The sequence below is a fragment of the Camponotus vicinus genome, unplaced genomic scaffold, assembly GCF_025532165.1.
Source record: "Camponotus vicinus isolate PSW18456_S1 unplaced genomic scaffold, iyCamVici1.0 SCAF_6, whole genome shotgun sequence".
Taxonomy (NCBI): domain Eukaryota; kingdom Metazoa; phylum Arthropoda; class Insecta; order Hymenoptera; family Formicidae; genus Camponotus; species Camponotus vicinus.
Window position 1 is genome coordinate 16,551,003 of NW_028141978.1, and position 72,089 is coordinate 16,623,091.

The window sequence follows — 72,089 nt, forward strand, 5'->3', positions numbered from 1 at the left end:
AATATTAATGTAAATATTAATATTATAATGTTATATTTCTCCTTACACCATGATAATAATATTAATGTAAATATTAATATTATAATGTTATATTGCTGTTAGCCTGTTTACTGGGATGTATGTACGTGGATGCACTGGCGCATATTTGTATGTGTATATGTGTGTATATATGTACATATATATATAAACAACAAAATTAAAAATTTAAACTTACTTGTTGTATAACTCTGCCTCCTGTTATTTCCGGCATTCCGGCAGTTGACATATTTACTATTTCCGAGGCAGTTGATGTCATCGGCGCGGTTGAGCTCTTCGACGCCGGTGAAGTCTTCGATACCACCGGCGTCTTTGGCGTTGGTGTTGCGCGCGAATTCATATTGTCGCTTTTTGCTGCAAAAGAAAGTTATTTACAATCCTTTTCCAAGAAAGAAAAACAATAATATGATTATATGTGTATACATGCTCTGTATGTGGATGTGTGCATGCATACATGGATATGTACATGTATCGAATAAAAATCATTTAAATTATATACATATATATACGCACATATATAATAAGTGATTATAGTTCTATTTGCGTATAATACATATCTATGCATGCATGCATGCATACATACTCATACACGTACATGTACGCACACACATGCATACATACGCATACACATTGAAATCCTCACTAGTTAGATAATATTCGCTACCAAATGTTTGCATATATGTATATGCAAATATTTCATAGCGAATATTATCTAACCAGCGAGTATATTTCGATGTGTATGCGTATGTACACATATGTGTGCGTACATGTTATGTATGTGTGTATGTGTGTGTGTGTGTGTGTGTGTGTGTGTGTGTGTGTGTGTGCATAAATATGTATATATAAAATATATAAGATAAATATTTAATTTTTTTACTTACGTCGACCTGGGCCCGGCATTGATGCGACTTCTTAAACTTTAAGAGTCTTTATAAGACTTTCTAAAGGTTTTACATTGAAACGTTCGCAAACACGTGGAATGATCGAAAGACACGTGCGATGATCTATGGCGTCAGGGAGCAGTGATGCCAGTTTTGAGACACCACCAGCGCTACTAGCGGGCAGCGTCTCGGAATTGACAGCATTGGCTGCGTTCCATTTAACGATCGCAACGCTCGCAGAATCATCTTATCCTTGTTGTTCACTAAAAGTTAAACGAAGAAACATCATGTTTACGAGTGCCGCGATCATAAAGTGGAACGCAGCCACTGTCGGCATCATTTCTGCATGTGCGCCTTTCATGAACGACTTTCCACTATTTGTAAACAGAGTTGTACGGTTCGTGATCAAAGCTACGATAACACGTATTCGGCGATAATACTAACTAAAAATATAATGTAATTGGTTTCCCATTGTTGGAAAGATAAAAAATTTGTTGCCATGTTCTCTCTCTCTCTCTCTCTCTCTCTTTCAATTTCGTAGTTATGTACATAATAATTTACACACAGACACAGACACACACACACAAACACAAATAAATACACTGTACATATGTATAGGGTGAGGTATAATTTAAAAAGACTAGCTAAATAACTCTTTTATTTTTAATAATAAAAAAATGCTTCAAACGAATCTTGCTTGGTTTCAAGAAAGACATTCATAAATGACATCATTTTGATTGTAGATTGAACGGACAAACATATTTGAAATTCATAAACTTTTTTTTAAATGGGCCTCAATTTTTTTATATAAATCGATTCCTTGCAATGTTCGATATGAAAATCTAAGGATATAATAGTGAAGAATTTAATAATTTACAAGATATTTTGTATTTTTCACAATTTGATATATAATTTTACATAAACTATACAATATTTCATAAACTATTATATTTTTGATCGTTATATTTTAGAACTTTTTATTCCGAATATTGCGAGGAATAGATTTATAAAAAAAATTATGGGTGGTCCCATTTAAAAAAAGGTGATGAATTTCAAATATTCTTGTTCCTCCAATTTACAATTAAAATCAAGTCATCTTCAAATGTTCCTTTTGAAAATAAGATTCGTTTTTTTTTTATTATTAAAAATAAGAATAATTATTGTGTGTGTGTGTGTGTGTGTGTGTGTGTGTATATATATATATATATATACGATTAATGAGAATAAGCTAACAGTGAGAGAGAAAGAGAGAGAGAGAGAAATTTTTCTCTCTTTATTTTCTTATGAGAATATTTTAATTTATTAAATGTGAAGAGACTTTAAAGAGATTATAAAATGCTAATTATTTTATACGATGTTATATATACGTATCACATGTATCGTACATATAGAGGGTGGCCCATTTTAATACATCCAGTCGAATATCTCGAAAACCAAGCCCGGGAGAGAAAAATGTTTCAGACAAAAGTCGTTTGGTTTTGAGGGGGCCATAAGATGGTACCATTGGTTTGACCTTGAAGAGTCATTTGAAGGTCACGTGAAGGTCACATCAATTTTTCAAATGGAACACTCTATATATTTTTGCATATTCTTGTAGCTTATCTCGAGACCTTTCCAAAACACTATAATTAAGTACCTTTTCGTTAAGTACTTTTTGAGTTATGAGGCTTGAAATAATTTCTTAATTCTACATAAACCGTAAAATATCTAGTAAAATATTCATTTTTCGATTATCTTACCTTAATACTTTTACGTACAAAATAACAAGAGGAATCAATTGGTGTAAAGAAAACACATAGTTATTTTTAAGAAAAAATATGGAATTGTTAATTGCAAATTACATATTTTTTCTTTAAAACAACTTTTCTTACTCCCGATAAATAGTAAATAAATAAATTAATAGTAGTAATACTATGAGGTTTCTAACCCAGGGGCTCCGAGGGGGGTGAAGGGCGAGGGGGAACCGGCGGGGGGGGGGGGTGACGTCACGGGGATGACGTCACGCGGGGGGGGGGGTGACGTCACGCGGGGGGGTGACGTCACGGGGGATGACGTCACGCGGGGGGGTGACATCATGCGGGGGATGATGACGTCACGTGCGGGGGATGATGACGTCACGCGGGGATGATGACGTCACGCGGGGATGATGACGTCACGTGCGGGGATGATGACGTCACGTGCGGGGATGATGACATCACGTGCGGGGGATGATGACGTCACGTACGGGGGATGATGACGTCACGTGCGGGGAGTGACGTCACGCGCGGGTAGGGGGATCCGCGGCGCGACCGGTGGACGAGGGGGTCCGCGCGGGTAGGGGGGATCGCGGCGCGAGCGATGGACGAGGGGGTCCGCGCGGGTAGGGGGGATCCGCGGCGCGAGCGATGGACGAGGGGGTCCGCGCGGGTAGGGGGGATCCGCGGCGCGACCGATGGACGAGGGGGTCCGCGCGGGAAGGGGGGATCCGCGGCGGGCCCGCGATGTGTCCACGTGTGAGAAGGACGGTGCACTGGTTTGAAAAGGATAGCGTAAAGTGTGTGAAGAGGACAGTGCGACAAGGATGACACGTGACATCATCAACGTGGGACAAGGACGACGCATTGTAAGATGCTGCATAGGTGGGAGAAGGACGACGCAAAGGTAAGTGAGTGATAGCGATGAGCATATGAATGAGAGAGAACGATAATATCGCGAAGAGAACGCATACGAAAGAGAACTATAATATCGCGAGAATAACGTATGCGAGAGAGAACGATAATAGCTAAGATAACGCGTGCGAGCGAGAACGAAGATATCGCGAGACTTACAACTAACGCGAGACTTATTGTTAAAACGATAGCGCGTACGAAAGAGAGAGAGAACGATATCGCTATACTTACAACTAGCGCAAGAGAGAGGCAAGGGATGGGAACGCAAGGAGAGGCGCGTAAATAATCACATTCTTTTTTAAATTAAAACAAAATTTATTTAAATGTGTGCGTGTACTATACAATTTGTGTGTGTATGTGTGTGTGTACTTAAAATTAAGAATAATAATAAAAAATATAAAAATATAAAATTTAAAAATAATATAAAATTAAAATTCAATAGGGTAGAGGGGGGTGATGCGCCGGGCTAAGGGGGAGGCCGCTCCTGGAACAGAAAAAAGATGCAGCGTTAATAGAAATATATTACGATAAGATTTATAAAAAACACTTACATCTGTCAATCCATTCCTCGTGTTTTTCCTCATTCTCCTCCTGTTCCTCTTCTTCCTGTTCCTCTTCTTCCTGCTCCTCATTCTCCCCTTCTCTTTCCCCATCCTCCTCTTCCTCCTCTTCTCTTTCTCCATCCTCCTCTTCCTCCTCTTCTCTTTCCTCTTCCTCATCCTCTTCTCTTCTTCTATGTCCCATAGTTCCTCTATTTCTTCGTGAGGCTCTTCCCCGAAGAGCCGCCGCAGGTCGAAAATATCTTCGACCTGGCGACTCTCCGGGGTGTCGCCCCACATATATAAAAAGTGGCTTCTCCTTGCCCGGCGCACCACCCGCACCCACTGACGGTGCTCAATATTTATGAAGCCTGGTATCCGGACTTCATCCTGGAACTACAAGACAAAAAAAAATTATTATAAACACATTTTTACAATTTTTATAAAATAATCATAATACATTCAATACTTACATTCCATAGGAACATCAGCTTTAGGAGCACGATGCATAATAGGTCAAAAAATTTCTTTTTCCATAGAGGATATACAGGGTGACCCATTTTAACTTAGGCAGCCAAATAACTCGAAAAATAAGCACACTACGAAAAAATGTTTACAATCAAAATTTTGTCATTTCGAGGGGGACGTACAATGACGTTAAAATGAGCCCCCCCACCCCTCCCCCTGGGCGGTGAGGGGGGGCAAGTTTGAAATCTTAAATGGGAACCCCTATTTTTTATTGCATATTCGGAATCTTTGGCTAAAAACACATACAATTTGTCTGAAACATTTTTCTCGATTCATGATAGATGGCGCTGTAATCGACGAAATTCAATTTCTTCGATTTCTCTTACTGAGAACCCATGCTTACGATTCTGCAATAAATTAACAATAAAAATACCACGTTTTCATTGTTAATACTCGAAATTAGTCTTAAAACAAACTTCTCATTATTTTTTATTACTCATTAATTACTTCTCAAGAAACTGCTTTTAGCGTAACCTGCCCTTTAGGCAACTTGAATGGTCCAAAGTACCGAGACATTTTGGACTTTCCATCTGATGGAGTTCCTCTAAGTATCCCTCCAAAATTTTGTCCATTTAGTGCCAAAGTCACAAGTGTTTATGTATTTTTTTAACATTTGTACTCTGATAAAATTCTGGTAAAATGGCAAATTATACGCCTACAGAAGTAGTCGATATTCTTATAACCTTTGGCGAATGTGGTAGAAATTACAGACTTACTGCCCGTACTTATGCGGAGCGATTCCCAAATCGCCGCCATCCTACTGATCAACAAATTATAAACATTGAAAGGAGATCTCGTAATAATCCACTTCATCGCGAAAGGCGAAGGAATAGACTTCATAATAATAATGACCCTAGATTGCTCGCAGTTTTGGCTATGGTTCATCAAAATCCCCATATTAGTACCCGTCAAATAGAACGAGAACTGGGAATCCCTCAAACTACGGCACATAGATTGTTACGATCAATCAATTACCATCCGTATCATATTACTCTGGTACAGGAATTAAGTGAGGCCGACTACGTACTCAGAGTACAATTTTGTAGATGGGCTCTTGAGATGTTAGATCAGAATCCAGATTTTTTTAGTAATGTTTGTTTCAGTGATGAAGCAACATTCATCAGCAATGGTAGTCTCAATAGGCATAATTGCCACTATTGGTCACCAGAAAATCCACATTGGTATCGTGAGGTGCTTAATCAACATCGTTGGAGTTTATATGTATGGGTAGGCATTTGCAATGGCCAAGTCATTGGACCTCATTTTTTTGAACGTCCAATTAATAGTCCAATGTATTTAGAATTCCTCGAAAATGATTTGCCAGCATACCTAGAGAATGTTCCCCTTGCAGTTAGACTAAATTTATGGTATCAACAAGATGGTGCTCCTGCTCATTATGCTCGTATTGTACGGATGTTTTTGAATCAAAGGTTCCCAAATCGGTGGATAGGGCGGGGTGGACCAGTTCTGTGGCCTCCGAGATCACCGGATTTGAACCCCCTTGATTTCTTTTTATGGGGATACGTTAAAGATGCAGTGTATAGTAAAGCTCCAACGACAAGATTGAATATGATGGAAAGAATAAGAAGAGCTTGTGAAGCTATAACTCCTTTAATGCTAGAAAATGTACAACGTAACTTTCGCTGTCGATTACTGTTATCCTTAGAAAATAATGGTGCACACTTTGAGCATCTCCTCCATGCGGAGAGAGCTGATAACAATGCAATCTTGCCTTAACTGGTTGGGTCACCACACGACCTTGCCTTCACTGGCTGGGTCACTACTTGACCTTGCCTTAACTGGTTGGGTCACCACACGACCTTGCCTTCACTGGCTGGGTCACTACTTGACCTTGCCTTAACTGGTTGGGTCACCACACGACCTTGCCTTCACTGGCTGGATCACCACACGACCTTGCCTTCACTGGCTGGGTTACCACACGTTCAAGCACCCCGAATTGTGAGAGGCGAGGGGACTCACGTTAATCAAGCACCCCGAAGGGAACAGAAAACTGCTACGTCCACGACGTTGTTCCTGGGTTACGCTAAAAGCAGTTTCTTGAGAAGTAATTAATGAGTAATAAAAAATAATGAGAAGTTTGTTTTAAGACTAATTTCGAGTATTAACAATGAAAACGTGGTATTTTTATTGTTAATTTATTGCAGAATCGTAAGCATAGGTTCTCAGTAAGAGAAATCGAAGAAATTGAATTTCGTCGATTACAGCGCCATCTATCATGAATCGAGAAAAATGTTTCAGACAAATTGTATGTGTTTTTAGCCAAAGATTCCGAATATGCAATAAAAAATAGGGGTTCCCATTTAAGATTTCAAACTTGCCCCCCCTCACCGCCCAGGGGGAGGGGTGGGGGGGCTCATTTTAACGTCATTGTACGTCCCCCTCGAAATGACAAAATTTTGATTCTAAATATTTTTTCGTAGTGTGCTTATTTTTCGAGTTATTTGGCTGCCTAAGTTAAAATGGGTCACCCTGTATATTTACGCGATCCATTATTTAAATCTTTACTTAATATAATATTTCTTCTTAACTCGTGCACCGGTCAGAACTTTCTGATGAGAGAACGAGGTCTCGGCACGAGGTTTTATAGTAGAGATGTGGCATTATCACCATATCATAAACGCATCGTAAGACAAAAGTACGGTCCCATGCAACTCAGCGTGGTATATAATATAATATTAATATTATCATATCGCAACTTTGTGAGGAAACAACGAGGTCTCGGTACGAAACTTTAGAATAAGGACGTATCATTATCGCTTTACCAAAAACGCCTCGTAAGACAAAAGTATGCATGATATAATATAACATTATAATATAATGTGTCAACCCTGCTCGAACGGTCATCGAACGGAAATGAGCGACTATCGAACGCAAACGAACGCTCGTCGAACAGCAATTGAACGGCTATCGAACGGTCATCGAACGGAAACGAACGACTGTCGAACGCAAACGAACGCTCGTCGAACAGCAATTGAACGGCTATCGAACGGTCATCGAACGGAAACGAACGACTGTCGAACGCAAACGAACGCTCGTCGAACGGAAATGAACGACCGTCGAACGGTCATCGAACGGAAACGAACGCTCGTTGAACGGTTGTCGAACGGTAATTGAACGGTCATCGAACGGAAATGAACGCCCGTCGAACGATAATTGAACGGTAATCGAACGGAAACGAACGATCGTCGAACGGAAATGAACGCCCGTCGAACGGAAACGAACGCCCGTCGAACGCCCGTCGAACGGAAACGAACGATCATCGAACGGAAATGAACGCCCGTCGAACGGAAATGAATGCCCATCGAACGGAAATGAACGACTATCGAACGGAAATGAACAACTGTTGAAAGGAAATCAACGACTATCGAACGCAAAACTATATTCAATTATCAAATATTTAAATATTTTATCATATACCACAATATAGTATCGAAATACAATATCTGCGGCAGCTGTGTCACATACGGAAACACGATACTGCACACGTACATAGATAGAGATGAGGAAAGAAAGGAGAGAATAAGAAAGACGATAAAAATATATTGCATCATCAATTTATTATAAATATGGATTCGACGAATCATTATCATGATGTTTCAACCACCAATTATAAATCTTAAATACATTTTCTAAAGCGCAATTTTTTACATGATTTTCACAACGTACAGTATTCTTAATATCTAACTTATTTAAAGAAGCTACATCCTCATAGTCTGCATCCAAAGTTTCGATAATCACATCGTTTCTCGCATCATTGTCCAGTACATCAGCTAACCATTGTCGTTTTTCGTGCCCTTTAACATACACGAGAGGTGACGCATCATCATCCTCCCCCGTTGCACCCATCACCGCCGTCATAATTAAACGTTTCGATTTCCAATATGAAACGTGTCCATCATTCCACGATAATCCATGATGATTTTTCATCAGCCATAAAACCTGACATCTCTCAGATTTTGTGAGCATGTGCCATGGTTCGGGACATGTAAAAATGTAATGAGAAAGTATGGATCCCTTTCTCAGAACAGCAGCTTCCTTCACGACAAAATTTTTGTCAACGATAAATCCTTGTAGATCCACAAACGTTGGCACAGCCATGATGACAAGATCTGATCGCAGACTGATGTCGATCGTCAAACATCTCAATCTTTTATATTTTTTCATATGCAATGGAGGGGATATTTGCTGACTTATGTAATTTTGCGGACTACATTGGTCAATGGATTATATTCGACAACCCGATCGTGCAAGATGAGACAATAGGCGGTAGTATTCGCCGGTATATTTTCCCTGCATTCAAACTCTATTCTCACGTCCACGGTAGCAGTTTTGACAGACTCGTTTTGTCGCGAGCAATCAATGACCGCGAGAGGACCGCAATGTAGAAACTTTGAAATGGTTAATAGCGTGGTGCTGTTATCGCATCCGTAATAAGATTTGCGAAAACGAGAGTACATGTTGAATAGAACGGCGAATCTATTTTTTTCAAAATCTAAATTTAAATCATCATAGGGATAAAATTCCGAGTTTAAATAGAGTTTAACATTGGTCAATTTGCAATCATCGAACAATGTAACATCTTGTGGCACTGAATTCTTTTTACCAGTTTGCAATGCAAAGATCACGTACCGTGGTTTCTCTAGCTGGGAGGCGGCTTTCACGGTCCATGAATGCTTAGTCGTGCTATGCAGCAGAGGAAATTCGTATAGATCCCAAGATCTGAAACTCATGTTCAAGTATCGTCCGCTTTCCAACATTCGCAACATCGACAATTTATTAATCTCGTTCAATATTACATGAGGCATACGCCACTGTATCTTGAGTAATTCAATCTCTGCTTCCGACGATGGGTGTCCGAATAGACAATTATTATCGTTGCGCGAACGTATCAAAATCAATTCGTGACGAGCGTTAATCACAACGCGTTTATAATCTTCGCAAAATCCCAGCAGCATGTTGAGCGGTACGCAATAGTTGAAATAATTTTTGTCACCATTGTACGTCAAATCCCACGCAGCGTTCTTCAAGTTTATACTTTTCTGGTGTGTTAGAGAGACATAATTTTTGAGCGTCGAAGTTATTCCAACATTTCTGTTGCGATCAATCTCTACTCCGTCGAGTTCGTATCGAAGCTCATCAAACATGAATGCGACGCAATTGTTTCCCAATACAACCTTCATTTCGTCATTCGCTTTACGCACATTAAACCTTCCCTCGATGTAAAGAAAGCTTTCGCACGGTAACGTGTACAAATCCTGATGTTGTATAGGTATTCGTATCCAAGCGTCGTATTGGCGTACGGATTGTATGTATGAGTCTCAATCTTGACGATGCGATCGTCAAAGACTGGCTCACCTCCGATATTCAAAATATCAATCATTCTTTTCGTACGATGAATCCTAATGATTTTAAAAATTCACGATTCAACGCGCTCAGCTTCTTCTTAATGGCTATCTTATTATTGTCACCCGATACCGCAATAGTATTGTCCCTCGTAAAAGTATTGTCTCTCACGTGCTCCGTTTCGTTCAGCACGAGCATACTATGTTTGTCGCCGCCGTATATGCAATCTTACGGTAATTTCCTCTCCTCGAAAATCGAGCAATCGACCTCTTTGATCCACAATACGTATCGTTAAATCCGTAATGCTCCGTACGATGATCGGCAGGTAAATGATCTGTGCCGGCGTTTCCGATATCTTATATCCTGGTGGTACGCTCGGTGAAAATTCATGTATTGTGTGTACGCGCATGCCATTGCTGTACGCACCAGTAGTCACGTTACATTCTATACGAATAATATTTACGTTTATAATATTAACTGGTTCGTCCGATTCGTACCACTCGCGAGGTTGCAATATACGATTCGATGAGAATCCAAGCAAGGATCCTACATTGTCGGGTTTGGTAAAGTTTATTCTGTAGGCACATTTGATTTCGCTCTTTAGCGTGCTATGATTGGCGCGAAGCGCTATTGGATATTCCTCATCATAATCGTTTTCAACATCTCTGGAAAGGTGTTCATCTTGCAAAATTGCACGTTTGAGATAGTCATTTATAGCGTGCAATTCGTACGATCCTTCGGGAATCGTAATTTCTTTGTCGTCGTTGCCAAAGTAAAATTTATTATTCAAAAAATTTACGTTTGGAATCGTATGATAAGTTTCAAAATCCGTTAATCCAAGCTCGTAATCGGCATCAGTCAAATCTATAGCGGGAAAATAGCTTACAGCGAGAACGCTGCTTCTGCCAGTCAACGTAAGTGTCAGTGACATGTCGAACGAATACTGAGTCGTGACGATGGATTGTCAGGCTTTAAATTGATCGTCGACTGTTTGAAGAAATTTTAAACACAACTGTCCACAGATGCTCTGATTGTAACTTTGATAAGATGCATAATTGTATTCAATTTTTACTCGTCCGAAATATCGCACAAGTTCCTTGGGTGGTCGAAGGTTTCCAAAACTGTCGAAATATACGACACGATCTCCCCTCTTTGCGTACGCTACCCAATGAGTACCGGGACCATCAACGTCATCCAAATTGACGATACCGCTCTCGTTTCGTCGTACACCGCTTATTGGTAAATTATTGCGCATGAAAACACCTCTAAAGAACAGTATGTGCATACGTTTCGCCAATTGTTCCAATTGCACGTTAGTTGTCGCACCCGTAGGCATTTTTAATGTTTTTTCGACGTTTTTTTTTTCTCTTAGACTTTGTTGAGAATCCCTGTCCACGCTTGTACGGAGCGAGATAAAGTCCGCGACCTTCCATAGCGTGATTGTGACGCTGCAACTCTTCCAGCTGACGTTGCGCCGCCTTGCTATCGTTTACCGCCTTTGCGATTCCCGCCGCACCGCCGGCCAAAGAACCGACAACTCCCAACAACGGTAAAAGTGGTAAAATACCACCGCGTTTCGCTACTGGAAGTATTCGTTTTTTCCTCCTCTTTGTCGTCGATGGCTTTTTCATCCCCATGCCGAGTTTTGTCTTTGCCTTCATTGCCGCCCAAACAGTCGTAGCGGCTGCTTTTTCACCAAGAGTCGAATCCCTCGCGGTAATGCGTTCTCGCGCTCTTGCAGCTAGTATGCGATCCGCGACGTGTCGTTGACCGAGGTCGTTGCTTCGCGAGTAAGCAATGTCGTGCTCGCGACAAGCGGCGTCCAATGGATTGATGCCTCGATCGCCTCTAGCCAATCGTTTCTCTAATCGAGTTCCCGGGCCGCAAAACTGATAACCGGGAATATGTAATTCGATGGGAAGCGCGTTTATCGCACGATTTAAGAGACCGCTACCTCTTACGATTCTCGCTGACATTCGTAGCAATCTTTTATTAACGGTGGCGGACCGTCGATGTGCGTTCGCTGCCACGGCTGATTGTAATGTCGCATGCACGAACGATATTGTCGAACCTCCGAATCAGCCTTTATATATTCTGGAAGCTTGTCCCACAATCGTTCCACGTAATCACCAAAATTTTGTAGTAAAACAATCTTTGGGATATACTGCAGTTGTTCGGCGGTAAGCCGGAAAATGTCTCTTTCATCCGACAGAAGGAGAAACATTTTGATACTGAACGGTTTCGAGTTGAGACACCTCTATAAATAGGTCTCCCCCTCGTGATCATTCGCAAAATTGATTCGAAAGAGAAAACATGCGGTTCGTGCGACAAGCGCGGATAATCAAAGTATCAAATTTCGACGATAGACTAATATCGGAGAAAAAAGTACGCAAGCATGGAAACATGCTACCGACTACTATACGCGGTATCGTTTGCGGCCCTTCAAACTGCGGTAAGACAAACGTGTTGATTAGTTTGATAGAAAGTCCGTACGGTGTACGTTTCGAAAACGCGTACGTATACTCGAAATCGCTTCAACAACCGAAATATAGATACTTGGAAAATTTATTAGCACCTATAGACGAAATTGGTTATTTCACATTCTCTAATAACAGTGATGTCATTCCACCGAGCGAGGCGCTTCCGAATTCCATCTTTATCTTTGATGACGTGGCATGTGGCAAGCAAGATACGATAAGAGAATACTTTGCAATGGGTCGACACTCGAGCGTCGACTGTTTCTATCTTTGTCAAACGTATGCCAAGATACCTAAGCATCTTATACGCGACAATGCGAATCTTTTGATTTTATTTAAACAAGACGGCACAAACTTGAAACATGTTTACAACGATCATGTAAATACCGACATGTCTTACGACGATTTCCGCGCATTGTGTCAGAAATGTTGGCAACGCAAATATGGCTTCGTAGTCATTGATAAAGACAGCACGTTGATCAATGGACGATATAGAAGAGGATTTAATGATTTCGCGATACCGTAAAGCGATCAGTCGTCATCGACACATCGATCAAGCATCATGAACGGCGATCGTGAAAAGATTGCGATAGAGATTGCAAAAATGAGCGAATCAATTCGCAAAAAATATCGCGCTTTGAAAACTGGTAAAATGGAGGAAGACGTTGCATTGGAAAGACAATTTAAGCCAATTACCGAACCTTTAAAACAGCTTATCGAAAATACTGTGGAATCTGATGCGCCGAAAATTGAACCATTGAGTTTAACGTTTGGAGAGAAGCACGAGGAAAAAATAAAAGAGTCGAAGCAAGGAATAAAGCGAGCACGGATAAATATGCCGATAAACGATTCGCCGATATATTCGACACCGAATCGATCGAAACGAAGGAAACAATTTTCTAATATGGCTACTGTTTCTACTCCGATAAAAGTACAACCGCGTCAAACAATACCATCCCCGTCCGTCGAAGAAATTTATGAGACCACGCCCGATTCGTTTGTAACATCGGTCCGACATGAATTAGAAACGTCCGAAGGTCAGAAAACGTTCCGAGATCATTTTGGTCCACTAGCGCAAAAATATATAGGAGCTATCATGAGTGTTGATAAAAATAAGAGTATGGATTACGTCTACGGTGTTAAATTTACCAGCGAAGGAATGATGCTCGGTGATAAACGTTTCGATGTGGACATGGAAGATAATATAATTATCGATGGAATAAAATATACGGGATCCGAAGGTATCTACGATTTGATTTTTAGAAAATTTCCCAATCATAAAAAATACACTCAAGACGATTTGTATAAATATCAAAGTATATTAAAAGCAACAAATGCGCATAAACGTGACAACAAAGTTAATAATCCTATTAAAAGTAACAAAGGATACAAGTACAAATATATAATTGCACCATTATTCCCCGATAGAAAGGTGGGAAGAGGTATAGACGCGCCGCATACCATGACGCTAAGCGACAACATGATCGATTACGTGCATTGGAACGATCCCAACGAATTGGTAGATCGTTTGCGATTGCTGGACGCCTCGCGTCGAGCCGGCAACAATGCTCACGACAATGAAATCTTGTCAATTATCGAAGAACTTCGCGAGGCTGGCATTATTATAAATTAAACTATGCGTCAACGATACATGTCATTCCGTCAAAGTTCTCGGTACCGAAATGTCGATTAATAAATTTGGATTATCGCTCGGAACGTCGAATAATTTGTACTATCAATGGAATGGATTATTGAGAAATTACGTTCGCGATAACGCTCTCTGCCAGACTACTACCGGCTTTGACGCAAGGTCGCGCAAGATTCAACGTGTAGCGCAACCGGAAACTGATACTGACGCCGTCAACAAACGATACGTGGATAAACTTTTGAGAGATCGACAGGGAGAAATTGAGCAAAAAATTATCACGCTTGAAACACACGTGCAGGCGCTACGAATAATGATGGACGAGATAAAGAATGTGCTGAGATATGCAACATCTGACTCGACACAGTAAACGAGACATACTAATATCGCAATATTAATTATGCCTCGATCAAACGTGCGAAAGAAGATAAACACCTCCGAAAAGCGACAACTTGTCGAGGAACTACATGCTCCGGCGAGAAGAAATTTTCCACGAAGACGCGTCATTGTATGCGGATACGACGATCTGTGGCAGGCGGACGTGGTCGACATGCGTTCGTATTCTCGACTCAACAAGGGTCATAAATACATACTCACAGTTATCGATGTGTTGAGCAAGTATGCGTGGGCCGTACCGCTCAAGAGCAAGAGCGGAAAATGTCGAAATGTCCGAAACGATCGCAAAGATTATTGGAGACGATAAAAGGTGTCCGAAAAATTTTCAAACCGACAGAGGAAAAGAATTTTACAACGCGAGTGTGCAGAAACTCATGAAGAAACAACATTAATCATTACTCGACGTATTCCATTATGAAAGCCTCGGTCGTGGAACGATTCAACCGTACTTTGAAAAACAATATGTGGAAAATGTTTACGCTCAACGGAAATTACAAATGGATCGACGAGCTATCTCGACTCGTTGCAGAGTACAATACGCGAAAACATCGCACCATCGGTATGAGACCTGCCGACGTCACTCCAGCGATCGCCAAAAAACTTTTAAATACGGTGTATAGCAACGTAAAAATTGCGGCTCCGACAAAATTTAAAGTAGGCGATTCGGTACGCGTAAGCAAATACAAGACCATCTTTGAAAAAGGTTTCACACCTAATTGGACGACCGAAGTTTTTAAGATTGTCGAGGTGCAGAAAACTAATCCCGCGACATTCATACTCCAAGATTCGCGTGGAGATCCCGTCGCTGGAGGATTCTACGAATACGAATTACAACGCGTCGCTAATCCCGACGTATATCTCGTGGAAAAAATTTTGCGGGAAAAGGGTGATGACGTATACGTGAAATGGTTGGGAATGGATAAATCATACAACTCTTGGATACATAAAAATAGTGTATTATAAATATTTATTAAAATAATATACATATAAACTATATAAATAATTTAATATATAAATATTTAATAATATAAAAATATATAAAGTGTATTAAATATAAAAATATATACATGGTTATGTACAAAATATACAATTAATAATAAATAAAATATACATTTATTTACAATGGTATTCTATAATGTCCCCACGGTAACGTATCGGTGGTTTCGGGTACGATATACCGCTTATCGTCGTACGGACTCAGAGCAATTTTCGTCTCGCAGATCGTGTATACTTGGTGCAGTTTAGATCGTATACACGACTGCTGACGCGTCATTTCAATTTCTTCTTTCAAACACCGCGTGTAGTCGTCAAACGTTATCGTTCTCGCAACAACGTTACTCTTGACACCTTTAACTTTCTCCGTGTCCTTTTTTCCATTCACTCGTAACGCGTACATCTTTGCTCTGAGCCCGACGAATTCGGTCATTATGGTACCGTTGTTTTCGTCTTTCATCAGTCCGGTACCTTTTTATTTACAAGCGGTATACCGTACGCATTATCCACCGCATAATCGCTCGTGTCGAATCTGATGATATTGCGCTTCATATTCTCATACACATCCGCGCACTCAATGTGATATATGAGACTATCCGTATCGGTGTACATTACCTGGCATTTATCGCGATACATTGGCGTCATATACTCGTGACGAAACTCGTACAAACATGTCTTGGATATGTCGAGTATGCACATACCCACGTAAATCGGTTTGTAGAATTTCACCTCGAGTTTGCGCAATTCCACAGCGATTAAGTTTTCTGAAAAAACGCTTCTGCTGTGGAAATTTGGTTTCGCGATCATTGCCTCTGCGCCATACCGACCATCCCACTTTGTTAATAATTTAACATCGACACGATTGCGTACATTTTCCATCGTTTTACCAAACACCGCATTGTTCATTAATTTATATAAATTTTTTTCGAAATCATTTTTAGCCAATGTTCTAAAATGTGTATTTAATTCTATGTAATTTCGAAGCCAGGGAGATTGTGAAAACTGTAAAATTCGATGTATTTTTGTAACGCGAAGACCGTGACGCGTACACTGCTGCAGGTTGCGGTAGTGTATCACGTAACGCTTCTTATCATATAACGTTGCAAGCAGTTTGAATTCCCGCTTGCCAGGTGGTTTGTCGCGTGTCGGGCAAAACGGTAGGTCAGTGTGCGCATCGTGAAGATGTTGCGGATACTCGAGGTCCACTTCGAGGACATAGCCTGTAGGCGAATCTAGCGTGATGGATGATACGTCAAAATTGGTCACGTCGTCGACCCATTGAAAATCGGCGTAAGGTAACGGTTGACACATTGCCCATCCGTACAAATTATTTACATCAAAGTACATCAAGTACGATGCTGGTTTCGATGGATCGTACGACTCCATGTACTTGTTATTAGCGCGAGCATATCTACCCGAACATTGACTCAGACCGCCGCGTATACCACGTTTGATGAACATAACCATGTCGATGTCAGTAAACAACTCGAACGTAATTTTCGTATGCTTCAACATGGCGTCCCACGTGTATCCGGGGAGAGTATAGTAATACGCGGGGTCGAGTCCGTAACTTTCGATACATTTATCTCGAAAGTTTTCGAAAATGTCGGCTAATAACAAGACATCAATTTTAAGGTACAAGTCGCTATATTCGCCTAGCGTCCGAATGGAGAATCGCGTCCAGATGTTCTCGGCGTGCGCGTAATCGCTCTCGGATACAGTGTCACCGGTCAAAGAACTGTAAAACGATTCGCGCGGTGGTAAACACGTATCTTGCAACCTATCTACCGAGTCGATGTATTCATACGGAAATACACCTTTCCGCGTGTACAAATCAACAAATTGAAATATTCGATAGATAAATTTTGATATTCTGATTTTAAAATTTTGAGTTTGTCTTTATCCAAAAACGATGCCAATTTGTCGAGACTCGATGCGAGAAATTTGTATGAATCGATGAAACGTAATTTTACATGATTTTTTGATTCTTCATCCATACAAACATCTTTTGTGAATGAAATATATTTCTCTTTTGTTATCGGAAGTAACTCGATTCTCCCTTCGAACGATGTGGCTATTTCCTCGATAATAAAGTGTGAATCATAACCTGATAAATTATGAAAAACTATTGGAATACAAAAAGATTCTTTATAATTTAAATTGCAATTTGAGTGTGCTGGACCTCTGTACTGCCCGGTCAGATGGCAATGATCGCGAACGCGTGTATCGTCTTGCACGAACGGTTTTTCGCATATATGACATTGAGTGGCGCTATGGAATTTCTCCCACTCTTCGGGTGTTAAATTTACCATGGGGACATTTGTCTTTAAAATATTTTTTACACGTAACGCTAAATTTTTGAGGTCTTCGGCGAACCAAGCTATACAATCGGCGCTACGACGCGAATGATATGCCGATAAAGATTCGTCGTATGAACAATGTACATAATAAGCTAAACTAAATATTTGGTGATGTTGATATGCGTTTTTCTCTTCTTCCGTCTTGGCCAGAACGCATTCCAGGTCGGCGTAGACCACAAATGGAAGCCGCTCCTTCCGATTAAAGTTGTTGAACGATAACCACTTGTCCTTATCGCTCGGCAATCGGACAGCGCAATCATTCATCTTTCCACAGTCGACCGTATGCGACTGCAACTTGGTGTCCGAATTAAAATAATGCAGGCATCTGTAAAAGAAAAATTTTTTAGATTTATATACAATTTGCTACATAACTTATAATTATTCAAATTAAACTTACCGATCGCAGATATATTTTGGATTCTTGTGTTTGCTCAATTGTGAGCTCACGAGCCGGGATAAATTCTTAATCCAAGTGAAATGTCCGACGCTGTTGTCGTCTTCAATGTACAGCAAGTTGATATGCTTATCCCGCTTCTGCTCCGTAAGACGCATCGGGACAATGCTGTTCTTGTCTTCGATGCTGTACACATTTATAGAAATGTCAGTGGCAAGTTCAAAATTTTTTATTTGGTTCACAGTCACTGGAAACTCAATGTTCTGGAGATTCAGCACTGTCGTGTAATGCGGGTACGATGATTCCCGTTCCGCCTTTCTTTCGGCGGGGTATAGTGCGGCGACCACTGCCCACGCGAAACATGCATTGTCCTTTGATTGTACATTAATCACCGCTCTTTTCATCATAATGTTCCGCAGTAATTTGATGTGACATCCCGCACGCAAAGGATTATACTTATTTATATTTACAGTTAAATTTAATATTCGCGACAAAGCCCACCCGCTGTCGCGTTCCTGAAACTCTTCCAGAGACGCTAGGGTGGGTTCGATAACGCGCCGTTCGTACCACTCGCGTAAATCGGATGTGCGAAAGAGTTCATAGTTTTTCGTGTTTATACTTTTATTGGCGCGTTTATCCCCAGCCACAAATTCACCGTTAAATATTGTGTTCACTTTCACATTATAATGTTTTTTCATAATGCCCTGCATATGTTCCAACACAATGTCTTTGGCATCATCGAGAAATTGGCGCGGTTCGATGTGATTATAATTTATCACTGCACCAGTCAATATACGACTCTCGAACGCCGCATCAATCTCGCGCCACGCAAGTCTATTTTGACGCGCACTACATCCGGCACCCGCGTGTATGAAACGTCCATGTACCGAATTTTTCAACCCTTCGAGGCGCGCGATCCGAGCAATCAGCGATTGTCGATATCCGATCGATAATCGCGGTCGCTTGATGCGACTTTGCTCTTCCAACGACTCGATATACGTATCACATCGTTGCTCCCACACAATGTAGTCTTCCAATGAATTCACCAAAGTGGATTGCTCTCGCAAATTTTGTTCCTCCATATTGTATCAGACTTGCGAAATGCGCTTCCTAATGATAGTTCTGGATGTACTTTAGCAAAAATACTGGTGGGGTGTGCCTCTTGATCATGATTTATATACTGTCTCAAGCATATCATCGAACATTCTAGAATGATTTCATCTTAAAAAATTCCTCGGAATAGCGTGTGCAATTTAACCTTGATAATTTCACGTTTTGTCACGTACATTTGAAAAATCTGATGTGGTTGCATCGGGAGCAGCCGTACATCGGCGCTTGATTTTAGCACATTCAGCTAAATCTTTGTCTAGGGGTGATGTGCGTTTTAACCTTGGCGGTTAATCTTTGTTCCGATGCGCATCTTAACCTTGAAAATTTCACGTTTTGTCACGTACATTTGAAAAATCTGACGTGATTGCATCAGGAGCAGCCGTACATCGGCGCTCCATTTTAGCGCATTCAGCTGACATCGAACATTCTAGAATGATTTCATCTTAAAAAATTCCCCGGAGTAGCGTCTGCAATTTGACCTTGATAATTTCGCGTTTTGTCACGTACATTTGAAAAAATCTGACGTGATTGCATCAGGAGCAGCCGTACATCGGCGCTTGATTTTAGCACATTCAGCTAAATCTTTGTCTAGGGGTGATGTGCGTTTTAACCTTGACGGTTAATCTTTGTTCCGATGTGCATCTTAACCTTGAAAATTTCACGTTTTGTCACGTACATTTGAAAAATCTGACGTGATTGCATCAGGAGCAGCCGTACATCGGCGCTCGATTTTAGCGAATTCAGCTAAATCTTTGTTCTGGGGATGATGATGTCATCGCAGCCGTACATCGGCGCAACAAAATTTTAGAGGAAATTAAAATGTCGTGTCAGCAATAATCCCCTCTACATCGCAATTTGCGATACTATTTGAATTGATATTAATTCTAATACGATCAGTATTGCATCAATCGCGCGTGTGAAAGGTTCGCTGAAGAAATCGATATGAATTTTTACGTTCCGATTCGAAACGGTGAAACTCCACCGTGTAAGAAGCAAAAATGTGACACGTAAGTTTCGATCGTTTAAAAATTTTATTTATTATTTAATTATTTAATTTTTTAAATATTGATCTAATTTATATATTTTTATAGCATTCAGCCTCGTCGTGCGACTCGCATACTTGGAAGAAGATATGCTCTAACCCCAACGTCGTACAAGTATTTGGACATTGGAATAAGCGTTGGAGCTGTGTCGTACGTGGAACTGATTCTCGGTGATAATCGAGGTAATCAAATAGTGTTGCCTTTTTCAACATGAAATTTGTTGATATAGAAGCAAGCAGACATTGAACAATTTCTACAATCGACTGCTCTCCCATTAAGGATTGGAGATTTATCGATTGAAATGTATCAATCGAAAATTGTAAAACTCACATTATGTGACAATTCTTTGTACATGAAACCACTGACATTATTACATTTATTTAATTTTGAAAATTGTATCGATCATATGCACAATTGGTTATGTGAGAATACGTATCTTGTAAATGAAAAATTTAAACAATTTGAAACTGTTTTACGACGTAACAATATTACTACTGTATGCGATGCTGTAAAAACGATACGTGATAGTGACGTCTTTAACAGCGAATCAATAATCGATTGCGAATTATTAACATGTGCTGTAAATGATATTCTTTACGATGCGTGCAATAAATAATTATTTTTATTCCATCTATGATTTTAATTCTTTCCTTCCATACGAATAAGAATAGTTATACTTTTCTTAACACGCTCCGCTAAAGATGTAGAGAAATGCTGAGGTAGATGAGACGTGATGCTCTAGTTGGAATGAGACAAAAGATATTAAAAGATATATAATGAAGAGGAGCCTGCGACATTAGAATATTATTTCTTTCGTTGTTCTGTGCTTGTCACAAAGTTGTGGAGAGTGTGTGAGGAAGAAAAGTGAACAAAATTATGTGTATTCCTAAACCATACAAACCGAGGTCCGATCCTCGCTTTTACTCTGATCTCCCGAGAATACACATTGCAAAATGTTTCTGGACCGAATCCTACCAACGTCGAAACCGACACTACTGCAAGGATTGTCGGTACGGATTTTATCGAAATTACGCATTAAAACATAATTATTTCCACGGGTTCTTCGAGGGACCGTTTACACCGTTTAGGTGCTGTCACTGCGGCACGGAGGTAACGGTGATAAGATCTGTCCTAGACTGCAAGGATTGTTACCAGGAATATTGTCATACGTTCCGTACCCTCAAGAGACAAGGATATGATGTAGATAATATGTCCATCATAGTATATAATACTGACCGAATGGAAATATGGAAGATACATTTTTTACCATCTGAACCTCCTAGTATAGAAGAGCAACGAGAGGAGTTGCTGGAACCTTATTACATGCTGCCTACTCAGAGCGAAAATTCGGCGACGCGTCGAACTCTTCTTTCAAGAAACATAATTTGTAAGTAACTTTCAATTTATAATATATCAAAAGTTCTAAAATAAATTATTAAAAACTATTCAAATGTCTTTTTCTGTTCCAGGAGCGGCTCCACTCAGCCCGGCACATCGACCCCTTAGCATTCTAGGAGCGGCCTCCTCCTTAGCCCGGCGCACTCCCCCCAAATATATTATTCTTATTATTTTATTATTATATTATTATTATTTTTTTTTTTAATTTTATATCATATATTATTATATATTAAGCGCACACATACACACACACACACACACACACACAAAATTGTATAATACATGCACACATTTAAATAAATTTTATATTTTAATTAAAAAAAAAAAAGAAATGTATTTATTTACGCGCCTCTCCTTGCGCTCCCATCCTTTGCATCTCTCTTGCGCTAGTTGTAAGAATTTATCGTTCTCTCTCTCTCTTTCGTACGCGCTATCGTTCTAACAATAAGTCTCGCGTTAGTTGTAAGTCTCGCGATATCTTCGTTCTCGCTCGCACGCGTTATCTTAACTATTATCGTTCTCTTTCGTATGCGTTCTCTTCGCGATATTATCGTTCTCTCTCATTCATATGCTCATCGCTATCACTCACTTACCTTTGCGTCGTCCTTCTCCCACCTATGCAGCATCTTACAATGCGTCGTCCTTGTCCCACGTTGATGATGTCACGTGTCATCCTTGTCGCACTGTCCTCTTCACACACTTTACGCTATCCTTTTCAAACCAGTGCACCGTCCTTCTCACACGTGGACACATCGCGGGCCCGCCGCGGATCCCCCCTTCCCGCGCGGACCCCCTCGTCCATCGCTCGCGCCGCGGATCCCCCCTACCCGCGCGGACCCCCTCGTCCACCGGTCGCGCCGCGGATCCCCCCTACCCGCGCGGACCCCCTCGTCCACCGGTCGCGCCGCGGATCCCCCCTACCCGCGCGGACCCCCTCGTCCACCGGTCGCGCCGCGGATCCCCCCTACCCGCGCGTGACGTCACTCCCCGCACGTGACGTCATCATCCCCCGCACGTGACGTCATCATCCCCCGCATGATGTCACCCCCCCCGTGACGTCACCCCCCCGCGTGACGTCACCCCCCCGCGTGACGTCACCCCCCCGCCGATTCCCCCTCGGAGCCCCTGGGTTAGAAACCTCATAGTATTACTACTATTAATGAATGAAATTAATTTACTTACATTTAATGTTCGATAGTGTACCAGTTATTGAATACAAGAAATAAAGGACAATAAATGAAATTTGATTAGTTTAGCTATTCAGGATAAATCTTTCACGATAAATTTAGCTATTCAGGATAAATTCAGGATAAATTTCATTCATTGTCCTTTATTTCTTGTACCTAAAATTCTTATTCATTTTACACACAGAAAACTTATCTAATTTTTACTTTGGTATAAAAACACAATTTTTCGTCAACCTTGATTTAAAATATGGCTGATTATTCAGCGGCTGAAAGGGTCAATATCCTATTGATTCTTGGTGAGTGTCGGCGTAATTATCGACAAGCTGCTGCCCTGTATCGAAATCGATATCCCCATAGAAGACATCCAAGTCACACAACAATTCTTGACATTTACCGTAGAGCTCAACAAGGTCAACTAGCACGGGTTAGAGAATGTCGTAATTACGATGAAAATGATCTTCGTGTAATGGTCGTTCTGGCAATGGTTCATTTAAATCCCCACATCAGTACCCGTGAAATTCGAAGGCAAAGTGGCATACCTATGGCTACTGCTTGGAGAATACTGAGAAGTCAACGTTATCATCCATATCATATCACTTTAACTCAGGATGTCACACCTGTTGATATGAGATTACGGTTACAGTTTTGCCAATGGGCACGACAAATGATTACCAATGATCCGAACTTTTTTCGATACGTAGTGTTTTCAGATGAAGCAAAATTCAAAAACAATGGAGAGCTTAACCGACACAATTGTCACTATTGGTCGGACGTTAATCCGCATTGGCACAGGCAGATAGATAATCAAAATCGTTGGAGCATTCATGTGTGGTGTGGGATTGTAAATGGTCACCTCATAGGCCCTTACTTTTTCGAAGGAAATGTAAATGGGCATAATTTTTTACAGTTTCTGAGGGACCATCTTCCAGTACTTCTCGAAGAAGTAGATTTGTACACGAGATTGAGAATGTGGATTCAATTAGATGGAGCTCCTCCACACTTTGCTCGAATTGTTCGACAACATCTTAATCAAAATTACCGTGACCGCTGGATTGGACGTACCGGACGTGGAGATTTTGGTGTTCGATGGCCATCAAGATCTCCAGATATGACATCACCCGACTTTTACTTGTGGGGATATTTGAAAGATGTCGTTTATGAACACGCACCAACAACTAGAGAAGATATGATGCACAGAATTCGAACCGCTTGTGAAAACATCCCAAGGGCTGTATTACACAGAACAGTAGAGCAATTTCAGCAGCGAATAGAATTATGTATTCAACAAAATGGTGGTGTCTTTGAGCACCTACGTTGAATTCTGGAGGGAAGTGAGAGGCAAGGGGACTCACTGTAATCAAGCACCCCGAAAAGTGAGAGGCAAGGGGACTCACTCTAATCAAGCACCCCAAAGGGGACATAATCCTATTACGTCCACGTCGTTGTCCCTGGATAATGCTAAAGATAGGATAAAAAAATGTGACTTTAAAATAACCTTGGATATCGATGATAAGGTCAAAGACGTCAAAAATAATCGCCGTGACCTTCAAATAACCTTGAAAAGTTGTTTTAAAGAAAAAATATGTAATTTGCAATTAACAATTCCATATTTTTTCTTAAAAATAACTATGTGTTTTCTTTACACCAATTGATTCCTCTCATTATTTTGTACGTAAAAGTATTAAGGTAAGATAATCGAAAAATGAATATTTTACTAGATATTTTACGGTTTATGTAGAATTAAGAAATTATTTCAAGCCTCATAACTCAAAAAGTACTTAACGAAAAGGTACTTAATTATAGTGTTTTGGAAAGCTCTCGATGTCAGCTACAGGAATGTGCAAAAATATATAGGGTATTCCATTTAAGAAATTTAAGGTGACCTTTATGTGACCTTCAAATGGCTGTTCAAGGTCAAATCATTGTCACCATCTTATGGCCCCCTCGAAACCAAACAACTTTTGTCTGAAATATTTTTCTCTCCCGGGCTTGGTTTTCGAGATATTCGACTGGTCGGATTAAAATGAAACACCCTGTATATGACAAATAAAAAATATTAACAAATTTTAAAATTCAAAAATAAATAAGAAATGTAAAAAAATATAATGTTTTATAACAAATTATTGCCTTTAATTTTCATGATCTTATTATCCAAAAATTTTTCATAATATTAACATTAACTTTTATATTTTTTTTTTATCAAAAACATTTTGTTACAATTACATGTTATTTAATTAGAAATTGGAGAATAGTCCGTAAGATAAAATCAAATCGAAAATCAAAAACAGGCTTTATGGACCAAGCAATGGATGTAAAGTATGCGAAAGAAAATTATTCCGAATTCATATGATGGAACATGAATAATATTTATTAATGTGACAAACGCTGCGTTTCGATCCACATCGGATCCTTTTCAATGTCTGATAACGAAGTAATAACGGTCGACATGGGAATACAAGTCAAATTGTAAGAACACAATAATAATATATACATAAGTTTCGGAAACGCAAAAACGCGAGAAATGTACTGTTTACAAAGTCATAGAAGTCGAAAGTAGATACGCAACAAAACGGACGATTCGAAATTTCCATTAAATAAAAGCGCAATATAATATTCATGATCAAAGTAACATAAAGAAATCGAAAAGAAAAAATCAATAATAATTAACTCCGCAATATAACCAAAGAAATGCGCTGCTCACCTCATAAGTAGAAAAAACGGAGAAATATTCCAGAACGCATGTGTCCAACGTTCATACCTGATCATAAACTAATAATCCATTGATCAATGAAAGTAAATAATCTTGATGGTCCAATCCTTGAAAATAATGGAAAAATTGCAAGATAACGCTTAAGAGGTGATAGCCTGTAAAAGAAACTAAACAGAGCAACACATCCTCCGGATACACTACGGATACAGAAATAAAAGAAAAGTAAATGGTTAATACAAAGAATATATCATAAAACAGGAATCGAGAAAAATACATACGAGTCAACGAGTACGAAAGCAGTCTTAGAATCTTTATACAAATCTTACAACGGTGCGAACATGCCAAGCACATCCTTGCGATATATCGAAATACGCAGGACTGAGGCGTGCGACCGTGTATCACCAAAAGCGTGAAGCGTCAGGGGAGGGAGGGAGGTTAGGGCAGACGTCACGAAACGGACAGAGACAGAAACAAACGAACCGGGATATATGAGTTTACTAAGAGAATTTATGTATGATTGGTAGATATAATTTATCCAAAAAATTCGTATCACTCTGAATGTTAATGCTGTGGTTTTGCTTAGAGATGTGTAACATTTCAGCAATTAGCCTCTTTCTGTAACTGGGCTTTTCGTCTAAAATGGAAACATTATTCCAATCAAATTCGTGGCCTTCTAATCTATGAAGGGACACGACAGAAAGCGGGACAGTAGCTTTGTTAATGTCCGACCGGTGTTCTTTGTGTGCAAAAATTACGATCTTTCACTTCCTCTCGTCCCCATGAACAACACCCCCCCCCCTTCATTTTCCTTTGCTCCCACTGTTCCTCCTTCCTCTCACACCTCCTTTAGCATACATGTAAATCCTAACGATTTCCATCCTCGTGACAATGTGTCGCTTATTAACTCGGTCAATAATAGTTGGTTTATTAATTTATATAAAATTGATATATCTCAGGAAGTTCAATCCCTTTTACAATTAGGAGATAAATTCTGTCTGCGTTCCCACCATAATTCACAGCGTTTCATTTTTGATTTCATAAAAAGCGTTGAAAGTAATATTTTCAGGACTGATCCTGATACTGCTAACATCAGATGCCTCGCAGTTCAGACTCTTGAATGTTTGTCTTCTCCTCCTTCCTTTTCTCACATTGACTCCCACTTGTCTTCCCTGACCAAAATTACTAAAAAATTCTTGTTTGATCATCCCGATATTGTTGTCACGAAGGCTGATAAAGGGAATGTGACGGTCTCTCTCGATAGAACTGATTATCTCAATAAGATGCACGATCTCTTGTCAGATCAAGAAACGTACGTTGCTGTGAACTGTGACCCAACAAAGAAAATCACTGCGCAATTAAAAGACCTGTTACAACGCTGGCGAAGAAATGATTACATTCCGATCGGTACTTACAGATCTTTATTAAATACTGATGGAATTTTACCACGCGCTTACGGACTGCCAAAAATTCATAAAAATGATTGTCCATTACGCATTATTATCTCGTCTATCAATAGTCCTCTATCCTCTTGCTGCATTCCTCAATGATATTTTATATAAAAATTTACCCTTTCCTAATAGTCATATTGAAAATACATAGTTTTGCCTTAATCAAAAAACTCAATAATATGTTTCTGGACGATTATTACGATTTAATTTCGTTGGACCTTGTGAGCCTTTTTACTAACGTCCCCTTAGATCTAGTTATTGGAGGGATAGCTAAACGTTGGCATTTAATCAAAAATGAAATCAGTACTCCTTACAATGAATTTTTGATTTCTTTAAAATTAATTATGGAGTCCACTTACTTTCAATTTGACAATACTATTTATAGACAGATTTTTGGCACTCCGATGGGATCTCCGCTTTAGCCGATTTTGGCGAATATTATAATGTCCGATCTAGAGGATAGAGCAATTTCTTCCCTTCCTGTTTTCCTTCCCTTTTATGTCCGTTACGTAGATGATATTGTTCTTGCTGCTCCTAAGCAACACATCCCGCTCATCTTGAATGTTTTTAATTCGTTCCATAGTAGATTACGCTTTACTATTGAATATTCAAAGAACAACTGTATAAATTTTCTCGACACAACCATCATAATCAATAATAATTACATTGAATTTAATTGGTATAGGAAGCCGACTTTTTCAGGTAGATTTTTACTAAATATATAAATGTTATATGTATATTATTAATTATTTTATATAATTACCTGAAGTGACACACTTAACCTTTTACAACATATTTATAAGCACCGTTAACGCCACAGAGCGCTACTAATGCTGCGTCGCGTGAATCACTGCTAGCGCATTCTTGTGGCAGACGTTGGAAACGTATTTCTGTATTTTCTTTGTTACGTTAAGAGGAGTTGATGACGACCATGACGACGTTTCTTAATCGAAATTTTCACATTTCAGACTTTGCATCATGATATCTCCGTTTACAGAGCACGTAGCGCAAAAATAAAAACACTTTTATTATTTAATTTAAACCCAAGCTATCGATTAATTCTACTAAGAACTCGATCCGTTGAGCGGTTATATGAGAAATAAAAATATCGAGTTATACTCTCAATCCGACTCGCGTAATAATACACGGAGTGCATTTTTTGCTTACGCTGGGACTTAGCAAAGACACTACCGTGTCTCTTGATCTTTTTTCTCACACCATCCTCTGTCACACAAAAAGGGAGTTATTATCGGCCTTACTGATAGAGTGTTTAAACTTTCACACCCTCGGTTTCATAATGAGAATTTTTCTTTTATAGTTTCAACCCTGTTAAATAATGGTTATCCTATTAAATTCATTTTTCATACCATTTCTCAAAGATTAAAATTCCTGGTTTCTAATACTAATAATAATTCTGTTGTTCTTTCCCAACCTCCCCCCTCTCCTACTCCTTCCTTTACCATCCCTTTTTCTATTAGTCTCCCTAAAGAATTTGTTTCTGATATAAAAAATTATACTAATAAGAGATTGGCTTTCACAGTTAATAACAAATTGAATTCTCTTATTAGATTATATAAAGATCCGTTACCAAAAACCCACCACTCAAATGTAATTTATAAAATCAGCTGTTTAAATTGCGAAGCCTCGTACGTGGGACTAACAAAAAGAAAACTACTCACTAGGAAAGAACACCGGTCGGACATTAACAAAACTACTGTCCCGCTTTCTGTCGTGTCCCTTCATAGATTAGAAAGCCACGAATTTGATTGGAATAATGTTTCCATTTTAGACGAAGAGCCCAGTTACAGAAAGAGGCTAATTGCTGAAATGTTACACATCTCTAAGCAAAACCACAGCATTAACATTCAGAGTGATACGGATTTTTTGGATAAATTATATCTACCAATCATACATAAATTCTCTTAGTAAGCTCATATATCCCGGTTCGTTTGTTTCTGTCTCTGTCCGTTTCGTGACGTCTGCCCTAACCTCCCCCCCTCCCCTGACGCTTCACGCTTTCGGTGATACACGGTCGCACGCCTCAGTCCTGCGTATTTCGATATATCGCAAGGATGTGCATGTTCGCACCGTTGTGAGATTTGTATAAAGATTCTAAGACTGCTTTCGTACTCGTTGACTCGTATGTATTTTTCTCGATTCCTGTTTTATGATATATTCTTTGTATTAATCATTTACTTTTCTTTTATTTCTGTATCCGTAGTGTATCCGGAGGATGTGTTGCTCTGTTTAGTTTCTTTTACAGGCTATCACCTCTTAAGCGTTATCTTGCAATTTTTCCATTATTTTCAAGGATTGGACCATCAAGATTATTTACTTTCATTGATCAATGGATTATCAGTTTATGATCAGGTATGAACGTTGGACACATGCGTTCTGGAATATTTCTCCGTTTTTTCTACTTATGAGGTGAGCAGCGCATTTCTTTGGTTATATTGCGGAGTTAATTATTATTGATTTTTTCTTTTCGATTTCTTTATGTTACTTTGATCATGAATATTACATTGCGCTTTTATTTAATGGAAATTTCGAATCGTCCGTTTTGTTGCGTATCTACTTTCGACTTCTATGACTTTGTAAACAGTACATTTCTCGCGTTTTTGCGTTTCCGAAACTTATGTATATATTATTATTGTGTTCTTACAATTTGACTTGTATTCCCATGTCGACCGTTATTACTTCGTTATCAGACATTGAAAAGGATCCGATGTGGATCGAAACGCAGCGTTTGTCACATTAATAAATATTATTCATGTTCCATCATATGAATTCGGAATAATTTACTTTCGCATACATGATATTTATTAAAGTAACATGTTAAATTATTAATAAGGGGTCTGATAATAAATTATTAAAAAATAATTATAAAACAAATGACGTAGGTGGTGTCGAGTCGCCACTAGGAGTGCGCGATGCTTCACAGATCAACGTGATGCCGATATTTGTCGGCAGTCTTACCGACAGGCTAAAAAGAAGTTGCGGGTGGCAATTGTCGCCGCAAAGGCTCGCGCGTGGGGCGAACTGCTTAACCTCATTAACGAGGACCCCTGGGGCCTTCCTTATAAGTTGGTCCTGGGCCGCTTGCGACCGGCAACCGCTGCGCTAATGGAGACAATGGATCCACCTCTAGTCCGAACACTAATAGATGGGCTCTTTCCAAATGGTACGGAGACAGATCCGCGCACAGTCTGGTCAGTCCCCTTCTGGGACGATCAATGTACAGTCGATGTCACGGAGATATACCGCGCTATTAAAGACAGTGCTCGTAATTCGGCGCCGGGTTTGGACGGCATTCCTACGAGAGTGTTGAAGATGGCTCCTTTTGAAATGATGGAAAAAGTTGCAGAATGTTACACCGCATGTCTTAGATCCGGTACTTTTCCGCGATTGTGGAAACGAGCTAGGCTCGTGTTAATCCCGAAGGGAGTCACCCCTGAAGGTGAGGCGCCTAAGGTAAGGCCGATTTGTTTGCTTATGGATATCGCAAAATTATTGGAGCGGATTATCGCCAGTAGGATTAACGCATGGATGGTGGAATCGGAAGATGCAGCCTTATCCGAGGACCAATATGGGTTCGTAGCCGGTAGATCTACGTGTGATGCCTTGATGAGATTGAAAAATACGGCGGAAATGGCGTTTCGAGAAGGCGGCGTTGTTCTAGCTGTCAGTCTCGATATTGGAAACGCCTTTAATTCAATGCCGTGGCCAATTATCAGAGATGCGATGTCGAGAAAGGAATTTCCCGATTACTTGAAGCGGATCATCGATGGTTACTTATTTGAGAAATCTGTGGAATATGTCATATCTGGCGGCGTTGAAGTCAGGCCGATGACAGCAGGGGTTCCCCAAGGCTCTGTCCTTGGCCCACTGCTTTGGAATATTGGCTACGATCGGGTTCTTCGAGGCGGAGTTGAACATGGCTGTCAATTAATATGTTATGCCGATGATATACTTATTCTTGCATCGGCGGATATGGTCGATACGGCAGTGAGGCGCGCTAATCTGCAGGTTGCGAGGACTCTGGATAGAATCGACTGTATCGGAATTAGAGTTGCTAGTCGGAAAACGGAAGCGGTTCTTTTGTCGAGACGCAGGGGAGTGAGATCCTACCCCGATATCCGCGTCGATAGAGATGTCATACAGACTAAGAAATGTATGAAATACTTAAGTGTTATTATAGACGAACGGCTCAATTTTAACGAGCATTTTGTGCAAGTGGCCGAAAAAGCGAGTAAAGTCATCAGAGCCCTCTGCAGATTGATGCCCAATCTCAGAGGTCCAGGCGAGGCTAAAAGGCGTCTATATGCTAACGTTGTATTATCCGTTATTCTTTATGTGGCTCCGATATGGTGCGATGCATTAAAGGCATCTGCAAAATCGCAATGGATCGTGAATAAGGTGCTCCATACGGTAGCAGTGAGGGTTATTGCAGCGTATAGAACGATATCTCTCGACGCTGCGTTGTTGCTCGCGAGGATTCCCCCGTTATCCCTCATGGCGGACGAGCGGCGAAGAACTGCCGAGCGGGTGTCGGTTCTTAGGTCGGAGGGGACCTATGATAGAAGATGTTTGGTCGGGATACGCGTGCAGGAGAGCGACAAGACCCTTGAAAAGTGGGCCACCTATTTGGCTAGCCCGGGTCTGGCAGGTACCAGAACAATCTCGGCAATTCTTCCGTGTCTTAACGAATGGATGAATAGGAGGAGCGGAGGTCTTACCTTCCGTCTCACTCAAGTGCTCAGTGGACACGGGTGTTTTGGATCTTATTTACATAGGATCCGACGAGTTCCTGATCCAACATGTGTGGCATGTGACTCGGGCGACGTCGATACGCCTGAGCACACACTGTCCTACTGCAGTAGATGGCAGGCTGAAAGGAGTCAGCTCATTAGAAAAATAGGAAGAGCTTCTTTCATTCCGGGATCGGCCCCTGCTCCGACGTGGATACTGGGTGGCAGTCTGGTGACGGCAGATGATGACCCGGTCTTGGCTATCGACCCGATGGTGGGCTTGATTGATGACGAGGACGTGGATCCCGACCTTGCTGATCTTGCGCGGCGAGCTGCGGACATGACCCTCGAGCATATGGTTGCGGCGATGCTTGGTTCTGGCGAGGCATGGCTAGCGGTGACCGAGTTTACGGAGGCCGTAATGGCCACAAAAGAAGCAGATGAAAGGGAGCGACAAGCTCAGGTTCAGCTCCTGGCGGTACCCCCTCTGGGCTCCCCAGGGTACTCCCCTCCCTCCGGTGGGGAGGATTAGGAGGCGAAGGGGAAGGCCCCCGAGGACTGTTGATGAGGACGACGACGTGGACGACAATGGAGTGTAGGACCAATATCGTTATCATCATCATTATCATCACTATCATTATCATCATCATCATTATCATTATCATTATCATCATCACCATCATCATTATCATCACCATTATCATCATCATTATTATCATCAATAACATCATCATCATAATCGTTATCATTATTACTATCATCATCACTAACATCATCTTCATTTATATCCTACATCCTCAACTCCAATTTTCTTCTCACTTTCATCTCCATCTTCATTTAATCCCTTATGTCCTATGTGCTATGAATGATCATTGTTACTGTAGAGCGTTATAAGCGCAGACTCCGCTCTCCCGGGAGAAGTAATGTGTTAAATGTGGGGTTCCTCCCGGAAGGGCGTATGGAGAAGGATGGATTACGGTGGTGGGGGGGCGACTCTCGGGTCGCCCCCCCAGGGGGGCGGTTTTAGCGGGTAACGTACGGGAAGTGGGGGTTATTACCCCCACTTTCCCATTGCACTCAGTCCCGCAGTACCCCTGGGCCGACCCAGGGGTCTCCATAAAGGATTTCCACCTCCCGGCCAGGAAAAAAAAAAAAAATTATAAAACAAATAACAGTTTAATATGAAATTTAAACTTATTTGTTATAAAAAATTTTATTTATCTTTTTACATATTTTATTATACTTTTTTATTATTCTAATATTTCAGTATCACTGAAAAATAATTCATATATTATTCATGCGAATATTTATAGATATTAAAAAGAATGAATTATGCATTTTATTTCACATTTTTTTCACAAAATTTTATTCAACATAAAAAGTCGATTTCTAAAATAAAATATTTATAATATCTAATTTTAATAAAATTTTAATGACATTAAATATTTATAATATACAAAAATGCATAATACACTTCCTGATTTTTAATTTAGAATAATCTTGAAAGAAATAAAATCTCTGAAGAATAAGATAGCAATCATTTATTGAGCTTCAATTAAAATTTGTCTATTGTATATAATGTAGTGTTAATAGTAACAGTAGTAGTAGTTTTTAGTAATAGTAATAGTAGTTAGTAATAACCAGATAGTAGTTAATAGTAATAGTAGTTAGTAATAACCAGAGGCGATTTATTTGTGTGCTGGTTACTTTCAAAGATATTTGATACCAGATACGGTTTGCATGTGCGTTTTGGTTATAAAGAAAAAATCCAGAGGCGATTATTCGTGTGCTGGTTGTAAAAAATAATCCCAGAGGCGATTTATTCGTGTGCTGGTTACTTTCTAAGATATTTGATACCAAGTACGGTTTGCATGTGCGTTCTGGTTATAAAGAAAAAATCCAGAGGCGATTATTCGTGTGCTGGTTGTAAAAAATAATCCAGAGGCGATTATTCGTGTGCTGGTTGTAAAAAATAATCCAGAGGCGATTATTCGTGTGCTGGTTGTAAAAAATAATCTCAAAAGCGATAATTCGTGTGCTGGTTGTAAAAAATAATCCCAGAGGCGATCTATTCTTGTACTGGTTACTTTCTAAGATATTTGATACCAGATACGGTTTGCATGTGCGTTCTGGTTATAAAGAAAAAATCCAGAGGCGATTATTCGTGTGCTGGTTGTAAAAAATAATCCAGAGGCGATTATTCGTGTGCTGGTTGTAAAAAATAATCCAGAGGCGATTATTCGTGTGCTGGTTGTAAAAAATAATCTCAAAAGCGATAATTCGTGTGCTGGTTGTAAAAAATAATCCAGAGGCGATTATTCGTGTGCTGGTTGTAAAAAATAATCCAGAGGCGATTATTTCTGTGCTGGTTGTAAAAAATAATTACAGAGGCGATCTATTCGTGTGCTGATTATTTTAAAAATCCAGGGACGATTTATTCGTGTGTTGATTATTTTAAAAAATACATTATTTCAAATGTTGTTTGCATGCGCGCTTTGGTTTATTGAACAAGTATTGATGTTATCTAAATATGCCATATTATTTGCCATAGTTAATTTTCAATAATAATTATGTAAAATTTTGTAAATAAAGGATTGCATTTATTTTTCAGATTTTATTTTTTTAAGATTATGGAAAATACATAAAGTAAATGTAATATTTATTTTTTGTAATAATATTTTTTACACAATCCATTAATTTTTTTTACAGGCGACAGTTATTGAAACTGATGAAGGAAGAGACAAATGACTCCAGGAGCATGAAGGATACTAACAAATCCATCGATTTTCAGAAATCGGTAGAATCTTCCGATATGATAGATTCGGAAGTTAATATCCAAACAATGCAATGCCTGGAGTTATCTTCAAATACAGGTATGTGTTATAAAAATGTTGAACTTTGCGAAGATAACAATTTTGTTATCGATAATAGCCCTCTGGATATAAATCGTATCCAGGAAAGCATGCCCAAAGGCCGCCGCATTGTCGACATTTCTTTTATGTGGAATGAAATCCATAGAACATTTGATAATCACGCACGAGGAGTAGAGTGCCAGTTTAAAGATTGGAAACTTGTAAAGTCTCTTCGTCGTGGACTAATGACGCAGTTGTTCTTCAAGTGCCAAATGTGCAATTATGAAGCGAACATCTGGTCAGAACCTACAGAACCGGAAACATTGGACATTAATACGGCTGCTGTAACAGGAACTGTTACAATTGGAATTGGCTTTGCTCAGCTGGAAGAGCTGTGTGCATCCATGGATATTCCATGTATGGCCGATAAAACTTATGTAAAATATCGAGAAAATATAATCGATAATTTCGAGAAAACAGCCGTGGAAAATATGAAAATGGCTGCCGAAGCTGAAAAGCAACTTGCTCTTGAGAGAAATGAAATTATAAACGGTATTCCATATATAACCATTGTAGCAGAGGGTAGTTGGATGAAGAGATCGTACGGCAACGCCTACGATTCTCTTTCCGGCGTTGGTGCTATAATTGGTTACCGCACGAAGAAAGTACTCTTCGTTGGTATCCACAACAAATTTTGCTCCATCTATGATTTTGCGGAACGAAACCAAATCGAACCAAGATATCATAAATGTTACAAAAATTTCGATCGTAATGCAAGCTCTACAAGCATGGAGAGCGACGCCATTGCAGAAGGTTTCAAAAGTAGCCTGGAAATGCATGGAATAACTTACAGAACGGTTATTGCTGATGGTGATAGTAGCGTTTATCAGGCCATCCTTGATAGCAAACCATATTGCGAACAACAGATAACCGTAAAAAAAATAGAATGCACTAATCATTTGCTTCGCAATCTGTGCAAAAAGTTGAGAGCTGTAGCAATGACAACTCAACAAAAAAATGCATAGAAAGCGTGGTTTTGTTCAGCTACGAAATGTTGTAAAAAGTAACATATTAAAAATACGAAAAGAGATAATAAAAGCAATTGATTTGCGAAAAGAGGAAATGCAACCTGACCATAAAAAGGCTATGGAATTACAAAAAGATATACTAAATATTCCTAGCCATCTATTTGGTGAACATAAACGATGTAAGGAATGCGGTATAAGTGTGATGAAACGAAGAATTATGTACCGTTTCTCAAACAGCACGGTCTTTATCAGAAAGTAGAGACTGCTATCGTTTATTTGAGTGGATATTCCGACAGCTTATTGCGGAAATTCACCAACAATCCTGCAGAATCATTTAATTCAATAATTTGCAAAGAAACTGCTGGAAAGCGTATTAATTTTGCTAACAGAGGTTCCTATAATGCTAGAGTTGCGGGAGCAGTTGTGCAATATAATACCCAACAAGTTTTCACGCAAGTGCATAAAAATATGAGTAAAAATGTTCCTCCCATTGTCGAGACTGTGGAAAAGCGACGACAACTAAAAGTTGCAAAAACCAGAGAATCTCGAGAAATGAATGGAAGATAAAAAAAATTTAAAAGAGAACAAGGAACAGATAGTTATTATGGCCCACAATCACGAAAACCAGATCTTCCACCCGATGTTTTTGAGCAACTTCGGCAAAATCATTTGGAAATGTTGTTTGAAAATGGGAAAAATTGGAGACAAATAGAACGTGACACTGTGGAGCAAAGTGAATCAGATTTGTGGCAGTCGTTGAGACAAGAAATGTTAACGGCGTCTAATTTTGAAATCGTATGTCGCATGAGACCGACAACATCTTGCGCCGCAATTGTAAAGAACATTTTGTTCCCTCCCTCTATCGATACCGCGACTATGAAATGATCGCGAGATGGAAAGAATTGCAAAAAAACAATTAGCCGTAACATTAAAAAAGGAGATTAAAGTTTGTGGATTATTCATTGATATTGAAAATCCATGCTTGGGTGCTTCATCTGATGGACTCATAGGTGAAGATGGTCTGGTAGAAATAAAATGTCCTCTGTCAGCTGAGAATTTAACTGCAGAAGAGGCAATAAAGACGCTACCTCAACTAAAAGGCATCTTTGATAAGAAAAATCCAAATAAGATGAATCGGAATCATCGATTTTTTTATCAAATTCAAGGCCAATTAAATATAACGCAGCGAAATTATTCTATTTTTGCTGTGTGGACGCCAAAAGCTTAAAAATAGTACGTGTCGATAGGGATAATGAATTTTGGAATAAACAAATGCTGCCCTATTTAACACGTTTTTATTACGATTGCATGCTTCCAGAAATCTTGGATAGTCGGCATAATAGACATATGCCAATTAGAAATCCAAGATATATAATAGAAGCTCAACAAGAAGCAGCTGAAAAAATAATTAACCAAAAAAGTCATCGACTATGTAATATGAAAGACGAAAATATTGAAAACATTCAATGTTGCGAATCGAATATTTTACCGATGGAAGCAACTATTACTGCTGTTACTGCTTTGAATGCAGAACAAGATGACGATTGCATCGTTGTCAGTTACTCACAAAATAAAGAAGAGCTAACTGAAAACGATATGGCAAGACAGAAAGAGTTTCTCGATAACTTGATTGCTCCTTTTAATTTAGTAAAAAATAATGTATTGCCTATACATAGCAAAATAAACGACGAATCATTAGGTCGATTTTTACGTGTCATTAGAAATAATTCTCATTTTGAAACACAAAGTGTGTTATATTTGGAATATCCTCATATAATTGAAGCGTCGTAGTGACAAAAGCTTACAAATTATTGGAGGGAATTGCAGTGATCACTGGCGATGTATATTTTTCGACCAAGGTACCAAGCTTCGAGTGTACGACAGTATACCTGGTTGTACATACGATAAATTAGTATCTAAAGAAAAAAATTACATTCATCGCCGTTACCCACAAATAAGTGCCAATAATATAATATTTGAAAAGGTTCAAACACAACCTGATGGCACTTGTTGTGGAATTTATGCTGCAGCTTTCGCTACAGCTATAGCCTTAGGAGGAAATCCTTGCAATGAGAAATATTCCAATCGCGTGGAATATATGAGGCAACATTTTCTTAACATTATCGCAAAAAATGAACTGTCGCCTTTTCCAAAGTGGTCAAAATTCCAATAAACTTTGGAAAAAACCTCAAATGCAAATGACTCGTTTGCAATTTTTGGAGAGACGAAAAAATATATTATGGTTGCGTTCTCACGAGAATGGGCGATGGAGGGGCCCATTCTATTCTCAAATATATTGTATAATGAATCTCGATGTATATTCAACTGAATAAACCTTTGACAAATAATTACATTGAATATAAGTTATATATTCAGCCTAATTACTACACGTAATATTTATATAAATATTTAAAAAATATAAAAATGTATGTATATTGTTATAAAAATGAGAGCCTGAAAGAACTAACAGTAATATAAAATCAAATATAAAAATAAATAATATACAAAATATTTAAAACAATATATGTATATAATATTTTTGCACATATAAATAAAAATAAAATATGTAATAAAGCAGAAATAGAAACAGAGAGAGAGAGAGAGAGAGGAGAGAAAGAGAGAGAGAGAGAAAACAGAGTACAAATATATGTAACTTTTTTCCTTACTTTTTTCTCTATATTTTTATAAACAGGAAAATATTCATACTTTTGTGTTCCTTGAAATCTTCTACGCAAAATAAATTGATTATACAATCTTATTAGATATATTATCCAGAGTAATCTTGTGTGTGTGTGTGTATATATATATATATATACAGGGTGTCCCATTTTAACTTGGACAGTAAAATATCTCAAAAACTAAGCTCAGCAAACAAAAATGTTTCAGACAAAAGTTGTATGGTTTCGAGGGGGCCATAAGATGGTACCATTGGTTTGACCTTGAAGAGTTATTTGAAGGTCACATGAAGGTCACCTTCAATTTCTTAAATGGAACCTGCTATTTGTCATTGCATATTCTTGTAGCTTATCTTGAGAGCTTTCCAAAACACTATAATTAAGTACCTTTTCGTTAAGTACTTTTTGAGTTATGAGGCTTGAATAATTTCTTAATTTTACATAAACCGTAAAATATCTTGTAAAATATTCATTTTTCGATTATCTTACCTTAATAATTTTACATACAAAATAATGAGAGGAATCAATTGGTGTAAGGAAAACACAGTTATTTAAAAAAAATATGTAATTTGCAATTAACAATTCCATATTTTTTCTTAAAAATAATTATGTGTTTTCTTTACACCAATTAATTCCTCTCATTATTTTGTACATAAAAATATTAAGGTAAGATAATCGATAAATGAATATTTTACAAGATATTTTACGGTTATGTAAAATTAAGAAATGATTTCAAGCCTTATAACTCAAAAAGTACTTGAGGGAAAAATATTTTATTATAGTGTTTTGGAAAGCCCTCGAGATAAGCTACAAGAATATGCAATAAAAAGTAGGAGGTTCCATTTAAAAAATTGACGGTGACCTTCACGTGACCTTGAAGCAACTATTCAAGGTCAAACTAATGACACCACCTTATGTCCCCATTGAAACCATACAACTTTTGTCTGAAACATCTTTTTCTAAAATTAAAAATAAGAAAGTTATTTGGGGTGGGACATTAAAATGGGACACCCTGTATATATATATAGTATATATATATATATATTATATGTATATATATATATATATATATATATGTCATAGAGTTGATTCCAGGTCCATTTTAGATGTACAACGATAATTTCCAGGTCTTTTTGTAACTTTGAGGTCGGGCCTGGAACTTTTTTATGTCATAGGTATAGTTCCAGGACGACCTGGAAATATGCAATATGTATTAACCCGATAAATTCCAGAACCGACTTGGTAATATGCAATTAATTATATATACAGGGTGATTCTAAATAACTTTATGCTTTTGCAAAAACATAATCTTGACCGAATTCTAAGACGATATTTCCTTTGGCAAAATTTCATCCGAAGCTTAGTTTTTGAATTATTAAAGGAAGTAGTTAACGTATGACGGGTCGAATACAAGAGGCAGGCAAGGGTGGCGCGATTCACCGTCAGACGCGGGTGTTTACGCGGGGCGCCTGCTGCGATCAGCTGGTCGCTATACACATACAGACACACATGCGAACACATACATTCTCTCTCTGTCTGTCTGTCTGTCTGTCTGTCTTTCTCTCTCTCTCTCTCTCTCTCTCTCTCTCTCTCTCTCCCTCTCTCTCTCCCTCTATCTCATTCGCTCACTCACCTGTAATTTTTTTTTTTTTTTTTTTTTACGAGAGAGGGGAAAATGCATTTTATGCATACCCACCGGTCGATCCAGTGAGTAATGTGGGACTCGAGTACCAAGTCGAATTACCAACTCGGTACTCCCTACCCACTAAAAACCCCTCTCTTTTCACGAATTTCCTTTGACACACTGTCCCTCTGACTTCCCGAGATCTGTTTTCACATAACGTCAAAAAATAGTTATTATTACCTTGTTCGATGACTTTTGATGTATTGCTGTAATTGCTTGAAGGAGAAATGAATTTTCCGATAGATCGTACGTTCTCAAATTTAACGTAGATATCACGTTGCAAAAGACAAGAAATCCACACTAAATTATTAACTGAAAGTTTTTCTCCTTTTATGAACTGTATTCTTTTATAAACTTTAACGTAATCACATTTATTTACTCACTCGATGAGACGAGAAATTTACTAATGACTCTCACTAATCACTATTAATCACTGTCGAATAATAACTGTTGGCGATTAAAAATCACTCGATGAAAGAAACACGCGCGGACACGTTACTACACGACGCGACGACGCGATAATGCGACGATAATTACTCGGCGACTGCAAGCAGTTTTTTGTCATGGTAGGTTGCGGTAGGTTAAGGTACTACTGGCGCAATCGAACGCGATCATGTGTTCGATTGAAGAATGCGGTAAACATAATAAACATTTAACATATTAATATTATTATTATCATGAATGTGTGTGATATCCATACATCGTATGATATCTATTTAAAAATTAATTAGATTAAATAAGTGTTTTTAAAATATTTATTACTTTTACTATTATCTTAAATAAATATTTAATATTAATATTTTGTATGATAATAGTAAAAGTAATAAATATTTTAAAAACACTTATTTAATCTAATTAATTTTTAAATAGATATCATACGATGTATGGATATCACACACATTCATGATAATAATAATATTAATATGTTAAATGTTTATTATGTTTACCGCATTCTTCAATCGAACACATGATCGCGTTCGATTGCGCCAGTAGTACCTTAACCTACCGCAACCTACCATGACAAAAAACTGCTTGCAGTCGCCGAGTAATTATCGTCGCATTGTCGCGTCGTCGCGTCGTGTAGTAACGTGTCCGCGCGTGTTTCTTTCATCGAGTGATTTTTAATCGCCAACAGTTATTATTCGACAGTGATTAATAGTGATTAGTGAGAGTCATTAGTAAATTTCTCGTCTCATCGAGTGAGTAAATAAATGTGATTACGTTAAAGTTTATAAAAGAATACAGTTCATAAAAGGAGAAAAACTTTCAGTTAATAATTTAGTGTGGATTTCTTGTCTTTTGCAACGTGATATCTACGTTAAATTTGAGAACGTACGATCTATCGGAAAATTCATTTCTCCTTCAAGCAATTACAGCAATACATCAAAAGTCATCGAACAAGGTAATAATAACTATTTTTTGACGTTATGTGAAAACAGATCTCGGGAAGTCAGAGGGACAGTGTGTCAAAGGAAATTCGTGAAAAGAGAGGGGTTTTTAGTGGGTAGGGAGTACCGAGTTCGTAATTCGACTTGGTACTCGAGTCCCACATAACTCACTGGATCGACCGGTGGGTATGCATAAAATGCATTTTCCCCTCTCTCGTAAAAAAAAAAAAAAGAAAATTACAGGTGAGTGAGCGAATGAGAGAGAGAGAGAGAGAGGGAGAGAGAGAGAGAGAGAGAGAGAGACAGACAGACAGACAGACAGACAGACAGACAGACAAACAGACAGACAGACAGACAGAGAGAGAATGTATGTGGTCGCATGTGTGTCTGTATGTGTATAGCGACCAGCTGATCGCAGCAGACGCCCCGCGTTAACACCCGCGTCTGACGGTGAATCGCGCCACCCTTGCCTGCCTCTTGTATTCGACCCGTCATACGTTAACTACTTCCTTTAATAATTCAAAAACTAAGCTTCGGATGAAATTTTGCCAAAGGAAAAATCGTCTTAGAATTCGGTCAAGATTATGTTTTTGCAAAAGCATAAAGTTATTTAGAATCACCCTGTATATATTAACCCGATAATTCCAGGACTTTCTATTATTTTTAAACCTGAATATAATCATTTTATATTATGATATATTTTCTGAGTTCTTAACGTTTATGTAACTCTTATTATTGTTTTATCCTTAAGAAATATAAATATAATTAAATAGAAAATTCTTAATAGTCTATTAAATATCAGTTCCGAACGATTTTGAATTATTTAGGAGCTTTTCGTTGCAAAATTTCGCACTCTAGGGACTAGTTTGTCATTACATTACAAGATCAAATAAAATCTGATGTTTTTGATCGGATTTGAATCCAGACTCCCGGTACAAAGAACAGACGCACAATTCTTTGCGCTATACACAGGTGTTACATACAGGGTGTATAAGAAGTACCAGGACAGTGAAATATCTCGAAAACTAAGCATTTCAGAAAAAATGTTTCGGAAAAAAGTTGTAGGATTTCAATAGATCTATTTACTGACGCTATGAGTATAACCTTGGGTGGCGTCACCAAGGTCAGAGCAAGGTCAACTAGAATTTTTTAAATGGGATTCCCTATTTTTTATTGCATTGTTACGTCCCCAGTTCCTCAGGACTGGTCTGGAAGTCTTACTTTCCCAGTTGGACGCAATTTATCTCTCAATTTGTTTTAGGGCAACCTGCTAGGCCGGCTATACCCTGAGACGCCGAGAGATTGAAGGTCTATTGTGCTTGTAGAGAGGATTCAGGAGGGAGTGAGAATAAATATGTTTTATGTAAATTTAAGATTTCTTTATTTATTTCACCCTTTGCTGCTTTTTTACAAATTTAATAAATATTGTTTATTTATTATATTAAGTATATAACGATTGTGAGTTTATTTTTCCAGAGAGTAACCATAAATTTCTGGGAGAGTATGTGAATATTCGATATCGATATTTGCAATAGGTATCTCGGATTCTATTTGGGGAATCTCTAAGGGTGCGAAAGGGTCTAGATCCTCGTAAGTTACTGGTGAATAGCTTGGGGGAGGATAGAAATCGTCTTCTTCCGGCGAATAATTATACTGGTCTGGTATTACTGGATTTGGCGCTATCTCAACGTTTCGCTCTTCGGCTTCCAATATCAAGTCGCTCAGTTCTTCGGGAAGATCCTCTGTTGTTTCTAGGAGGGTGTAGTGATTCTCCGTAGGTGGTGTCGTTGAAGCGAGAATATCTATCTGGGTATCGAGGGGTTCCTGGATTTCTATATTTTCTTCGGTTTCAGGAATATGAGGGGTAACTGGATCGTTAGACGTTGAAAGATCTATTTCTATGGTTTCAGGGGTTGACGTTATGATTTCATTGTCAAGCGAAATGAGAGTATGCGGTAAGTGCTGTGTACGTCTATTCCGGCGTATACGACGAGAGGTTTTGCGAATGGAAAGTTCGCGTCGATTACCTGGGGTTGAGCGTCGCACGCGGACCATCTATTAATTAAGTAGATAATAATTCATTTAATTAAGTAAAGATAGGATAGTATTGTACAGGGATTCGATGTTACTTACGTTGACCAACACCTGTTAAATAGAAAGAAAAAGGTCTCTCTTGAATATTTATTGAGTGAAAAGTAATTATTAACCCAAGAATAAAGAGAGAAAAGTAGGCAGATTCAGTGTTTTATCACGGCTAATGTGTAGTTGGGGAAGAGTATTATGTTAATAATGGATTACCGACTCGGGGTAATTATCGACTCACGAAAATTATCGACCGATGGTAACGCAGGTTTCTGTTTTACCGATCGACGGTAACATCAGTTTACCGACCGATGGTAATGTAGATTTCGATGTTACCGACCGATGGTAACTTATTGACTGATGGTAAATTATCGACAGATGGTAATTCATATGATTTTGTTAAATTATTAGTTAGGTTGTAATCGGACGACTTATTTATGGGTAAAATATCCGAGGATGTAGTTCTCTTACCTTTAGTTATTACGGTCGCCAGCTTGTTTATCCACCAACAAGCAAGGATTTTTGTTGGTAATAATCCCAATGCTCAAGTCGAGGTCCCTGGAATATGACACCGGCCTCGCTTCGCTGCGTCACGCCACCGTATCAGATTTCAAGATGGCCGCTGACTGCGCTTCAACGATGGAAATATTGCGACGTATTCCCGTCGAATTTCCACTCGTTCTAATACTTCTTTTTCTGTTTCAGGTCGCCGCTGGACAACGCTGGACTTCGCCGTTGGACAACGCTGGAAGGATGACGTCACCGCTATGGATTCCTCCTCAGGTAAGTCACCGTTATTTCAGAAATATTCGTTTAACAAATATTTCTTTTTCAGATCACTCCCGGATGGACTTACCATTACCGGTTGCTAGGATCTTGGAATTTATCACTTGGATAAATGATAACTGCTACATTTCAAATATATGTTTAAATTAATATATTTTGTGGCGGTACACGCCACACAAGACGCAATAATACACGCCAACCTTGCTTTCTTGCGAGCGGCTAACAAACCGCGCGCCAAGTATCGAGCACCTCCGCCAGGCGTCGCACGCCAACTGCGCTGTTCCCGTAAGCCAAAATCAGCATTCAAGGAATATAAGAGGGACCCCCGCGGAGTGAAATCACCATTCTTCGATCGCTCACCCAGCAAAGCAGAAGAAGTCTTACGAGAAGAAACCACCAAGCGACACTACGGCAGCAAAAGAGAACGAGCCTCCTCGCATAGAGGAGATCATCTCGAGGAAGAGGACGCGACCGGCTCCACTGCAATCAGGGACGATCAGGAAGATCAGCGGACACGAGGCGCAGGGAGTCCGACTCTCCGAGGCATTCTCCTCACCACGAGGAACCTCCTCGGCCAGAGGTAGCTTTCGACATAAGGAGGATCTCCAGGACTCCACGCCGCGCACCCGGAAGTTAATCCTAGGAGTCCGAGTCCCCACGGCTTCCGTCAAAGGCGTCAGGAAGGTCATTTACGACTCTTCCTTGACGCCGAACTTAAGGCGTCCAGAAGGGCATACCAAGACCTCAGGTCACAGTAATTCCTTCAATCCTCGAAGCGTCAGGAGGTCCTTTAAAAAGTCCAAGGACAAATTCCTGCCGGCAGAGGTAACCACACCACCGCCATCTACGGTCCCGTCGAAACCTGTTCCCGTTCACGAGGCGACGACGATACCGTGGTATACTCCACCACGTTTGTCTCCGGAGCCTCGATCGCCACAGGACGTCCAAGTAACCAGCACGCAGGCTCCCGTAGTCACCAGGACTACATCCACGCAGGTCGCTACACAGACTACGGTCGCGGCTACCCAGACCGACGCCGGATACGAAACGGACGGGATCCAAGAGAGGTCTCGTAGATACCGGGTCCGGAACGTCAGTACACAGACCGAATCGTCAAGGGGCAGGGAGCGCCCCTTATATCTACGCCAGGTGAGACTCCCCTTATAGACGCTCTCGCTATCGACGTTCCCCGGAAAAACCACCGTTTAAACATTATTCACACCTCATGCATTAATGTATATTTAGAAACTGAATAAATGATCTTTTTACCTATTCTACCGTGTGATCAATGAGTAAGAACCAGACATATTCCTAACGGTTCCCTACATATTTAGTAAAATAAAATGAACTTGGATTATTACAGTTAATTATCGCTTTAATAAAAACGGTTTATTTTACACTATATCGCCGTGCACGCGGAACAATGTTCTCGTCTTTTCGTTATTTTATCCGAAATTCCGATACTCGCGTTAATAGCTATCTATCGAAAAATTCTTAACGAACTCGTCCGGGAAAAAGCTCGATATTTGTTTTACACTATATCGCCGTGTACGCGGAACAATGTTCTCGTCTCGACGTTGTTTTATTGAAACTTCCGCTATTCGCACTATTGGCTCGAACGATCGCAACGCACGCATCCGGGAAAAAGCTCTCGACTGAGCTCTGCAGCCCATTATATAGGCCTGCCCACTCTTCGTCATCCCCACCAACAGCGCCTTTGGGCAGTCCGGTGTGTTCGCAATCGCTACGCGCTGTTAATCGGGTCGCTTTCCTATTGGTTTTCGGAATTTTGTTGTGCGCAGACGCATTGCGCATGCGCAGTACGGTTTTCCTATGCGCAGACGCTTCGCGCTTGCGCAGTCGCTTACTTACACTTTATTTCTATGCGCAGTTGCACTTTTCATGCGCAAATTGACTTTTCGTATGCGCGTTACTATAATTTCTGCGCAATTACTCTTTTATAGTATATTATATGTTAATTTACTATTCTAAACATATTTAAATATATTTTAACATATATATCTATTTTAATTAGACTTAATATGCTAAAGTGCACTTTTGGTGTACACTTTCTACACTTTTCGCTTTCTTATGCTGGTTTTCTTTAAAGTGCTCCCCAATTCGCACTGTTTGCTTAATATTATAGGTTAGGACAATATTTCTATAATAATTTTTACATAATGATAATATATATATTTTATCTTTTAATTCTACAGAATATATTTATATTTCTGGGGATCGGATGAATTTCCGTCTTCTTTCCGGCCCCCGTCATCCTTTATCATCTTATCCAGGGTTCTAAACGGGATTAGTTTTCCCTCTGGACTCAGGATCATCGTCTTTTCAGTGGATTTATACTTTTCCACTTTCTCCATGATTTTCGTGGTACCAGACGTCCCCGGTGTCTGCTCCGTCGCTCCCACGTCCTGGTGAGTTGGTGTGCTGTTTAGTGCCGGTTTCAAGGTTAGTTTTGCTTTTAAATTTCGATTTGACTATCGAGTCGGCTTGCTGAAAATCGAAGAGGCTTGAGGAGGAATGAGGAGATTGGATACTTTAATTATGTATCCACCTGTCAAACATTTGGCTTAGTATTAACCTTACAATGTCAGGTTATAATTAATGAAATATACTAAAATAATAATTGAAATTTTCAAAAGCTAAGCCAGTGTATTATCACTAATTTCTAGGATGTATCTCGTATCTTGAACTCAAGGCTAGATTCAATCTGACGGTTGCGTCAACCAGCTCCAAAATTAAAAGACAATCTCATAAAAATTGCCAATTAACCGGGCCGAAATTGTATCTTTGCCTAATCAAACGTCGATTGACAGGACGCTTTAGTTTCTTTTTCAGAAATGGTCAACAGCTGCAAGTTAAAAGGAAATTCCCCTCAGGATAATTGCCTTTTCACTGTGCCGCGCTTTGGGTTCGCCCTGCCGAAGCAGTTTCGCACTCATTCACTGTCAATCGAGTCGTCTTATCAAGGAGATAAGTCCCATAAAAGTCTTTCAAATTCGAGATTAAATTAATTGAGGGTTGGGAAGGATTTGCTTGCGAGTCAATGTCTATCTGTCTGCTGATTTAGTTTTATTAAGTTAATATTCATTCTTTATGCAATGCTAAATCAGAGCTCAAATTCTATGATTCGACCTGTCTTTAAAGAGTGCGTCCCGTGCTCTTTCGAGTAGTTTCGATGTACAAGAAATGGTCAACAGCTCCAAGTTAAAAGGAAACTTTCCTCAGGATAATTGCTTTTTCACTGTGCCGCAAGGAGTTATCCTCACCGTACATCAAGTGACTACTCTAAGGCGACATTTCACTCTTGTAGTTTAAACCAAAGACCGGTTGAACACTCAATAATTCAATAAAATCAAAAGATAATTGTATTTGAAATGAAGTTTAAGGTTTAAATCAATGGAGAGTAGGGATGCGGAAATGTGGACTATTGAATGTATAGATTCCCGAATAATTAAAATTATCATGCAAATTAATGTTGTTAGTATTGAGTTGAAATGAAATTGAATTAAGAATTTAGATGAATGACACTCATCTAAGTATTTACCAAGAGCTGCTGTATTTTGAAGTATGGATGTTGCTTCCTTTCACTGGATGCCGTCTACCTCGGTGATGGCTCAGGGAGAGGGTTGCAGTCAGGCAATGAAGTCTTTCGGTATGTAAAGATGATTCCTCTCTGCTGGAGACCGACTGCCTCGGCGAGGTCCCTGAAGAGAGGTCGGGAGCCGTTGGAGAATAAGTGGCAGAAGACCCAGATTATAAGCTCGAAGACACTTTATTTTAAAGTATACTTGAATATAATATTTGACGGCTCTGATGTACGGGGATGTCTTCTCGAGAGCGTAGGGTCAAATGCGGGTCAAATGCCAGGAGGACCGCTCTGCATGGGTATACAGGGTATCCTAGACCACCCGTACACCCCTTTTCTTTCAAAAACTAAGCATTTTAGAGAAAAACGTTTTCGACAAAAATTGTTTGGTTTCGAGGGTGCCATAAGATGGTACCATTGGTTTGACCTTGAAGAGTCATTTGAAGGTCACGTGAAGGTCACCTCAATTTTTTAAAATGGCACCCCCTATTTTTTATTACATATTCTTGTAGCTGACCTCGAGAGCTTTCCAAAACACTATAATTAAGTTAGTTTTTATTAAGTACTTTCCGAGTTATGAGGCTTGAAATCATTTCTTAATTTTACATAGACCGTAAAATATCTTGTAAAATATTCATTTTTCGATTATCTTACCTCAATACTTTTATGTACAAAATAATGAGAGGAATCAATTGGTGTAAAGAAAACACATAGTTGTTTTTAAGAAAAAAAATGTAATTGTTAATTGCAAATTACATTTTTTTTTTCGAAACAATTTTGTGTTTTCTTTACACCAATTGATTCCTCTCATTATTTTGTACATAAAAGTATTAAGGTAAGATAATCGAAAAATGAATATTTTACTAGATATTTTATGGTTTATGTAAAATTAAGAAATTATTTCAAGCCTTATAACTCGAAAAGTACTTGATGAAAAAATACTTTATTATAGTGTTTTGGAAAGCTCTCGACATAGCTATAAGAATATGCAATAAAAAATAGGTGGTTCCATTTAAGAAATTAAAGGTGTCCTTGACCTCACCTTAACGATGCCATCCAAGGTCAAACCAATGACACCATCTTATGTTCCCCTCAAAACCATACAATTTTGGTCGAAAACGTTTTTCTCTAAAATGCTTAGTTTTTGAAAGAAAAGGGGTGTACGGGTGGTCTAGGACACCCTGTATTATGAATATATTGGCGATAATACATTGCGCGGTGGGATTATACAGGGTGATTCTGAACAACCGTTTGTCTTTAAAATATCAAATTCTTGAATGAATTCTAAGACGATTTTTCCTCTTGCAAAATTTTGCCCGGAGCTTAGTTTTTAAACTATAAAGGAAAATAGTCAACTACTTACGGAACGAGTACAAGAGGTAGGCAGGGACGGCGCGATATAGGCGATTACAGGGGGCACTCGCCGCGATCAGCTGATTACTATACGCGATGACTGTAACAATCAGTGTGTGTATGTGTGTGTGTGTGCGTACACATTCTCACACACACACTGATTGTTACAGTCATCGCGTATAGCAATCAGCTGATCGCAGCGAGTGCCCCACGTAATCGCCTATATCGCGCCGTCCCTGCCTACCTCTTGTACTCGTTCCGTAAGTAGTTAACCATTTTCCTTTATAGTATAAAAACTAAGCTCCGGGCAAAATTTTGCAAGAGGAAAAATCGTCTTAGAATTCATTCAAGAATTTGATATTTTAAAGACAAACGTTTGTTTAGAATCACCCTGTATAATAAGAAATATTGGTAATAATGTATCGTGTGGTGAGATTTTAGTTAACAATATAAATTATATTAACAATAATATGTAACGCGGTGGGATTAAGATTGATATGTTCAACGGTGAGATTACAGATTGAAGATTATAGAGGCAAGTTTTGTGTATTTAAATAAGAAATAAAAATTTTGTTGCGGGAAGTAACACAGTTTTCAGGACTTCAGGAGCATCATAGTCAATGTTAAGACTGTAATTTTCGATATCGCATAATGACTCATCATAATCAACATAATTAGAAGGATGTTACAGATCTGTAACAATAAATATATATAATTTATCTTATAATAGTTACGAAAATGTAAAGAATATAATGGGCAACTGTGTATTGTAAATTTAATGCGTAAATGTATAAAATGTTAACATTTACTACTATTTGTACAAGAATGTAACTATCGCCAGAACTTTAGTTGTTTCCAAATCCATTCATGAAAAATTGTTTAACGAGTTGCATATTTATTTTTGATAGATGTATAAGTCAAATCGCAAATGTTTTGTAGTTATATTCCTGATGCTTTGTTCAAATATTTACGCGTCAATGTCCATAATTGAGGCATACATTCATCTAGTTTTGTGAACTAATTTGTTTTGTACTAAAAGTGTATTAATTTCTATTAACAATAAGAAAATATCAATTTCAAATTATAAATGAAAGATGATAATTCATTGCATATATGTACGCATTAGAAGTCGAAATGATAATATTTTCGTTAGACGTAATAATTTTAAGAGAATTATATATAAATTGTATTATGATTTAATATTATTCTTTTAACAATCTTCAACAGTTTTTTCTACTCTCAAAACTCTGTAACATATTATTAAGATATTTGCTTATAGAAGGGCAATAGATAGGGAAACGTCTGAAGTTCTCGAGATAGGCACATTCGTGCAAATTGTCGTAAATTTTGACATTTTATACATTTATATATTAAAGTTACAATACACATTTGCATATTACGTTCCTTACATTTTCGTAACTTCATTAAGATAAATATATTTATTGTTACAGATTTATTTATGACCTCCTTTTAGTTATGTCAATAGTCATTATACAGTATCGAAAATTACATTACAATAAACACACATATTTAATATTATATATACTGAAATTAATGTCCCGCAAGCTGCCACTGTATATTACGTGGCAGTTGTGAGGACTTTAGAAACATCATAGTCAATGTTAAGACTTTAATTATCTTAGGACAATTAAATAAATGATATCGAATTGTTTTAAAATGTTTTTTAATCTATTCGATTTCATTTTTACAAATTTATTATACAGAGTATCCCGTAACAATCGTCACATCTCTCGTGTAGAACGAGTTAAACTGATTAAGAAAGCTGCCTACCGTTTTACGATCTTCGCAGTGATTAATGAAAAATTAATTTAAAATTTCGGCCAATTCGCGCGAGAATACGTGCGGTGAAAAGAAACAGCCCGTTTTTACGCGGTTGTTAAGAAATCAGGGAGGATTCAGCGTTATGCATAATTCGTACGTGTAGTTATTATTTGCATAACTCCTTCCAACGCATCGCTGCGTGCTTCTAGTCATGCGGATTGGTTGATTTTTAATATTAATTTCTCTTTAATTATTGTCAAAATCGCAAAGCGACAGAGGATTTTTTTTACTTAGTTTTATCAGTTCTACTTGCAAACATGTGATTCTTACCGGATAGCCTATATATATGACATAATCCACATTTACATATTGTATTTACATATTTACATATTGTATTTCATTCTGTACTTCATACATTGTGTCAGGATTTCATGATGTAAATGATTTATTACGTTTTAAATTTTGATGATTAATATACACATATATAAATAATTAATCACAATTTTAGATTACATACAAAAACAATAATTTATATATGTAGAAATTAAAATAATGAATGATATTCTGCTAATATTGTTGTAGGATATCAGCGTAAGAATATTTTAGTAAATTAATTGGTAATTATTCTTAATGTTTCGTAATTCTACACTGTTACAATTGTTTGCATTAACCGTAACCAATATGTAATAAATTTAATGAGGGAAAATTAATTAGATTAGCGAACATTAAAAAAAAATTTCGATGTCATATTTTTAGTTGCCTTAATATAATGCTTAACTTTCAGAGGCATTGATGATTTTTCTGAAGTCCTGGAACTACAACGTATTATACGGTGACAACTTCCGGGACATTAATATTTTCAATAGATATGATACTGAATAATTGAGTCTGCTTTAATTTTTGAGTAAAATAAGAAAATTGACTAAAATAATAACAATTGAAAAATTAATCAATAATTAGTAAATAAGAGTCAATAAGGCACGGTAAGGGAGCGCAAGGAAGAACAAAAACACATTATATTTTCTTTTAGTTATTAGTATATTCTAATTACTCCTCACAATATGTGCATTAAACACGAATGATTCAGAAGATTTTCCGATCCACCTTCAACGTGACATTAATCTTACCCGATAGAGAATGTTATACAATAATATATGTGAAATTATAATATTTTGCTGTCGACATACAGGTACTACAATGTTGTATTTCACAGTAATCTGGCGAGCATATTCTTCCGAACAATTCTAATCTTTATGCTACAATGTACTAATATGATAAATTCCGATAAATCGACAAAATAAAATAAAGATTTTTAGTGGTTTGAAATTTTACAGAATACTTAAGGGTGTGTATCTCTATATCTTAAAAGTAACAAAAAGAAACTGCCCGCGTACTCTATCACGGTCGTCTCTATTCTCCTCTCTCCCGCCTCCTTACATCCTTTTCTCCTCTCGCCACGCCATCCCTCATTTCTCGCGCACAACTCAAGCCATTTCTACTACATTTCGGCCATTCCTGACGATAGGCCGCCCCGGCCGTCTCATCGTCATTAATTGCTGCTTTCGCTATCTGTCTCTAATTTTCTTTTATCTGAATCGCATTCTTTTACACTCTCACGCCAAGGTTTCATGTTATTTGCTTCCCATATACCTTGATATGGGTTTTGCGATATCTGACATCCTTCCACATCTGCTACTACATACCGATCGTTTCTCAGCTTTCGCATTATCTTATAAGGACCTCTATATACAGGAGTTAATTTACCTCTAGTTTCAGAGTTTTTTACTACAACTAAGTCGCCTTCCGAATATTCTTTCGCTTTCTTTCGCTTCTTGTTTACATGCTAATGTTTGTATTGTTCGTTGTATTCGCTCGCTTTCTCTATCTTTCTAGCCGCATTAGTTCGCATTTGTACTAAGTCTCTTTCTTCCGGATCTTTTTGTTCTTTTACGTATTCTTTTAATGCATCATGGATGTATCCCCGCTGTGATACTCCAAATAATAATTTACTCGATGTTTCGCCTGTCGCTCGATTTACAGTGTTATTTATCGCATACTCTATTTCATTCAACGACTTATGCCACTCTTTACCATCGTATAGCTTGCCTAGCGCTGGTGCTAACATGCGGTTATATCGTTCTTGCCCGTTGGCCTGTGGTGAGGCGGTCGCAATTTTAATATGTTTTACGTTACATTCGTCTAGAAATTCTTTGAATTCGCTGGATGTAAAACTAGTTCCTCTATCAGATATCAAAATTTTGGGCTTGCTATATATATTGAAATAATCTTTGAGACATTTGATTGTTTCATGCGAAGCTGTTGTCTTTACCGTGTACAATTTCACAAATTTCGTAAACGCATCAACTATCAATAATACGTGTTTTTTCAATGCATTCGATCTATTCACTGGATCAAAATAGTCGACGTGCACCGTGCTAAATGGCACATTTTCTTTGGGTATGTTATGCAGAAGTCCTTCTGCTTTTCCCGATGTTCTTGAAAAAGTAATACATTTCGTACAATTGTTTATATGTTCGCGAATTTTAGATTTCATATTTGGGAACCAATACACTTCTTGCAATAATGCTAATGTTTTATCCGCTCCGAAATGTCCGAATTCGTTATGATATTTATGCAATAGATCTTGTTCCATTGCTCGAGGCACGAAAAATAAAATTTGTTTATTTTTTTTTGATAGACAATTCCGTTTCTCATTTCATACATTTTATACTGCGTTGTCTCTAATCGCGTTCTTATTTCTTCAATAGTCGGATCCTGTTTTTGACATACGGCTAATTCGAACTCGAACGTATTGGGCTCGACTACTAAAATACTACTCGATCTACTTAATGCATCTACATGTTGCATTCTTTTCCCGGGTCTATGTTCTGTCTTATAGTCATAATTTTGGAGCTCTAATGCCCAACGTGCAATCCTCGAATTTATCTCTTTCCTATTGAGTGTCATGACCAATGCATTACAGTCAGTTATTATTTTAAATGGGATACCCTGTAGGTATACGCGAAATCTTCTTAGTGCATATATGATTGCCATTGTCTCTAATTCATAGCTATGATAGCGTGATTCTACTTCTGTCGTTCCTTTGGAGAAGTAAAATATTAGGTGGAATTTTCGATCGACTTTCCGTTGTAATAATACTGCGCCATATCCTCGTGAACTCGCGTCACAGTGTAATTCCGTCTCGTCAGTCGGACTATATATAGACAAAATGGGCCTCGAAGTTAGCTTGTCTTTCAATAATTCGAATGCTTCTCTTTGTTTAGTGCCAAATTCAAAATTTACTTATTTCTTAACTAGATCATATAAGGGTCCAGCAATTAACGAAAAATCTTTGATGAATTTTCTAAAATAGGATGACAGACCTATGAAACTCTGCACATCTCGAGTACATGTAGGTGTTGGAAAGTTTTTAACCGCTGCTATTCCCGCATCATTTGGTTGTATGCCCTCATCCGAAATTACGTACCCCAGAAACTCAATTTTTTCGTACATAAATTTACATTTATTTCGTCGTAGTTCTAATTTATTTTCTACCAATATTTTAAAAACGCGATCAAGTGCTTCTAAATGTTCTTCGACAGTCTTGATCGCTATCAAAAAGTCATCTATATATACTAGAACTAATCCCACTCTAATTAACGGTTCAAAAATTTCATTGACATAACGTTGAAATCGCGCTGACGCATTCTTAAGCCCAAATGGCATTTTCGCGTACTCAAATTGACCAAATGGTGTAATAAAGACCGTATACTTTATGCTATCATTATGTACATTTACATGGTGAAATCCTTCCTTTAAGTCTAAGGATGTAAAGTAGCGTTTTCCTTCTAGCGCTTCAATTTGTTCCTCAATTATTGGCAATGGATAATTTTCTCGCGCAGTGACTTTATTCAGTGTTCGAAAATCTATGCATAACCGCGTGCTTCCATCTTTCTTTTGTACTAATACAGTTCTCGACGCATACTCGGATACACTAGGACGGATTATGCCTCTTTTTAATAAATCATCTAAAATAGCGCGTAATTTACTTTTTTCTCCTACCGTTCTACTAGGCGCGTAATGAAACGGTTGTTTATCCTTTATATTTAACTTTAATTCTACCTTTATTTTCGGCTCCTCAGGCCTTTCCGCTTGAAAATATTTCATCTGAAATTTTTCTATGACTCGACATTTTATTGCGTACGGCAAGTTTGGATTTATGTCTAACCTATCAGTCTCTTCACTTACTACCTCGCTCATATCGATGTTTAATATTTCGTTCACGGTATCTTTAATTTTACACTCTCGCGATTGCTTAATTATCATCAGACCTAATTTATTTAACGCGTCTCTACTTAACAACGCATCGCATCTCATGGTATGTTCCGGCACAACACGCAATATTACGTCCTCCGCTACCGCGTCTTCAATATAAATTTTCGCTTTTACAACACCTTGAACTTCTAGCACAGACCCGTTTATGTCCTCGTAACTCTCATTTTCTATTTGCATTATTAAACTCGAAGGAATAAATCTCGCCTTGACTAAGCTGACTGGGCACGCAGTATCTAATTGTGAATCCGCGATAATTGTATATTCTATTTTGTCCGCACTTATTTGCAGTTTCGCTCGCCTGCGGTATTCATTCTCAATTTCACGCGGCACGATCACATTGGAAATCTCTCCTTGCGTTTCCTTTGGGTTTGCCGCCGCCGCCGCTGTCGCTGTCATCGCCTGCCTCCCCTTCTTGCAGTTTCGCCTTTGATGATCCGCTGAGCCACACTCGTAGCACGAACCTCGGTCTCTCCTTGCCTTATCACAATTTATTGCAATATGCCCTTCCTTATTGCAATTGTAGCACTTCTTTTCTCGTTGTTGATTCATCTTCTTGGATTTTGATGGCGGTTTTTCTTCCATCTGGTCCTTTGGTTTCTTTCCTTGACGTCTCTGTCGATTCTTGTTTTCTGGACGTAGCTTGATCTGCTCAAACGCTTTTAGTAGATCCTCCTTCGTCTCAAAGCGATGCATGCGTGCTTGATTGCGCAGGGGAATCTCCGAAATCCCATCGATAACACAATCGATTAATTCGTCCTCGTCGATCGATAGTTTGCCTGCTAATATTACCTTATCATAATAGTAATCGCTGAAAGACTCATCGTTACGCCAGCCTGTCTTCTCAAATCTCCGTCGCAGCTCAATTTTCGCTAGACGATGGTCGAACATTCTTCTCAGGTGATCAACTAATTCAACCACTGGCATCTCTAAATGTTCTGGTCTTACGTGGAACCATTTTAAAGCTTTTTGCTTTAATTTCATGCCAATCAAAATGCGCGTGTTATTGTCGTCTAAATTATACGTAACACGGATAAGTTCGAGTTGCTTCTGCCAGTTGTAAAGTGTCTTCTGCACCGGAGAACTCACTAAGTAATTCTCCCAGTGCCGTAATCGAGGGGCGCGGCGTGGTAAGAGCGCCATTGTTTCCCGCCGTTGTGTTTCTTTTCAGTCGTAATTCTTCTAATTGCCGTTGATCTCATTTTCGCGTCTCATATGCTATAGGTCTCTGGATAAGCCGGTCACCAAGTTTCCGAATGGATCGCTCTGTCCTGTCGCCGTGTCCTCGTAATCTTCATTGTCTGTCTGTTGGTCCTTCTCGTACTCCTCCATTGCTATTTTCCTCGCAATGTCTTTCCAGGCACCACTGGAATCGTGTGCATGGAGTCATTTTAGTAACGTGGCTTTGTCACCTGCTTGCGGCAGTTCCAATCGCCGTAAGGTTGCCTTTAACTGTGTAACCTTAAAATGCTCGTCCGCCATGACTGCGCGACTTCCCAACTATTTCGCGCGTGATTATTATGCCTTACGACGTTCACTCACGAACTCACACCTTTTCGTCACTTTGACCGATCGCTAGTTCAATCCCACTTCTGAAAATTTAGTGGTTTGAAATTTTACAGAATACTTAAGGGTGTGTATCTCTATATCTTAAAAGTAACAAAAAGGAACTGCCCGCGTACTCTATCACGGTCGTCTCTATTCTCCTCTCCCACGCCATCTCTCATTTCTCGCGCACAACTCAAGCCATTTCTACTACAGATTAAAATAAAAAAGATGCGGAAAGTTATTACACAGAAATCAAATTTTTAATGAAACGTTCGTATTTAATGCACGTATTGTGACGAGTAATTAGAAATATACTAATAATTAAATATACTAATATATTTAATTATAAGAAACACTTTTAGTTAGTACTAAAAGAAAGTTTAAAGTGTTTCTTTGTTCTTCTTCCTTGCGCTCCAATTACCGCGCCTTACTGATTCTTATTAGTCAATTTTTAATTAATATTTCAATTGTTATTATTTGAGTCAACTTTTTAATCGAAAATTAAAACAGACTCAATTATTGAGTATTATATCTATTGAAAATAATATTGTCCCGAAAGTTACTATCGTATATGTGGCAGTTGTGAGGACTTCAGGAAAATCATAGTCAATGACTCTGAAAGCTAAGCATTATATTAAGGCAATCAAAATATGATATCGAAATTTTTTTAATGATAATCTAATTAATTTTCCCTTATTACATTTACTACATATTCGTTACGGTTAATGCCAACAATTGCAATATAGTACAGAGTTACGAAAGATTGTGAATAATTATCAATTAATTTAGTAAAATAATCTTACGCTGATATTCTACAACAATATCAGCAGAATATCGTCCATAATTTTAATTTCTACATATATAAATTATTCTTTCTGTACATGTCATCTGAAACTGTGGTTAATTTACATATGTGTATATTAATCATCAAATTTAAAATGTAATAAATCATTTACATCATGAAATCCTGACACAATATATGCAATACAGAATGAAATATAATATGTAAGTATGTAAATACAATATGTAAATGTGAATTATATCACACATATGCTATTCGGTAATAATCACTACATGTTTTCAGGTAGAATTGATTAAACCAAGTAGAAAAATCCTCTATTGTTTTGCGATTTTGGTAATAATTAAAGAGAAATTAATTAAAAAAGTCGGCCAATCCGCATGACTAGAAGCACGCGGCGATGCTTTAGAAAGAGCGTTCATATGACAACTACATGTACGAAGTATGCGTAACGCTGGATCCTCCTTTCTTAGCAACCGCGTCTCTTTTCGCCGTGCATATTCTCGCGTGAATTGGCCGAACCTTTTTAATTAATTTTTCATTAATTCTTGCGAAGATCATAAAATGGCAGGCAACTTTCTTACTCGGTTTCTCGCTCTACCTATACACAATAGAAACGGCGATAAAAAAATTTCGATATCATTTATTTAATTGTTCTATTATAATTAAAGTCTTAACATTGACTATGATACTTCTGAAGTCCTCAAAACTGCCGCGTATCATGCAGTGGAGGCTTCCGGGACATTATTATTTTCAAGAATTAATATTAAATAATTGAGTGTAGTAAAATATGTATAATTTTCGACATTGAATAATGATTAACATTATGAAATGAATGTTATATATAATCCAATTGTAACAATAAATATTAAGAATATTATGTCCCGGTAACCGCGGATTTATATAATGGTATATAGCAATAAACAGGATGTTTCAGGACATCATTGTATTTTTGCCTTTGATATATATAAACGCTATTTCTTATGATTAGAATTGCTAGTTTCTCTTTCTTAAACATATTTCTATTAATGACAAGAGATTTTGTACAATTATTGTATGATTTATACAAAATAAAGAAAGTTACTGGAAACCATCTATTTATATAAAGTCATATAGCTATAAAAGGGTATATTTCAGGACTTATTGTATATTTGCCTTTGATAATTGTTAAATGTGATATATTACGATTAAAATGATTAATTTATGTATGTTTAATGTATTTTTATTAATGTATTGCGATTTTATATTTTAGCTTAATATATGCAAAATAAAGGAAGGGTCCTGGAAACTGCCCATCCATATATAATTAAATTGGCCAAAGAAAATGGAGCGTATAAAAAAAAGAAAGATATTATCGAGTTTATATTAATATTCTACATAATATAAGACAATAAAATCAGGTGTTATAAAAATGTTCCGAAAACTGCCTCTACACATATATATATATATTTTTTTTTTCATTTTTCTCTTTTACTAATTTATAAGAATTTCTTAGTAACCATTTTCATTTTAGATACTCATTATAAATATATATATATATATATATATATATATATATATATTTATTTATTTATTATTTATTTATTTATATTTATAAAGAATATATTTATAGAACATGAAAAACAAAAAATATTTCACGAAAACATTAATAAATAAAAAAAATAAAAAATAAGAAATAAAAATACTTTTACATGAGGCTCCACATAATCAATATCATTGTTCCAAGCGACAATTTGAATCCTCTATCCTTTTCCGTTGTTCAAATAAAATTTGAAGAATTTATACTGTTGTGAGCCCACGCAACGTAGAGATTCGATGTTATCAACACAGCCAACAATTTCGCTAATATAATTTAATTAATATAATTAATAACATAATTAATAATAAGTTAAAAGGCACACACACACACACACACACATACATACTCGAAATTTTTTGGGGGGAGGGGGAGAAGGAAAGAATAAAACTCAATTATACTGCTGCGCAGTGTTTTACGCAACACACGTACATGATCACATATACTCGTATGTATAGCCAGGGGAAGGCTATATAGAGGCTCGAACCTCTGCCTCCCCAAAAATTTCGAGTTTCAGTAAGTTCTTCAAAAATTTATATTTATTATTTAATTCTTTATTTAAGTCAAATTTAAACTGAAATAAGGTTGTATGTAATAATTTCGGTAATTATTTAGCTTAGGGGAGCCACCTCGGATAACCTTGACCTTGACATATGTTGTCAAGGTCACTGTCCTGAGTAACATTCAAAAGATTTTAGTCATTGTTTATTTAAAAGTTATTAACAAAAGAATTTCACAATTTTAATGCTTCTTATCTCCGAAAATATTGATTTGAGAAAAAAAATTTTAAGCAAAAAATGAAGCCGCTAAAAAACTACAAAAAAGGTTATATCCTTTTTTTTCATAAACCTACTATTTTAGCTGTTATATAAAAAAATAATTATTTTAAATCATCACTTGGAGGATCACTTTAATCATTATTTAGCGGAATTTATTTTCAAAAAGACATTCGATGATGAAAACCAATTAGATGCTTTCTTTCGAATAATGACTGCTATGTATCCCATCAATGTAAATATAAATGAATTATATATTACAATAAATAAACATTTATGCTACTTCCTAAAATTATTATTCTTTATTTTAAATACATTTAATACAATTAAAAAATATCACAAATGTATGTGTACACACACACACACACACGCGCGCCCGGGGGGTGCAAAGGGGGCCTTCGGCCCCCCTCCCGCAACCACCCCGCCGGTAGGGAACGCATTGCGAAGGGTTGAATCACAATGGATATATGCTGCAAGTTATAAAGCGAGGTCTACCTTGCCTACCAGCGGGGTGGTTGCGGGAGGGGGGCCGAAGGCCTCCCTTGCACCCCCCGCGTGTGTGTGTGTGTGTGTGTGTGTACACATACATGATTTGTGATAATTTTTAATTGTATTAAATTGTATTAAATTCTATATAAATTTAAATTGTATTAAATGTATTTAAAATTATTATTTTTTTATACAACAGCTAAAATAGTAGGTTTATGGAAAAAATGCATATAACCTTTTTTGTAGTTTCTTAGCGGCTTTATTTTTTGCTTAAAATTTTTTTTCTCAAATCAATATTTTCGGAGATAAAAAGCATTAAAATTGTGAAATTCTTTTGTTAATAACTTTTAAATAAACAATGAGCGCCGGCTAAAACCTTTTGAATGTTACTCAGGACAGTGACCTTGACAATATATGTCAAGGTCAAGGTTATCCGAGGTGGCTCCCCTAAGCTAAATAATTACCATAATTTCTTTGCCTAAAGAGATGCTTGTAATTTTTAATAAAAACTAAGCGGTCTATACAGCACAGAAAAATTGTATATATATTGCAACAATTTTTCACCGCAATATTGCAATATTGCAATGTTATGAATTTGCAATAATGCATTGTTACTGCAATCGTCAAATAAAGTTGCATATGAGAATATTTTTGTTTCTGATAGATAATTATCAGAAATATATGGATATAAAATACAAAAAAGTTGAACTTAAACGTTTGTAATAATTTTTTTATCTAAAAAAATATTATATTGTAATTTTATAAATATAATAATAAAAATTTACATATAATTATATATATAAATGTGTGTGTGTGTATATATATATATACAGGGTGTCAGTGAAATTTTAGCCCATACGAAGTAAGGAGGTAGATTGGCTCAAATTAAGAAGGAAGGACTGTACTGTTTTGTGATATTCGCAATAATTAACGAAAAATTAAATAAAGAATATCGGCCAATCTGCGTGAGTAGAAGCGCACGGCGACGAGAGTCGTCCCACTGTAATCTTACACTAGGCGCGCGGCGAAACGATGGGCGGATCGCTCTCCGAGACATGATGGTGGCGTACGATATATCGCAATACCGCGCCGAAAAATGACCCGTCCTTTTAGTGGCGAGGAAATGATGCGCTATCATTTCCACACCACCTTGCGGTAGATAGCATGGTGCGCTTTTTTTATAGTGGTTTCCCCCATAGGCCTATTCCACTCTCAATTTAAATATTTGTGAAAATTGTTCAAAATGCCGTTACTGTACGCTGAATGTATCGTAAATGTAAAAAATTGATGATGACAGTACCTTCACAAAAATTGATCCGTGGTTGAAAATCCCTCGATAAAATGTGTTACACACGTTGGTAATGATACGGACGTAATCCATTACACGTAAAGCGTGATGTACTGCGTATCGCGAAAAACCAAATTCATGTGTCACATGACGCACGCTAGTTCCAGGATTTTCATAAAATGCTTCCAGAATCCTTTCTTCATCTCGTACACGAAGACGCACTGCTGGACCGGTTATCCCGATATTATGACACCCAGTTTCACATAATTATTGCACAACACGTAAAAACGTCCACTTGGTTTTCGCCCGGGAAATCATTCCACGTAAATTGCGGCCGCGCGATAAATATTTTCTCCCGCTAGCCCGTATGCCACAATCATATCCGTATATTCCTGCAGAGTACACTTCATTTTCACTGTTAATTTACTACGCGAACACATGATTTTTACTAAAACTGTCTCAGCTGTCGCAGGCTGTTGCCAGAGTGCATACGCCAGCAGCATGCAACTACAGCTGAGCGGACATGTGATTGTAATCATAATGCGCAGGCGCCGAGCTCACACGTACGCTTACACTCGCATGTCCGCTCAGCTGTAGTTGCGTGCTGCTGGCGTATGCATTCTGACAACAGCCTGCGAAAGCTCAGACGGTTTTAGTAAAAATCTTGTGTTCGCGTAGTAAATTAATAGTGAAAATGAAGTGTACTCAGGAATATACGGATATGATTGTGGCATAGGGGCTAGCGGAAGAAAATACTTATCGCGCGGCCGTAATTTACGTGGAATGATTTTCCGGGCGTGCACGAAAGCCAAGTGAACGTACAGTTTTACGAGTTGTGCAATAATTATGTGAAACTGGGTATCGTGCATAATATCGGGATAACCGATCCAGCAGTGCGTCTTCGTGTACGAGATGAAGAAAGGATTCTTGAAGCATTTTATGAAAATCCTGGAACTAGCGTGCGTCATGTGGCACATGAATTTGGTTTTTCGCGATACGCGGTACATCACGCTTTACGTGTAATGGATTACGTCCGTATCGTTACCAATGTGTGTAACACATTTTATCGACGGATTTTCAACCACGGATCAATTTTTGTAAAGGTACTGTCATCATCAATTTTTTACATTTACGATACATTCAGCGTACAGTAACGGCATTTTGAACAATTTTCACAAATATTTAAATTGAGAGTGGAATAGGCCTATGGGGGAAACCACTATAAAAAAAGCGCACCATGCTATCTACCGCAAGGTGGAAATGATAGCGCATCATTTTCTCGCCACTAAAAGGATGGGTCATTTTTCGGCGCGGTATTGCGATATATCGCACGCCACCATCATGTCTCGGAGAGCGATCCGTCCATCGCTTCGCCGCGCGCCTAGTGTAAGATTACAGTGGGACGACTCTCGTCGCCGCGCGCTTCTACTCACGCAGATTGGCCGATATTCTTTATTTAATTTTTTGTTAATTATTGCGAATATCACAAAACAGTACAAGTCCTTCCTTCTTAATTTGAGCCAATCTACCTCCTTACTTCGTATGGGCTAAAATTTCACTGACACCCTGTATATATAAAATATGAAAAATTACACTCAAAATAAATGTTTGCAATAATGTTTATCTTAGAAGTATAACATTATTTTACATATAATAAATTATATACAGGGTGACCCATTTTAATTTAGGAAACCAAATAACTCGAAAAATAAGCAAGATAGAGAAAAATGTTTTAGACAAAAGTTGTATGGTTTCGAGGGGGCCATAAGATGGTATCATTGGTTTGACCTTGAAGAGTCATTTGAAGGTCACGTGAAGGTCACTTCAATTTTTTTAAATGGAATACCCTATATATTTTTGTACATTCTTGTAGCTTATTTCGAGAGCTTTCCAAAACACTATAATTAAGTACCTTTCCGTTAAGTACTTTTTGAGTTATGATGCTTGAAATAATTTCTTAATTTTACATAAACCGTAAAATATCTTGTAAAATATTCATTTTTCGATTATCTTACCTTAATACTTTTATGTACAAAATAATGAGAGGAATCAATTGGTGTAAAGAAAACACATAGTTGTTTTTAAGAAAAAATATGGAATTGTTAATTGCAAATTACATATTTTTTCTTCGAAACAACTATGTGTTTTCTTTACACCAATTGATTCCTCTCATTATTTTGTACATAAAACTATTAAGGTAAGGTAATCGAAAAATGAATATTTTACAAGATATTTTACGGTTTATGTAAAATTAAGAAATTATTTCAAGTCTCATAACTCAAAAAGTACTTAACGAAAATGTACTTAATTATAGTGTTTTGGAAAGCTCTCGAGATGAGCTACAAGAATGTACAAAAATATATAGGATGTTCCATTTAAAAAAATTGAAGTGACCTTCACGTGACCTTCAAATGACTCTTCAAGGTCAAACCAATGATACCATCTTATGGCCCCCTCGAAACCATACAACTTTTGTCTAAAACATTTTTCTCTATCTTGCTTATTTTTCGAGTTATTTGGCTGCCTAAGTTAAAATGGGTCACCCTGTATATATATATATATATATATATATATATATAATTTATTAATTATATGTAAAATAATGTTATACTTCTAAGATAAACATTATTGCAAACATTTATTTTAAGTGTAATGTTTCATGTTTTATATATTTTCTATATGTTTTATTCTAAAAAAATATAATTATAGAATTTTGATTTAAAAATTTTTCCGAAATATTTATGTTATCTTGCAACTGTGTTGTCATTTTGTGGATTTATTCTCTGCAATGTCTTTGTAATGTTTCATTGCAATTTATAATATTGCAACGTTACTACAATGTAATTGCAATGATCTGTATTGTATGGAGGTTATCTCGTTTTTGTATCAAAGATATAGAAATATTTTTAACTCACCCCAAAACGTAAATCTAGCTACACCTATGGTATGTGTGTTACGCCTACCACACGATATGGTAGGAGGTAACGATTTGAATTTCGTGAATTACTGATGAAAGCTTGCCTTTCCCAGTTTGGCTGTGATGAAGTGTACATGTGCGAGCGATTAAAATTTTGAGATTGAGATTAAGAAAAAAAATTTATTTACAAAATATAATGTTAGAGAGAGAACCAGAGAGATATATAAACTTTGTCGAGGTAAGTTTACAATAATACCATAATGTAATAAATTGTAAATTTACCATAATGTAATAAATTGTTATGTTAAATTAATAGACACACAAACACACACACCACACACACATATACTTATTTACGTTACTGTTATTATGCAGATTATTATGAATGCTTTCTAACAATATGTACAGTCCGATTTTATAACTTTTAACGACGATACCATTATTGTTAATACTATTGTATATATATTTTGGCGTTAAAATATGTGCACAATACACGATAACGATAGTGATATTGTCGTTAGAAATTATAAAATCGTAGTATAAGTAATACCGTGTAACATAGTGTGTACATACGTACAAGTACTATCATATTTATAATACATGTCACATACAACTAAAATATTGTGTTCGATTGTGTCGTTTTATGCATACCATAAATATATTTTTACATTTATATTATTTATTTTTTTATGACTTTATATAATTTAATAGGAAATAAAGATTTATTAAAATTCATATTCAAAATAATATTATAAAAAAAATATATATATATAATTTAATATTATTTTTATAACTATTTAATTTGCCATTTAATATGAAAATAACTGAAGAAGTTAAATTAAATAAGTCAAATTCTCTTCAATACGTATACAGAATCAATATTACTTACATTTCAAGATATAAATATCGAGCCATCACGCATGTTTGGGATGATACTGTTACGTCCCGCGCCTGATTTTTTTCCGCGAATTTCCGTGTAAATCTAAATTTCTTTCAGCGCATTTGAAACGCGCGCCAAGGCGCGCCATGACACCGAACCCCGACCAGCGGCCGAGCACGGCACTGCGTTAGACTTAAGCCTCCGCCAAACGCCCAGAGATGGCGTTCAGCTAGGGCTCCTCTCTCTCCAAGCTCCCCACTCTCGACCGCCGCAGCGGTCGAGCCGCCGAAATCAAGGGACCTCGGAGCGGGCCCAGACTCAGCCAGTCGATCTCGTAACTCGGAACTAACAAGTCCTAAGCTGGACTCTAGCTCTAATACTAATTCAATTCCTAGTTCTAATTCCAACTCTAACTTTAAGTTCATTTATACATTCTCATCTCAAATGTGTGAAATATATATATATATATATATATATATATATATATATATATATATGTATATATATAATATTAAATATCGTAATTATTGAAGGCAACCTCCACCCTACGCGATACAGCTATAATCTTGTTACCAAGCACGTGTCTTAATATTTTCCTTTTTTTCCTCTAAATATTCGTGAGATTGCAATTTCGGATTTTCTGGTATCTGAATGAGAGGACCACCGCTCACAGACACTGCCAAAGTATACTCGATAGTGAGGATCATCGCACATCGAGCAATAACTGAAGCGACCTGCCAAAGTATACTCGATAGTGAGGATCACCGCACATCGAGCAATAACTGAAGCGACGATTAATCCGAGAATGCCTAATTATTTAACGGGGTATAATGCCTAAAACTCGCCGTGCTGGTAGGAAGAATCAGCTCTGCCGACTACTTGCAAATTACGAACGCGGCGCGGCCAACAGTTATCCGTCCATCGCAGACACGGAATATTACCGCGACCCCGAAACGAACAATTATTCGCGAGTGCATCAAGAACCACGTGTAAGATAGCGTGGCCAGATCACCTCATCCCGATTGACGCTGACATCCCGCCATATCGACCTACCTCCACGCTCCCGGGAGATCCGCGAGGAACACCGCGGTCGCCGCCGTCTATCACGCAGCCCGATCAATCGCACCAGTGAACCACGTGGTGAATAATCCTGGAGGAAATATAGAAGCCATCTTGAAAGTAAGTAGACGCTTAGAAAATCCAGTTCGCACGAGTTCTAACTTTATCGCCAGGCCCTTTTGTGTTTTTTTGTACACGTATAAGATTTCACTTTCACGACTCTACCCGACCCTTAGACGCCTCGCCACATTCCTACGCGTCGTGAAGATCCTTTCGGATTAAATCGCTATCTTACTTCGCGAATTATACTCAATTCTGAACGCTTAAATTAATAATAATCAATATTTGCATTAATAAATAACCACGAGCTTTCCCTTACGCCGTATTTAATTAATTCGCGCTTGGATTTAATTCAGAAACAGGAGATTTAATCCAACGAGTCAACCCTTTAATTCGATGACCTACTAACCCAGATTCTCGAATCCCTTTAATTCGACGACCTATTGACCCAGATTCTCGAATCCCTTTAATTCGATGACCTACTAACCCAGATTCTCGAATCCCTCTAATTCGCTGACCTACTGACCCATTGACCCAGATTTCTGAATCCCTTTAATTCGATGACCCACTGACCCATTGACCCAGATTTCCGAATCCCTTTAATTCGATGACCCATTGACCCAGATTTCCGAATCCCTTTAATTCGATGACCTACTGACCTATAGACCCATTGACCTAGATTCCCGAAATCCCTTTAATTCGATGACCTACTGACCCAGATCCCTGACCTAGTGACCTAGATTCCCGAAATCCCTTTAATTAAATGACCTACTGACCCAGATCCCTGACCTAGTGACTTAGATTTCCGAATCTCTTTAACCCGACGCTGTATTAAAGGGACTCTGCTCCGGCCGAGATTTCCTATAAGGGAGGACTCTAAACCAAAATAGACGGGTCAAAATCGTACCACCCCTAGATGAAGGCCCGCAAATTCCACGACTTGACGACCCGGCCCCCCTCCTTCCCCCCCGACTTGTCCCAGGGATACTGTCAAACAGCTGGTGGGTTCTCTAATAACAGGACTCTAATAACTAGTGGCGCCCTGTGCGCTTTCTGTTACTACCCCTTATCCACGGAAGAGCGCCTCCAGTACAATTACGTAGTAAAACATAGACTCATAATAGGAGAGAGCATTGGAATTGAATGCCACTCCTGCGGTCATAGGTTAAGCAGTGCCCGGGTCAGTGACGAATGCTCAGAGTGCGCCCAACGATACTTAGACTACTGGTTACGCCCAGGTAATTACCCTGTTAACCAGGACGGTAACATAATAATTCCCATCGTATATCCTGACGAAGACTCTACCGATACAGAGCCCGAGAACTGATTCCGAGTGCTTCAGATCGCGTGTATCCCCGGGGAGAACCGCCTAGATTTGATTGACCCGAAAGCGATCGAGTCGTGGCGTCCGAACTCTCTTTTTAGACCCGCGACACCTCGGGACGTAACAATACTCGATGTTTTTATGTTTTGAAGTGTGATATTGATTGTGTATATACAGGGTGAGCCATTTTAATTAACGCACGCAATTATTTCGGAAACAAAGCATTTTAGAGAAAAATGTTTCAAACAAAAGTTTTATGGTTTCGAGGGGGCCATAAGATGGTATCATTGGTTTGACCTTGAAGAGTTATTTGAAGGTCACATGATGGTCACCTTCAATTTCTTAAATGGAACCTACTATTTGTCATTGCATATTCTTGTAGCTTATCTCGAGGGCTTTCCAAAACACTATAATTAAGTACCTTTTCGTTAAGTACTTTTTGAGTTATGAGGCTTGAAATAATTTCTTAATTTTACATAAACCGTAAAATATCTTGTAAAATATTCATTTTTCGATTATCTTACCTTAATACTTTTACGTACAAAATAATGAGAGGAATCAACTGGTGTAAAGAAAACACATAGTTGTTTTTAAGAAAAAATATGGAATTGTTAATTGCAAATTATATATTTTTTCTTCAAAACAACTATGTGTTTTCTTTACACCAGTTGATTCCTCTCATTATTTTGTACGTAAAAGTATTAAGGTAAGATAATCGAAAAATGAATATTTTACAAGATATTTTACGGTTTATGTAAAATTAAGAAATTATTTCAAGCCTCATAACTCAAAAAGTACTTAACGAAAAGATACTTAATTATAGTGTTTTGGAAAGCTCTCGAGATAAGCTACAAGAATATGCAATGACAAATAGTAGGTTCCACTTAAGAAATTGAAGGTGACCTTCATGTGACCTTCAAATAACTCTTCAATGTCAAACCAATGATACCTTCTTATGGCCCCCTCGAAACCATAAAACTTTTGTCTGAAACATTTTTCTCTAAAATGCTTTGTTTCCGAAATAATTGCGTGCGTTGATTAAAGTGGCTCACCCTGTATATATATGTACTGTAACAACCTAAATAAAGTAGAGAGAAATTTTTAATAAATTAATTAATAATTAATCCAAAATTAAAGTATAAAAGTCCATAGTAATTAATGCCAAATTCAGAGCAATATACGTATGCATAAAAATTAATAATGCAAATAAAATGGGTACATGATTTTATATGCGTGAATTAATAAGTCAGTCTAAGCGCTCAAGGTTAAGCCAGCGCGCTGCGTTATCTGTTGGAACGCGCCAACAGTCTTACCTCCCCTAATGCTTGCGACGTTCATACGTTAGCCTTCAGACAAAGGAGACTCTAAAATAATATTCTTATAAGACTCAGGCATGAAATAAATTCAGACCGACCTATGTTCGGACCATTAGTATATATGGTCCTTAATAAAATACATTTTGCATCACGCTCTGTTAAAATTATAAGTCACAAATCTCAAGGAATATCTATATATATATATACAGGGTGATTCAAAATAACCCCTGTGTCCCTGAAATGACATATTCTTGAATCAATTCTAAGACGATTTTTCCTTCGGCAAAATTTCGTCCGAAGCTTAGTTTTTGAATTATTAAAGGAAGTAGTTAACGTATGACGGGTCGAATACAAGAGGCAGGCAAGGGTGGCGCGATTCACCGTCAGACGCGGGAGCTTACGCGGGGCGCCTGCTGCGATCAGCTGATCGCTATACACATACAGACACACATGCGAACACATACATTCTGTCTCTGTCTGTCTGTCTGTCTCTCTGTCTCTCTTTCTCTCTCTCTCTCTCTCTCTCTCTCTCTCTCTCTCTCATTCGCTCACTCACCTGTAAATTTTTTTTTTTTTTACGAGAGAGGGGAAAATGCATTTTATGCATACCCACCGGTCGATCCAGTGAGTTATGTGGGACTCGAGTACCAAGTCGAATTACCAACTCGGTACTCCCTACCCACTAAAAACCCCTCTCTTTTCACGAATTTCCTTTAACACACTGTCCCTCTGACTTCCCGAGATCTGTTTTCACATAACGTCAAAAAATAGTTATTATTACCTTGTTCAATGACTTTTGATGTATTGCTGTAATTGCTTGAAGGAGAAATGAATTTTCCGATAGATCGTACGTTCTCAAATTTAACGTAGATATCACGTTGCAAAAGACAAGAAATCCACACTAAATTATTAACTGAAAGTTTTTCTTCTTTCATGATCTGTATTCTTTTATAAACTTTAACGTAATCACATTTATTTACTCACTCGATGAGACGAGAAATTTACTAATGACTCTATCACTAATCACTATTAATCACTGTCGAATAATAACTGTTGGCGATTAAAAATCACTCGATGAAAGAAACACGCGCGGACACGTTACTACACGACACGACGACGCGACAATGCGACGATAATTACTCGGCGACTGCAAGCAGTTTTTTGTCATGGTAGGTTGCGGTAGGTTAAGGTACTACTGGCGCTATCGAACGCGATCATGTGTTCGATTGAAGAATGCGGTAAACATAATAAACATTTAACATATTAATATTATTATTATCATGAATGTGTGTGATATCCATACATCGTATGATATCTATTTAAAAATTAATTAGATTAAATAAGTGTTTTTAAAATATTTATTACTTTTACTATTATCATATAAAATATTAATATTAAATATTTATTTAATATAATAGTAAAAGTAATAAATATTTTAAAAACACTTATTTAATCTAATTAATTTTTAAATAGATATCATACGATGTATGGATATCACACACATTCATGATAATAATAATATTAATACGTTAAATGTTTATTATGTTTACCGCATTCTTCAATCGAACACATGATCGCGTTCGATAGCGCCAGTAGTACCTTAACCTACCGCAACCTACCATGACAAAAAACTGCTTGCAGTCGCCGAATAATTATCGTCGCATTGTCGCGTCGTCGCGTCGTGTAGTAACGTGTCCGCGCGTGTTTCTTTCATCGCGTGATTTTTAATCGCCAACAGTTATTATTCGACAGTGATTAATAATGATCAGTGATAGAGTCATTAGTAAATTTCTCATCTCATCGAGTGAGTAAATAAATGTGATTACGTTAAAGTTTATAAAAAAATACAGTTCATGAAAGAAGAAAAACTTTCAGTTAATAATTTAGTGTGGATTTCTTGTCTTTTGCAACGTGATATCTACGTTAAATTTGAGAACGTACGATCTATCGGAAAATTCATTTCTCCTTCAAGCAATTACAGCAATACATCAAAAGTCATCGAACAAGGTAATAATAACTATTTTTTGACGTTATGTGAAAACAAATCTCGGGAAGTCAGAGAGACAGTGTGTCAAAGGAAATTCGTGAAAAGAGAGGGGTTTTTAGTGGGTAGGGAGTACCGAGTTGGTAATTCGACTTGGTACTCGAGTCCCACATAACTCACTGGATCGACCGGTGGGTATGCATAAAATGCATTTTCCCCTCTCTCGTAAAAAAAAAAAAAAAAATTACAGGTGAGTGAGCGAATGAGAGAGAGAGAGAGACAGACAGACAGACAGACAGACTGACAGACAGACAGACAGACAGACAGACAGAGAGAGAATGTATGTGTTCGCATGTGTGTCTGTATGTGTATAGCGACCAGCTGATCGCAGCAGGCGCCCCGCGTAAGCACCCGCGTCTGACGGTGAATCGCGCCACCCTTGCCTGCCTCTTGTATTCGACCCGTCATACGTTAACTACTTCCTTTAATAATTCAAAAACTAAGCTTCGGACGAAATTTTGCCGAAGGAAAAATCGTCTTAGAATTAATTCAAGAATATGTCATTTCAGGGACACAGGGGTTATTTTGAATCACCCTGTATA

General features: G+C 37.9%; 2 protein-coding genes across 2 annotated transcripts; one reads left to right on the plus strand and one right to left on the minus strand.

Moving 5' to 3' along the window:
- Window positions 1-6,646: 6,646 nt before the first annotated feature.
- LOC145973730 (uncharacterized) lies at window positions 6,647-18,458 on the minus strand. The gene is made up of 3 exons (XM_083103306.1): window positions 18,265-18,458; window positions 17,952-18,192; window positions 6,647-6,676 (listed from the first exon to the last, which is right to left on the minus strand). Exons 1-3 carry the CDS (start codon window positions 18,417-18,419, stop codon window positions 6,647-6,649), a joined length of 426 nt encoding a protein of 141 aa, XP_082959432.1. The 5' UTR covers window positions 18,420-18,458.
- Window positions 18,459-23,624: 5,166 nt separating this feature from the next.
- LOC145973731 (uncharacterized) lies at window positions 23,625-24,317 on the plus strand. The gene has a single exon (XM_083103307.1). The coding sequence runs from the start codon at window positions 23,625-23,627 to the stop codon at window positions 24,315-24,317; it is 693 nt and encodes a 230-aa protein (XP_082959433.1).
- Window positions 24,318-72,089: the final 47,772 nt, after the last annotated feature.

Excerpts from the sequence above, each read along its gene's own strand:
- LOC145973730 (XM_083103306.1), bottom strand. The coding sequence starts at position 18,419 with ATGCGTCTTACGGAGCAGAAGCGGGATAAGCATATCAACTTGCTGTAC. Across the intron at positions 18,193-18,264 it reads CCAAAATATATCTGCGATCG|ATGCCTGCATTATTTTAATT; the intron begins GTAAGTTTAATT and ends TTTCTTTTACAG. Across the intron at positions 6,677-17,951 it reads TATTTAGTTTAGCTTATTAT|CGTAACCCAGGAACAACGTC; the intron begins GTACATTGTTCA and ends AACTGCTTTTAG.
- LOC145973731 (XM_083103307.1), top strand. The coding sequence starts at position 23,625 with ATGAGATTACGGTTACAGTTTTGCCAATGGGCACGACAAATGATTACC.